Here is a 72,089-nt window from a genome sequence, read left to right as displayed (position 1 = left end):
AATTCACAGTTTAATACAGTTAATTTACAACTTAATACAATCAAATCATGGTTTATAAAAAAAAAATTCACAGCTTAACATAATAATTTCAAATTTTAATACGAAAAATTATACTTCACAATCATATTCTCAAGTTAAAACTTATATTTCAGGACTTTAATTCACAATTTAATAAAGTGGTTTAGGTCTCCCATTCACGATATTTACAACTTAAAAACATAATCGATTTTGTTGAAGCATTTCATCAAATATCTTTTGTGCACCAAACAATCATGTATTCACGGCTTAAAACTTATAAAAATCATGTATTCACATTTTAAAATAGATATTTTTTATTTATAAAAGTTAAAACTAACATTAACATAACTAAACAATAAATGAAGCATTAAAACATTACAATTCATAATTTAAAAACCCTAAATTAACATTATTTGAGAAAATACTAACATAAGAAAAATATAAAACTTCAAAAATATTAATGTATTTACAATATTCACAGTTTAAAATTTATGTTTTTTATTAAAGCACTTAAATTTGTACTAATTATCTTTTATTCACAGCTTAAAACTTATAAAAATAATGCATTGGTAGTTTAAAACTTATAAAAATTTATGTTTTTTTATTAAAGCATTTAAATTTGTACTAAATATCTTTTATTCACAACTTAAAACTTATAAAAATAATGCATTCGTAGTTTAAAACTAATAAAAATCATGATAATCTATATATAAAAAAAATTATGCATTCACAGTTTAAAATTAATAAAAATCATGCCTCTTAGGATATTGTAAAGAACTAAGAGGTTATGATGTGAAAGTATAATATTTTATATATTAAACTGTGAATTTGTTGTATTAAGTTGTGAATTTTGCGTATTAAACCGTAAATTGACTATATTAAGCTGTGAATTAGTTGTATTAAATTGTGACTTTCCTTTATTAAGGTTTTTGTTTTTGTGAATTTTGTGTTTGCTTCGGAAATATTAAATGAAAGAAGCATTATACAATAATATGATTTTCTCTAATTTTGAGTAAAATATGTAAAATTTAAATTGTGGATATTATGTAAATAAACTTTGAAAAAACACTACTACTATTCAGATCTAAAGGTATGAATGTAAGTTTCAAGTTGAGAATATAGTTAAAAATGTATAAATTTGATGTATTAAACTGTGAATTTATTATATTTACTTGTAAACTTTGTGTACTAAACTATAAATTGACTGTATTAACTTGTAACTTAAAGCTATAAAACTGTAAACTGACCGTATTAAGCTGTGAACTAACTGCATTAAGCCATGAATTTTCTATGAATATGTTTGTTTCTGAAACATGAGATGAAAGAAATGTTATACAATGAGTTACATTTATCCAATTTTAAATAGAGTGTAAAAAGTGATGGGGCTAGTATTAATATGTGAGTGTTGTTCCTTTGTAGTTTTATTAAACTTTTTTGACAATTTAAAATGTAAATATTTACATATAGAGAAGATGCACAAGTATTAACAATAAAAATGAAGAAAACACAAAATCATACCTGAGAAGTGTCGTTAGAAAATACTTGGGAGTTGAAGGGCGTCTAGCAAAAGTATTCTGTAGAAGCTAAAACTACACCTCCAGAGCTGAAAATCAAAAAGAAATTCTAAGAGGCAAGTAAAAAAATATGTATAGGATATAATGATATATAAATAAATGGAATCATACTATGAAAGAGCATGAGGATCATCAGATGAAGGAGCAGATGGAAGGTGGATGTGGTCAACAATTATCTCAGGTTTATGAACATGTGCTTTTGCTGCATACTCCTCTTTTGCTGAATGAAGAACAGATTCCATCTTATGTAAATCCTCCTTCCGACATCTCAACAACACAGACGGTTCTTTCAATCTAAGTAGACCCTGAAACAAAAGTGTTCATCCTAATTTTAGCTGAAATAGTGTGATTTAATCATATGGTGTAAGTAGAAAATGTAGAATCATATATGTTTTATTAGTACCTGGACAATGAGAGATTTCAACAATGCTTCATAGTTATGTTGGTGTTTAAAATGGTGATGGATGACATTTAAAAGATCCTTTGATGCATCCTCTCTCATGGCAGTAACTAAGTCGTCTTGAGCTTGAAGAACTTTGATTCGAGAAGCCTTAAGTTGCATAGAATACTCACGCTCTACATCTCATACTCATCAAAAACATATCTCATTATCAATTTGATTTAACAGGATTACAATAATGTTCGTAACAAGCTAGATTTTGTCACACCCAAAAACCGGAACGGCGGAAACGTTCTGGGGTGGATGATGTCATGTCAAGTATCACAACATATGCAGTATAGTAATCAAAGTACAACAACCATTGCTGAATAGTAATAATTTTACATAGTTTACATTTCATAGCAACATCAAAGTAATACAAGGAATAACATAGATGCAACTCGGTTCTAGACTGACTTCGCAAAGCTCCCGGGATGTACCTGTCTATCGCTGACCTAAGAATACAAGTTATTTTGAAAGCGAGTATCAGCATTTTATAATGCTAGTGAGTCCATAAGTATTTAGTGTCATTTGTATAAATATGCATTTTTATTCAAAATAACTTTATGAAAGATAGTAGTTTAGAATCTACGGTGTATTAGCGTCTTTTCCAGAAAATCCTATATTTTCTAAATAAAAGCAGTCTTCTACCAAGACCCGACGGATTTATGTTTTAAGGAGTAGTTTTCCCCAAATTACTATCATTACCAAATACAGAATTGACTTTAAAAGAGTAGTGAGAAAATCATAAGTGAAAATACTAGGGGAAAATTATATATATACCTCAGCAGTAACACTGCTGACTAAAACAAAAGAAAACATAGACTCCAGGAGAGTATCGAATGAATGATACGCCTGGCTCAGTCTAACAAAAGGAAGTACAGACTTCAGACAATATCGAATGAACGATACAGTTAGCAAAGTCTAAAACAAGAAAATACAGACTCCAGACAGTATCGAGTGAACGATACAGCTAGCAAAGTCTAAAACAAAAAAGGGGTGAATGTGAACCCATATGTAACCATGCTGATCGAAGATAGAGCATCCGATGACCCTCTAAGTCACGCGTAGAGGTAGTGGCATTAGAGTTAGTGGCATTATGTCACCTATGGGCCTTATCGGCACGGACTGTAGCTAGTAGTCTGGGTGTGGGAGTGTCAGTCCCATATAGATCTATACACATGATGTTCGCTCTCCTTCCCGGAGACTCTGGTTACATGGAATTGGCGCAATGAAGTGTCGTATAGGGAAATAGTGTGTCACATTCTAAAGTAAAAGAGAGAGAGAGAGAGTGTGTGTGTGTGTGTGTGTGTGAAATAGAGATAAAGATAGAGATAGAGATAGAGATAGAGATAGAGATAGATTCTCCTAACTATTCTTATAATAGTTACTGGGGTTCCAGAAACATGCATAATAGAACAATGCCTGTACTACTCAAGGCGATGAATTGGCTGAGAGAGAGAGAGAGAGAGAGAGAGAGAGGTTTTATGTCCATACATGTATACATGATATATAATTAATGTTTAAACGACCTTCGGACGGATAACTGATACCCACCAGACCATATCCCAACGAGGAAAAGGAAATAGGGCGAACTAGCCTTCCTAAGTCCTTTAAACTTTATTTATATAACTATACAAATATAGGCATGCATTTAACGAAATAGAAGCATAGAAGAAAACATTAGTAAAACCTTTGGAAAACCTTTAAAAATAAGAATTTACGACTTGATGTCATTTTGTAACACAAGCTTTGAAAACCTTTGGAAATCCTTTGAAAAACCTTTCATAAACAACTTTGATAAATGATTTGTATAAAACGGTTTAAGTGAAGAAAACCTTTGATAAGAAATCACGGCTGGATGTCTCTTAAGTAAACAAACTTTGAAAAACTTTGGATAACCTTTAATGATCTAGAAAGGGATATTCATACTTTAACAAGATTTGAAAACATGATTTGGAAACCTTTAATCTGGATAAACAGTTTAACATGCAAAATCTATTTTGCTATATAGTTATTAATCACATGTGATTTATCTAATAGTTGTACAGTTCAACTTGTATTCCCCCTATAAGAGCAGTTAAAATCATTTAAAAGGTTAGTTAAAGGGTATGAACTCACCTGCCATGGGTGATTCGGATGTACGGATGGTATATGATGCTAAGTGTTAAGTGAGGACTTGACCACACACGCGAATCCTATTTAACATGTAATGATACATTTTAGTATCCAATTAGTCATTTAACAATTAATTATGCAAGTTAGGATGCCCTAAAGCATGAAACACTTTGCTACAAGTGCTAGGAGTACCAAGGGTTGCATATAAAGAGAGTATAGTCTCACTTTGGAGTTTACTCCTCAAATGGTAGTACCTAGGGGTGTTTACAGCTTCAATACCACTTCCCCCATGAGTTACGTCCGTAAACTCATAGTTGTGGTGCCATTAGGTTTTTGAAGATCTTATATCACTCAAGGAATTATGATAGTGTCGAATCAAGGGCTAAGGAAGTGATTAGCGCTTGAAATGAACACAATTAGGGAGTTTACGGTCCTTGGACCACCCCCTTGGGTGTTTACGGTCGTAAACACATGGGTTTACGGCCGTAAACACATGTTTGTCCATTTCTTTTGTGTTTTGGGTGGTTCTAACTCATGCAAGCAAGTTTCTTGACACTTAAACAAACATAGGAAGGTGTTAAGGGCACTTAAACACCTTGAAAAGGTGTTTACGATTTTGGGAGATGCTCTAAAACCATAAAATCATGTTTATCCCTTCCTTTCATGATTTTGGGGGTTCCTAGTTCATGCATGTAGGGTTCTACTCCTTTATACAAACATTAGAAGGCATTAGGGGCATCTAAACACCTTTTAGAGGTGTTTACGGTTTTGGGATGAACTCCCCAAACCGTAAACTCATATGAACATGGGGAAATGATGATTTTCGAGTGCTAAACTCATCTAGGAAGGGATCTATGCTAGTTGTCAAGGCTTAGGATGAACCAAGGCACACTTTGGCACCCATTTAAGGGTTTACGGTCCAAGAATGTTCTTGGACCGTAAACACCTTGTTCTTGGATTTCATGGATGATTTCAAGTGTAAACAAGTTTCTATTAAGCACATAAGAAGCTAGGGTAAGAGCACTTACGTTCTAGGAGCTTGGATGATCGTTTTTGGCGGATTTGACGGGATGGATTTATGATAGTTGAGAGAATCCTTGGGTGTTCTTGAGGTTGGAAGTTGGAAAATGAGAGAAAATAAATAAGTGTCATATTTATACTCCCGGGGGTTGGCGGTCAAAACTCCGGGTTTTCGTCTGTAAATTCCAAATTTTTGGAGTTCCGCGACTTACGCTAAACATGGCAACTCTAAATCTATACTTCCTTATTTTTGGTTCGCTTGACGAATATTATATAAAATATTCCAACGGGATTAAATCTGGCCAAAAATATTTTGGGATAAATTTGGCTAATTTTTGACGTGTTTAATTACGGAGTTAAAACAAACGGAAATTTTGGGTTGTCATATCATCCCCCCGTTAGAGGGAATTTCGTCCCGAAATTAGAGTTCAGGCAAAGAAGTAGGCATGAACAATCGAGTAAGAGATGAGGGTACTTCTTATTCGGCTAGTCCTCGCGCTCCCAAGTGAACTCAGGTCTTTGCTTGGCGATCTAGCGACCCTTCACTAACGGAATGCGGGTTTGGTTCGTTCGGTTCGCGACTCCTACAGGTTCCTCTACGAATTTAAGGTTCCCAATGATTTCTATCAAGACAAGTGGGTTCTTAGAGAGTTACATCGGGCCAACACTTTTTCATGTCTAAGACGTGTATCGATTTGGGGTGAACTTATGGAATTCCGAATGTAGTCGTGGTCTGACAATGGTTGGACCAATTCTTATAAAAGATCTCGGATGGTCCTAAGTTCTCGGAAAGATAGAGCTTTTCAGTACTTAGAACATAATGAACTTCTATGGCGAGATCATCAATGGCGTGATCGCCATGTCGAAGTTCCAAAAGTTCTCTCTTACCGGAGTGGGGTTCCCGGGTTGGCTCTTAGAAGGCTCATGTCGTTTTCGGATTCGTGCTTCCTACTGATTGGCTTTTGGAGGTTTTCTGGATCCTCGGATGTAATGGTTACTACCAGTATCTGTAACGCCCGTGTTTCTAGGCTAGGCATTAATATTGACATAATGGTCTAGGTTAACCTTTGTAACTCATTTAGAAGAAATGAAAAGGAATTATGTGAATTATGTGTTTTATGCTTAATTATTAGGGTTTAATTAATTAAAAATAAAAATAAGCGTCAAAATTAAAGTGTGAGATAAGCCCGATATCTTTACATAAAGTAGTAGTGGTCGAAAAAAGGATTTCGGGGATATAAGGAATGCCGAAATCCGAGTTATAACGAAGAAGTTATGACCTATCGAAGTTTCGCGACAAAACTGGCACGGTGCTGAATGTCGTAAAAAGTGAGTTTTTGATAAACTACTTTTTAGCCTTAGAAATCTAAACGAAAGTTGTAGTATTCGTTAAACCGAGAAGTTCGATAAAAAGAACGCCCAAATCTGACTTCGTATGAGGAAGTTACGATTTTTCGAAGTTTCAGCGTAGCAGTAGACAGCTAAAAACTCGAATTTTAGATCGAGCGATTTTTAGCCAACACAACCTAAACGAGAATTGAAGGTCTCGTCATTAGGAGCACAACGGTAAAAAGTCTGACGAAAACGGACGTCGGATGAAGAAGTTATGAATTTTTAACGGATTTCCTGTCCCGGTCTGTTAAAAATAATAATATAAAATTTAAAATCAAAATTAGCCAACGAAGTCTAAACGGAAGTTGTAGATCGTAATTTTAGCTACGCGTGCATATAAAGAACGTCAAAAATGGAGCTTGTATGCGAAAGTTATGGATTTTAGAAGTTTTGGCACGAAAACCGAGAAATTTCGCATAGTCACACTTTGCCACGTCACCCTCGCTTAGAATGTGACACGTGTCCTGCTGAGTCACCAGGCTGCCGAGTCATCAAGCTGCTGAGTCATCGAAGCTGCTGAGTCATGCGAAGCCACGTGTCCTCTTCTGATTCGACCGAGGAGGAGGCCCAATCCGAAGCAGTCAGCTCCCCAGCCGAAGCTTCACCCTGCTGCCGCGTGTGTCCGAGCCTCGCAGGTGCACCAGTAGACTCCGGTCCACTTAGAAGCCGCCAGCGAGCCCTCGCAGGTGCGATTGCGAGCCTTCTCAGCCGTTGGATCAGAAGCTTCTCAGCCGTCCGATCGGAAGCTTCCCCCTATAAATAGAAGGCTGCGAGCCTTCTCGGATATTTTTAAGAAATTGCCACTTTTAGCCCCTTTCTCCATATTTCTTTCATTTTAACATCCCGCAAAGCCCCGGTATCAATTGTAAAGCGCGGAATACACCACGAAGTGCCCGAGAAGCCCGGAAAATTTATCTTTTCGGTTTCGAAGCCCGACTTTTGCAGAGCCCGGTTTCTCAGTAAAACTCCCGGTTTTATTAGAAACGATCGTTTTAGCAAACGAATTGCTGCCCCATTTTCACCAAAATACGTGAGTGCGTAGTTACTTTCAATTTACACATAGATATGTAGTATTTACCTTGAAATACGTGTTATGTGTAAATATATTAATTGTTTAATTAAGGTGACTGTTGAATTGATGTTTTATACAAGTTTTAAAATGTATATGTTTTTTATCTACAAAATATGTTGGGTAGAACATGGGTAGATGAAATAGTGGGTATGATGAAGGGTGAGTTGGATAAAGGAGATGATCAATAATATTGATCATGAGTTGAGGGTGAGTGGTGAAAATTTGAGAGAATCACTTACCCAAATTGTTGGCCCCCGTCATCCAGCAGAGTATGGATGACAACCATGGACTATTCTAGACAGTCTATGGAATACTAGCAGGCCCGCAACCTGTAGGTGTAATGAACTATATGTTCATTTGTTGTAGTCTAAAACCTATTGACATGTATTGCAGGAGAGAACACCTGTAAATAATACTGTCGATAAATGAGAGCTATGGACTTAGCACATGTTGAGTAAACTTTGGCAGCTATGGAATTAGTGCCCGTTGTATAAACCTCGGTCACGAGGTGATTTTGTGTCTATTCGTTAGGATGAATCCTTAGGAAGGAGTGATAGTTGATTCTTAGGGTAAACCCTTAAGAAATAAATAAAATAATGGGGTTTGGGGTAATTTGGTTGATTGATTGATGTTTAAACATAATAAATTTATGTATTGTGGGTTGAAAACCCTATATGCTCATCAGGCTTCCAAGCCTGACCCACTCAGCTGTTTATATTACAGGTAGAGGACCCCGAGCATAGTCGGATGATGATGATGAGTGAATTTTGGATTATAGGCCAGTAGTTACAAATAACTGTCGTAAGGCTTATAATTTTTTGTTTATGCTTTTGATTTGTATCGGAACATGACATCCCGAGGTTTTGATATAAAAGGAAATGATATATTTCTTAAAGAAAGGTTTTGATAAACTTTTATCATATTTTGTTTTCAGGACCAATTCCGCAACATCTTTTATAAAGATTTCTCTGATTTGATTTTATTTTAAAAAGCATAAATTAAATCAGTCTTTTCTGGCGGAGAAATTTGGGGATGTCACAGTATCTATTGGTTACGAGGCATCCATCTCAACCTAGTGCAAAATGGAATTGCACTTCTGACTCTTGAGGCGTCCCTAATGGAAACTCTCAGAGTCGGTGAGATGGGGTTTTACCAGACGATCGTTTAGAGGGTTTTAGATTTCTTCTTCGTCTAACAGATGTTTTCACAGTATGATTCTTAACTTGGAAGGAATCATGCTCTTACTTGCTTCGCTGTTTCATGGTTAGTAGTCTCTGTTCAGGCTAACTTAGCCCTTAGAGATTTTCTGGAGTGTTGGACTATCTCGGGAGGTGTTTCTACTATTTCTGTGTGAGATAGTATTCTTGGAACACCTAGTAGTCCAATGAATCTCTAAGACATGCCCTATTCTCTAAGGTGTCGGTTTATTTCCGGTTGCAGAAAGCGCTTTTCTTGTATAACCCATCGACTAACACCTAGACTGGTGTCTAGTCTAAAATCTCTTCGGAATCTGGGTTATAACGCTTAACGCAACATACCATTTTACTTTTATCAAGTATTTCTTGGTTGTGAGGGTTATCATGTGGTTCTTGGCATTCTAGTATTCACTTCGGAGAATGCAGTCTATCATCTACAGGGCGACGGTGACTTCTTCCACGTGAGGAGGCGGAGTGTCCTAGGCACTACTCGTCAGCAACAGGGTGGACGAAGTGCCTGAGTAGTGCGAGCATCTTCTGCAACTTCTCTTCCGGTGGTTCTGAGTTTCCTTGATTTAGATTAGGTCTAGAAGTATAGGGTTTTGTCACTCAGACTTCTAATTTCCTCATCCACTCTTCTCAGAGCTTATCTTATCGCATCTTCCAGGTTTCCGAGATATCTACTGAGATGCTTAATTTGTGGGATTAAGTGTGAATGGATGGTCGTAGTCAATGTCCTTGCCTCTTATGACTAAGATTTCTTTACCAACTGAGGGTATTAGCTACTATATTGGCTTAACCGGGATGACAACAAATTTCGGATTTGTGGTCATTTTAGTAGCTCAAGCCGCAGTGGTTCTCTTGACTCTAGTTCCTATTCTATGGGATAGGATGAAAGGTTTTACTATAAGGTTTGTGGTAGAGCTCATACTTGGCTTAACTACTAATACTTGGTGTATGCAAGTCGTATATAATTGAGATCGACGGGATGTTCAGTTGTGCGACTACACCCCAGACCCTCAACCCAACGAGGAATAGGGAGTAGGGAGGAAGAACACATCTTAAATCTTTTTGATCTAAATTATATACCACTCATATGCATACACTCAGTTAATAGTAGTCAATCCCATGAGTTCTTTCCTCTTAATTCACTAACCTGATTGTGAGGTACTAAGGGTCTTTCTGGGGGATCTACGGAGTAGGTTTCAGGTGGTGATCGTCTTCTGAAATGCCTGCAGTGTCTTTCGCTTCGGGTTCTATTTGTCTAAGGAAGGGTTGGTTAACAGCGCGCGATACCCTACTCAGGGGTATTTCTGAAAGTTTTAGATAAGAGAGACGACTGGCGGATCACATTAGGTTCGAAAGAACCTTTATTCGCCGAAATGGCTACTGTGAAAGTTCTTTTTACACAGCACTAGGAATTTACACATGGTTGCACTAAGTCGAACCATGATTGATAGAGGCGTCGAAGCTGGTATACATCGACATGACATAGAATGAGGGTCGATAGGTCCATGTCCTGAACGGGCACACAAGTTCTTGGCGACTCAGGTTTCGTCCCGTGTATCGCTGTTGCGGATACGTGGACCGATAGAGTCGACGCGGAACTATAGAGGATCCTAAGTGTTTCGGAATAGTGTACCTTTCATGAACGGATTCTCACGAGGCCTTTCTATAATCGCCTAACATACACTAGTCATGTATAATTAAGGTGTGGAGGACTGTTGACTGAGCGACTCCACCCTAAATCCACAACCAAACGAGGAACAGGAAATGAGGCAGCATCACTCACTCGAGGTCTATCCATCTCAATTATACATGGCTTTAACGTATATACTGAGCCGTTATAGCTTTACCTTATGAAAATTTTTAGTTTTACAACAGTGCTGTGACTTTTAACAGAGTTACAGTATTAGATTTACTACAAGATTAACGCTGTGAACTAGGTGTATTACAAAAGCAAGTATACGCAGTACGATGGTCCCTTTACTGTCGGGATCTCGCAAAAGATAAGACTCTGGTCGCACTAGTTCTAAACAGTTTACGAGTCTGATACAACGAACGCTTAGAATACTTTAACGAGGGTCTGGAGTAGTTTTTCCTGCAATAGTGATCCTTAGTATCTTCCCGTCTGCACCAGAGTTATTTATTACTGGACAGTCCTTTTTGAGGTGTCCCATCTCTCCGCACTGGTGACATGTATGGTTCATACTAGTATTGGTGTTGGGAGTGAGGTGCTTAGTTAGAGTTACGTGGACACGGGTGCCCTCCTCGTTACTCCATTTTGAAAATTTCCTTTTAAAGAGCCCGACTTTATCACCACCTTTGCGGGTAGGGTCGGTCCCGATGCCAGGGACTTGTGAAATGGGTCGTGTCGATGCTGAAGGGGCCGGGGTTGCCGCTTGCTGCTGTTGTGCGGCAAGTCTTTGGAGTCGTTGGCGCTCCTTTCTAGCTCGGCGATTTCGTTTCCTCTTCTCGGTTTTACAACTTTGCATGTCCGTGACTGTTGCCATTCGTTGGCTTCCTAAATCGGTACAACGATCAGAATTTTCCATTCCTTTGCCAGTCGTGATTGCATTGCTAGCGTTGAGGTTTGCAAGGACAGTTGTCACGGAAGCTGTTACCGCCGCTTGGAAAGTGGCAGCGTCGATATGAAGGATAGGGGCTTCATTGTTTGGCTGACTATCTCTAGATGACGACATGATTCTGTAACACGAAAGACAAGGGGTTCGTGAGTGATCAAGGTTGAATCTAGATTATTTGATTCTGACTAAGAGATGAGTTATTATACATGAGAACTCAGCTTATACACGTTATGATCTAATCAAGACTGGGCAGATAGTAAAATGTGTGATTCTATTTTAGTTTCACATCCCGACGAGGAAAAGAAACTAAGTCAGCAAACTCACATTTTACTATCTACCAGGTCTTCGTTATATATAACTTGGAAATGTATGAGCGAGGAAATCATACTAATAACCTTCTTACTAACCCTTCATAATTGAACTAGAATTCCTAGTAAGGGCTGTCTTTGGACCTAGATGTATTTCAATCGTTCACCAATGGGGTAGGAGTATGTTCTCGAAGGTTTGACCTACATCCCTATGATGCAGTCCGGGTATCAAGGTAGGGGTATGAGTATCGAAAAACCATAAGATGGGGGTCGTTCCTACTAAGTTATCTTTATACTGGAGAGATTCACTCTCCGAATCTGGAGAGATCTGAGGACAGTTCGGGATGAAGCCCACGGGGAGAAAGGCTCATGAAGACTTATGGCTAAACACTCTCAATCGAGGTTTTGAAATCTGATCTAATCGTATTACTTGCGTTGGGAAAGGCGATCTACCTAACATATAGTGTGAGTAGTGTAATCACTAACTCACTAAATTGTATTATTTTATGGGTGTATTGGCGTGACAAATACGAGGAAAAGACACTTCTCGGGTTCCATGTATTGGCTCCCTCTGTCTACCTTTTATCCTTGACTGGGACCGACATTGGTTTTCTTCGGGTAGTTACCTAGGGTTCTCTTCTCATGAAGACATATTGAATTTCTACTCCATCTTACTTCTGATCCTGAATCTGAGTGTCATCGCTTCATGATGGATGACTGGAAATCTCGGAAGTTCAGGCAGATTTCCCACCGGTGTCCCTAAAAGGTATAGGCACTTGGTGGTTTCAATAGTCTCGTCCTGGTTCATTTATTTCCGAACTGTAAATCTTCTCAATGAACTTCTTTTGGGTCTGAATCAACTCTTCGGTCAAACACTGAAGTGGATAGGGTTTTCTACACGGTTTGTGCAAGAATGGAAATGTCTAGAGAATCCTAAGAGATTATTAACATTTCACTGGGTGATCCATATCGAGTCCTGCTAAAATTACATAGGGTACACAAATTATATATAGCTTAGATCCGATAGGCCTTCGAATATGTGATACTACTCTATATCCACATCCCAACGAGGAAAAGGAAGTAGAGCGAAACCACACATTCTTAGCTTATGGGATCCTTACTATGCATAATCTTGGAAGTACACCCTTTGTAATCATAGGTATATCAATAAGGATCTTTTTAGTTCTTCACACAAGGTTATCTATGGATCCTAAAATACCCCTATGGTATTTTAATTTCTTGTTTGATTCTTAACTTCTTAATATCATTCTGGGATTAATGTGAGTCTTTTAGTATTCCGAAATACTCTCATAGTATTTTGAACTTTATGTTTGGCTCTAACATTCCTATTTGGTAAGTTTCAGACCTGTTGCAACACCACCATCACTCTCAAGCACATGTTCATTGCATCTAGAATAAATGTAGTTGATCAGGTTACATTTATTCCAGCTTATGATTACATAACTGCCCAGGTTTGATAGTAATGGTCAACATCCAAAGACTTTTATTCGCTCTTCTTGTGATACTTGTGTTCGAGTTTTTAAATTTTGGATGTTCTTATACTTTGGTAAAATATGGTTATATTTTTAAGTATAATTCTTGGTCAGAGTGTTTTATCCCAAGGTATTTATAGGCTGTATATCTTTTATGAATTGATATACTGAGCTCACTATAACCAGGCTTTGATACCAATCTGTCACACCCCAAAACCAGAATGGCAGAAACGTTCTGGGGTGGATGACGTCATGTCAAGTATCACAACATATGCAGTATAGTAATCAAAGTACAACAACCATTGCATTAATAGTAATAATTTTACATAGTTTACATTTCATAGCAACATCAAAGTAATATAAGGAATAATATAGATGCAGCTCAGTTCTAGACTTCGCAAAGCTCCCGGGATGTACCTGTCTATCGCTGACCTGAGAATACAAGTTATTTTGAAAGCGAGTATCAACATTTTATAATGTTGGTGAGTCCATAAGTATTTAGTGTCATTTGTAAAAATATGCATTTTTATTCAAAATAACTTTATGAAAATAGTAGTTTAGAATCTATGGTGTATTAGTGTCCTTTCCAGAAAATCCTATATTTTCTAAATAAAAGTAGTCTTCTACCAAGACCCGACCGATTTATGTTTTAAGGAGTAGTTTTCCCAAAATTACTATCATTACCAAATACAGAATTGCCTTTAAAAGAGTAATGAGAAAATCATAAGTGAAAATACTAGGGGAAAATAATATATATACCTCAGCAGTAACACTACTGACTAAAACAAAAGAAAACATAGACTCCTGGAGAGTATCGAATGAATGATACGCCTGGCTCAGTCTAACAAAAGGAAGTACAGACTCCTGACAGTATCGAATGAACGATACAACTAGCAAAGTCTAAAACAAGAAAATACAGACTCCAGACAGTGTCGAGTGAACAGTACAACTAGCAAAGTCTAAAACAAAAAAAGGGTGAATGTGAACCCGTATGTAACCATGCTGATCGAAGATAGAGCATCCGATGACCCTCCAAGTCACGCGTAGAGGTAGTGGCATTATGTCACCCATGGGCCTTACCGGTGCGGACTGTAGCTAGTAGTCTGGGTGTGGGAGTGTCAGTCCCGTATAGATCTATACACATGATGTTCGCTCTCCTTCCCGGAGACTCTGGTTACACGGTGTTGGCGCAATGAAGCGTTGTATAGGGAAATAGTGTGTCACATTCTAAAGTAAGAGAGAGAGAGAGAGAGAGAGAGAGAGATAGAGAGAAATAGAGATAGAGATAGAGATAGAGATTGTGACATCCCCATTTTCACGGTCAGAAAAGACGGATTTTGTTTATGCTTTATAAAAATCAGAGTACTTCTTTTCATAAAAATGTTGCGGAATTTGTTCCTAGAAAAATACGATAAATACATTATCAAAACATTTTTGAAGAAACGTATTTTATTCATTTAAAAACGTTTGGGATGCCATCTTCAATACAGGAACATAAGCATAAACGGAACTTACATTTATTTACACTAGTGATCTACATTTCTTTAATCTCTCAGTGTAATGTCACTTCATATCGACACCTGTGATATAAATAAACTGAGTGGGTCAGGTTGGGAAACCTGGTGAGTACATAGGGTTTTCAACCAACAATAATATAATTATTGTGTTTAAACAATCAAACAATCAACCCAATTACCCATCCCCATTATCTTCTTCACTCTTAAGGATTTATCCTGAGAGTCATCTATCATGTATTCGTTTATCCCGAAGTCCCTTACTTCCAGGGTTATAAGATTGACACTAAATCCATAGCTGCCAATGCTCGTTCGTAAAGCACTAATTCCATAGCTGCTATAGTTTATTCATCGGGTACTAAATCCATAGCTACCAGTGCTTATCTAATAGGTACTAAGTCCATAGCTACCAATTCCTAACAGGTACTAAGTCCATAGCTACCAGTGTTTAACTAATAGGTACTAAGTCCATAGCTACCAATCCGTAACAGGTACTATGTCCATAGCTACCAGTGTTTGTCCAATAGGCACTAAGTCCATAGCTGCCGATGTTATTTATTAGGCACTAAGTCTATAGCTGCCTATGTTTACTCACATCATCTTTTATCTCTCATCATTCATCTACCCATGTCATACCCAACATATTTGTATGTATAAAATACGTATACAGTTTAAATCATTTAAAACATGTATAAAAATGTTCATCCAGCATAGACAGCAAGTATTCAGATAATATGCACACATAGTACGTAGTTTATATAAATTACTTCATATCTATGTGTAAGATGAAAGTAACTATGCACTCACTTGATAAGGTGGTGAGTCGGCACTCGGACAACACTTCGTTACTCTTAAAACAATTATCCCTTGAGGAAACCTAGTATCATTACCACTAGAGTTTAGTATAACGTTTGACGATACTAATTTAATAGTCTAGTTATTATTATTATTATTATATAAGAGTTAAACAATACTTATATAACCCATAATAATATCCCTAACACTCCTTATAAGGTCCTAATAACATTACTATATTGTAACATAAGCTATACTAAAGATAGGATAGGTACAGCTCACTTACAGCGGGTTTTCTCGAAAACCGGGCTTCGCTGGAGCAGCGTTCCCGAGCCGAAAGGCTCTTTTCTCAGATCCGTCGGGCGCTCCGGGGCTTCCGCCTCGTGCTAGGGAGTTAGCCTAGGCTTTGGGGGGTTAGGGAGGCTTAGAGAGAGAGAGTTTAGAGAGAGAAAGAAGAGGGTTGAGGGGTGAGGAAATGAGGGAACCCGACACTTCTATTTATAGGGTGAAATCCTGAAGGACTCATCGAGTCAGTTTACTGACTCGCCAAGTCAGTGCCACGTGTCATCACCTGATGGCTTTCCTCGGGGAGAAAGCCTTGGCCCATATTCAGCCACGTCACCCTTTTTACAGCAGCACCCTGCAGACTTCTAAACCCCGTAACTTTCGCATCCGAGCTCCGTTTTTGACGTTCTTTTTTTCCACGCGTAGGTAAAAACAAGATCTACAACTTTCAGTTAGACTCCATCGGATAATTCTCGACCGATCTCAAATTTAACAGTAGGAGGCGTTTAGACTGTTAAATGACCGCGAAGAATTCATAACTCCTTCATACGGACTCCGTTTTCGTCTATCTTTTTACCGTTCAGTTCCTAATAATGATATCTTCAACTCTCATTTAGGTCGCGTAAGCCAAAAACCGCTCGAACTAAAATTCGAGTTTCGGGCCTTGCACTGCTAAGCCGAATCTTAGAAAAATCATAACTTCTTCATACGAAGTCAGATTTGGGCGTTCTTTTTATGGATTTTATCGGTTTAACATATTCTACAACTTTCGTTTAGATTACTAAGGCTAAAAAGTCTTCTATCGTAAAATAACTTTTTATGCTTCCCGATGTCATGCCGGTTCTGTCGTAAATCTTCGACGGGCCATAACTTTTTCGTTATAACTCGGATTTCGGTGTTCTTTATATGCATGGAAACCTTGAGACATATTCTAAAACTTGGTTAAGATTATGTATTCTAAATAATCTTTTGTCGAAAAGTAGTTTTCGAACCCTATTGCCTCTAAATTGACTAGCCCGGATCTACGGGCGTTACAGAGATAGAGATAGAGATAGAGATAAAGTCTCCTAAATATTCCTATAATAGTTACTGGGGTTCCAAAAACATGAATAATAGAACGATGCCTGTACTACTCAAGGCGATGAATTGGCTGAGAGAGAGAGAGAGAGGTTTTATGTCCATACATGTATACATGATATATAATTAATGTTTAAACGACCTTCGGATGGATAAACGATACCCACCAGACCACATCCCAACGAGGAAAAGGAAATAGGGCGAACTAGCCTTCCTAAGTCCTTTAAACATTATTTATATAACTATACAAATATAGGCATGCATTTAACGAAATAGAAGCATAGAAGAAAACTTTGGTAAAACCTTTGGAAAACCTTTAAAAATAAGAATTTACGACTTGATGTCATTTTGTAACACAAGCTTTGAAAACCTTTAGAAATCCTTTGAAAAACCTTTCATAAACAACTTTGATAAATGATTTGTATAAAACGGTTTAAGTGAAGAAAACCTTTGATAAGAAATCACAGCTGGATGTCTCTTAAGTAAACAAACTTTGAAAAACTTTGGATAACCTTTAATGATCTAAAAAGGGATATTCATACTTTAACAAGATTCGAAAACATGAATTGGAAACCTTTAATCTGGATAAACAATTTAACATCAAAAATCTATTTTGCTATACAGTTATTAATCACATGCGATTTATCTAATAGCTGTACAGTTCAACTTGTATTCCCCCCTATAAAAGCAGTTAAAATCATTTAAAAGGTTAATTCAGGGGTATGAACTCACCTGACGTGGGTGATTCGGATGTACGGATGGTATAGGATGCTAAGTGTCAAGTAAGGACTTGACCACACACGCGAATCCTATTTAACATGTAATGATACATTTAAGTATCCAATTAGTCATTTAACAATTAATTATGCAAGTTAGGACGCCCTAAAGCATGAAACACTTTGCTACAAGTGCTAGGAGTACCAAGGGTTGCATATAAAGAGAGTATAGTCTCACTTTGGAGTTTACTCCTCAAATGGTAGTACCTAGGGGTGTTTACGGCTTCAATACCACTTCCCCCATGAGTTTACGGCCGTAAACTCATGGTTGTGGTGCAATTGGGTTTTTGAAGGTCTTATATCACTCAAGGAATTATGCTAGACTCGAATCAAGGGCTAAGGAAGTGATTAGGGCTTGAAATGAACACAATTAGGGAGTTTACGGTCCTTGGACCACCCCCTTGGGTGTTTACGGTCGTAAACACATGGGTTTACGGCCGTAAACCCATGTTTGCCCATTTTTTTTTTTTTGGGTGGTTCTAACTCATGCAAGCAAGTTTCTAGACACTTAAACAAGCATAGGAAGGTGTTAAGGGAACTTAAACACCTTGAAAAGGTGTTTACGGTTTTGGGAGATGCTCTAAAACCGTAAACTCATGTTTATCCCTTCCTTTCATGATTTTGGGGTTCCTAGTTCATGCATGTAGGGTTCTAATCCTTTATACAAACATTAGAAGGCATTAGGGGCATCTAAACACCTTTTGGAGGTGTTTACGGTTTTGGGATGAACTCCCCAAACTGTAAACTCATATGAACATGGGGAAATGATGATTTTCGAGTGCTAAACTCATCTAGGAAGGGATCTATGCTATTTATCAAGGCTTAGGATAAACCAAGGCACACTTTGCCACCTATTTAACGGTTTACGGTCCAAGAATGTTCTTGGACCGTAAACACCTTGTTCTTGGTGTTCTTGGATGATTTCAAGTGTAAACAAGTTTCTATTAAGCACATAAGAAGCTAGGGTAAGAGCACTTACGTTCTAGGAGCTTGGATGATCGTTTTTGGCGGATTTGACGGGATGGATTTATGATAGTTGAGAGAATCCTTAGGTGTTCTTGAGGTTGGAAGTTGGAAAATGAGAGAAAATGACTAAGTGTCATATTTATACTCCCGGGGGTCCGTGGTCAAAAACTCCGAGTTTTCGTCAGTAAATTCCAAATTTTTGGAGTTCCGCGACTTACGCTAAACACGACAACTCTAAATTTATACTTCCTTATTTTTGGTTCGCTTGACGAATATTATATAAAATAATCCAATGGGATTAAATCTGGCCAAAAATATTTTGGGATAAATTTGGCTAATTTTTGACGTGCTTAATTACGGAGTTAAAACAAACGGAAATTTCGGGTTGTCACAGATTTTATTAACGCTACGAGATTGTATAACATCAATCTGGATGAACGTTGATATGGAAAAACAGATTTGATTGTAGATCCGGAAATCACAAGTTGAAATAGAGAAACAAACAAACCAGAAATCACAAGTTGAAAATCTGAAGACGTCGTATGAGATGTAGAGCATGAAATAGGGAATAATATCTGACCTGTACGAAACAATCGTGAAAAACTAGGCGAAGAATAGCTGGAGCAGCACTCGAATTTAGATTGCAGATCTGGCGTATAGTTGATTTAATAATCTGGTTCGCTTCAGGGCAGGATTGTCGGTAACAGTCATGCTAAAGAGATGAATCAGATGAAGCAATCAAAGAGAGAAGAAGATAAAATCCAAATAGAAGAAGACGGTTCATTTTACCATCGATTTCCATGGCGGATCTCTGGTTATAATCAAGCCCTAGTACAATATGAAGACACTGTTGATTTTGTGCAGACAAGAGAAAGAAGTAGGAAAGTAAAAAGTGACTGTCTGTTTATGTGTGTGCCATTCGAGGAGAAAGGGGATTCTAAAAGAAAGTTTGTTTAATTGACTGTAATACCCCCAACCCTTCTCCATTACTACGACCGCTTTTGTAACGAATGAGTAGTTTGGGAATATTGTATGGTTCTTAGGTTCTTAATTTTCAGTGGTTCTCATTTGAACCTTTACCTATATATATATATATATATATATATATATATATATATATATATATATATATATATATATATATATATATATATTCATTATAATGTTCTTAAACTTCAACCCCTAACCTGATTTACTTTCAAAATTTTTGAAATTTCACAATAATCTTTCTATTACATCACATCTTTTTGTCGAACACATACTAGGCTTTATATATTGTAGTTGAAAATGAAAATTATGTAAGAGGAAGTTAAATGTGTAATTTATAAAAATTATGTAAGTAAATCAAGTTAGAAGTTAAATTATAAGAACATTAGACAATTAAAATGAATTATATGATACAAAATGACGTAGTATTGTGAGTTTGCGTACCTAAGCTTATATACACTTAAGGGTATATTCACTATTCCCATATATATATATATATATATATATATATATATATATATATATATATATATATATATATATATATATAGTCAATAGCGGTGCTATAGCGGTTAGCGGAGTTAAAGAAACGTTATTTCAAAATAGCGGTTTAGAATAGCGGTGACGCTATTAGCGCCGCGATTTACCGCGATTATGGTCACCGCTATAGCGATGCTATAACCGCTATATGAATAAATTCCATTTTTGGGCTATTTTACATAAAAAAACATTTTTTTGTTCCATTCCATTGAATAAAATTGTTTTTTCATAGCCCAAACTAAAACTTTTGTGTCATTCTATTGAATAAAATTGTAATTTTGTGACTGTCACGACTTCCAGTTAAACCAAGTATGTGGTGTCTTGCTAATTGTGTCAAAAACTTGAAGTACTACATTATGATTAACTATCAAATTACATAATCATTTCATTTGATAACTGTAATTGTGTTAAAATATGATAAAATAGTAAGTATTGTATATGTTTTCTTGTTGACTGTGTTAAAGTATGATTAACTGGGGCATTGGTAACCGGTTGGTGAAATATGATTAACTAATTATGATATGTGAAGTATGATTAACTAAATATGATGTGTGAACTATGATTTACTGATTAACTAATTAACTGGATTGGGTTGAACTTTAAAGTATGATTTACTGATTAATACTTTAATATATATATATATATATATATATATATGTGTGTGTGTGTGTGTGTGTATATATATATATATATAGAGAGAGAGAGAGAAAGAGAGAGAGAGAGAGTTAGGTTCAAATGTTTTTAGCAAGTATTGTGTGCCTAAATGCACCAATGAGAATTCAAGAAATAATAAATCATTAAATAAATCATTAAAGGGTATTGTGGACATTTTGTACTTTTAATTAAGGAAATCATTTAATTTAAATCTTGCAATTAAGGAAATAAAGTAATATATTTGACCTAGTCATTTGTGTTCTCATTTATAGGCGTGCATATTATTCCGTTCCAACCCTAGCACATCTATTTCTTTTTTGCGGCCTTCTTTAGCAACCTGTCGGAGTTGTAGAAGACAACCGGATAGAAGAAAGGTTGGAAGGTCTAAGGCAGATTACTCGTTTGGTAAGTCTAGCATATCCCTGTTTCTTATTCTATCTTCTCCCTGTCGGAGTTCTAGAAGACAACCAGCGAGAAGAGATGTCCGCTCCTTTTTTGCAACAGCTCTTCTGCTTCGTTTTCCCTCCACGAACCGTAAATGGCATCTCAGGTATCATGTTATCTTCTTTATTCAGGTATCATCTTTATTGTGGGTATTTGGAAGAAAGTAGAGTGACAACGATAGCCCCATAAATTGTCAATTCTCGATTCCAATCAGCTGAGATTTTTATATGGTTCGATTTTTCTCTAAATTCCCAGTTCTTGATTTTAGGTTCGAAGATATAGAAGAATATCATAAATAATGGCATCCTTGTTGGTGGAATTGAAAATATTCTGATTTGCACACCAACTGTTTGTTAATTTGTCTCAGTGAACTTCAATTACTTATTCCAAAATTGGTTCTTTCTTGCTTAATGAGTCACTTTCAGTTAGAAGGAAGCATAGAAAAAAAAATGTAAGTTTGTATGGTTCCAGCTCTTGTATCAAGGTCTTATAATGTAAGTAACATTCTTTATTCATGTGTTCAAGTTGATGAGTTTCAATTTCTCTTATGTGGATGCTCTTCTTTCTTAAAAAATAATGTTTTCAAATCTTATATGAAAACCATGTTTCTATGCTTTATTGGGTCTGACATATATTTTTTTTTTCTTTCGGTTATGGAATACAATTCTAGGTTGTTTGTGCCTTTTTATTTTTCATCAACACAAATTAATTTACTCTTTGAACTTTGTGGTATGCATTCTAAATCAAATATGTTGCTGGAATTTATGTATTCTACTAGAATAAAATCGATGTATTCTGCCAGAATGTATTATATGTATTCTGTCATATTCTATTTGTTCTACCAAAATATATTAAGTGATAGTTAATTGCAAGTAACATGTTTTTAAAAATTATTAGTTTTTGTTGTATTTGTGATAGGAATGGCTGGAAGAAGGCATTGAAGACCTTGATATTCTTTTAGTATATGTATAATTATATTAAAATGTATAAGGATTTTAGTCCGTAAGAATATATATGAATTTGTATTTAAATTCTGATGTATAAGAATATAATAGAATGTTTGTTATTTTTCAACATCTGATTCAACAATTTTGTTTTTCTTCAATGATATTCTATTAGAATAAAATTCTGAAAGAGCATCGTTCTAACAAAATAATATTCTATTAGAATAAAATTCTGAAAGAGCATTACTCTAACAAAAAATATTCTGACAGAATATAATCGGTAAAAATTGAAATTGAATTAATTAAAAAATTCAGATTTTTTTAAATTAGGAGAATTAATCATCCCTAAAAATCCGAAAATTTCCTTTTATAAATGTAGTTAATTGTCCAAAATACCCTTTTGCTAAAAATTGTGTGATTATATGATACATGTTACCCTATTATAATATCATACACTCTCAAATCATATTCATTGATTAATTTCATCCGTTGGTCCAGATCTATGCATTCTGGCACACAGTACTTAGTAAAAACAAAATAACCTAAGCCTATATATATATATATATATATATATATATATATATATATATATATATATATATATATATATATATATATTCTAAATAATATAAAAAACGCTATATCACCGTTATACCGCCGCGAGAACCGCGATTTAAAATAGCGGCCAGTGACCGCTATTATATATTTTACTGCGATAACTGCTTTTATATATATATATATATATATATATATATATATATATATATATATATATATATATATATTAGGTGTGACACCCATGTATTACATGAATTTATTTAAAAAAATTAACTATGAAATTTTAACAATTTGAAAAGTTTGAATTTAAAAGAAAAATAAGAAAAATTTTGAATTATTAAAATTAATGAGACTTTAATATATTGAATACATTACATATATAAAACCCGTTCTAATAAACACCTTATATATATATATATATATATATATATATATATATATATATATATATTACCTTACATATTAAATGAGGAATTCTAATTTAATAAAATGAAAATTACAATAAAATGACAAGTGGAAAATAGAAAATTCAAAAATTTAGAAAATAACATGTGTCCAAATGAAGGAGAAGATGACATATGACAAAAAGTTCTTTATTTATTAGAGAAGATATATATATATATATATATATATATATATATATATATATATATATATATATATATATATATGTGTGTGTGTGTGTGTGTGTGTCCGTCCCTGACATTTTGGAGGCTGTGTGCGAAAATCAAATGAGGCCTCATAATTTTTATTCTGTAAAATATTATTAAGTTATTTTTGTTACCATTAAATTCAAAACTTATGTGTTAACAAATATTTTATAAATTCACTACCACAACATCATGTCTGTGCTCATCTCTATATATATTAAACCAGAAACCTAATTACATCACCTAAAACAATCTGACCTCTTCAATGTTTTCATTGATTATTTTAAACCATTGGATTAATTTTGCTGATGTCATCATAACAAAATGGAACTACAAATATGCCTTTGTTACCGTCACTATCGTCATCTAATATATCGTTCTAACCTTGATCTCTCCCCTATACTATCGTCGTCTCAGAAATTCGATTGAGAAATCGTTGGTGGTTTTGCAGGTATCACCGTCTTTCCAAATTTAATAACTCATTGATGTTCGTGTTCTGTTACTACTTCCTGGATTTGATATTTACGATAACCAAATGTTATCAGTTTCTCTTAAAAATCGAGTAAACAACGTCTACTTCTCATTGATGTTCATGTTCTGTTACTATTTCTTTTGATTTCTTGGTTTCAGCCATCTGAAATACAATCGATTGTGATTGTTTCTTTATGCAATTGATCTATAAGTTTGAAACAAACTCCTTTTAATCCATGTAGTAGTCAATTCTAAAAATCGGAATTATATTATGTGTTAATTGATCTTTCCTTAACCAATTCAGTCCTATTTCTCCTATGTCTTCTTTCTTGATTTTGTACAATGACTGCTTCATCTCTATCTATTCTTCCTTTGATTTCTGGGTTTCGTCCGACTTAAATACAATCCACTGTGATTGTTTCTTTATGCAATTGATCTGTAAGTTTGAAACGAACTCCTTTTAATTCATATAGTAGCCAATTCTAAAAATCTGAATTGTATTAAGTGTTAAATTGATCTTCCCTGAACCAATTTAGTCCTATTTTGTAGGTGAATCACAAAGATGTTAATGTTCTTTCACTTGGTACTTGTCGTTTCTGCAGGTATCATCCTCTTTCATAACTTATCAATTCTATAGTTGTAATATTCATGTTTCTTTTTTTACTTCAATTGTATTCTTTTTCTTGTGAGATTGAGTTTACATCATCAAATTCATCATCACAGATTAATCTGCCAACACCTATTACATCAGGTAATCAATCATTTTTGTTTTGAATGATTACATAGTTTGTAAATCATCTTATCTACGTAACTGAAATTACTTGAAATGTTATATAAGAAAGTACTTTATCTTCAAATGCTGCATATATAGAGAAAATGATTATATTACTCCCACTCTAAGGGAAAATCTGTAAGCAACCACGTTTCCTTATCTTCATACTACAACTTCATTATATAATCTAATAAAAAATATTGATTTTTTTAGAATTATGGATGAAAACACTTACATCATTGATTTTTCATTCCTTCAAAGCCCTCATTTATGGTATACATTAAGAACCGTGCGAGTGGAGTTGTGTTGGAGAGAAGTTAGATCAACTCAATTAATCATAACCCTTATCGATAAAAATGTGAATTTATCATGATTTTTTTTTTAATTTATTAATTTATATCAAATTTTAAGTAATTTATTTAACTATTAATTTTGTCTATTAGAGAGATAAGATGGTGGCAGTTGTTACTCCATAATTGATGCCTTTCTTCAATGGATACCATCTATTGGAAGGTGTGTTTTGTTACCCATTTCCAAATTGAATCAACATACTATCAGTTTCCAAGATATCAAGGATTAAGCTTTAGTTGTGACCATTGGATTATTCGAATACACACTAGCACACGGTTTAATCGGTGTTTTGATACTACTAATTTATGGTTTCCGGTTTATACATTGATTTCCAACATCAAATCTTTACAAGAGGATAGGACATCAAGAAAAATGTTGGATTATACTTGCGTAGACATGTCTTCACCCATGATCAGTTATATGTATCTGTTTCTTGTGTAACAAGCAAAAAAGGTTTGAAGGTACTCATATGCGACGATGAAGGTCGTTCAACTAATAAAACAAAAAACCGTTGTATACAAAAAGGTCCTGCAAGGTTTATAGATATTTATCGATTTCAGTGTTTCTTCTTCACATTTCAATAATAACAATAGCCATAAACTTTCTTTTATAAATATTATGCAATATATATATATATATATATATATATATATATATATATATATATATATATATATATATATATATATATATATATATATATCATACATACTTATAAAGCTAACATTTTTTCTTGAATCTCATGCATTTTAAATCCTCATTTTTTAACTTCCTCAAACCACATTCATTTGAAACCCCCTGTTTTAACTAATGCAACTCAAAAGTTTTTTTTTAATTATGATTTAACACTCAAAAGTCTTATAGCTTATATTATGTTTAATTAGCATTTAGTGAAAAGTTTACTATAAAAAGGCCAATCTTTTGTGTCTTTTGTGTTACATAAAATCTTACATATAAGAAAGACTTGAAGATATTGTGATTCAAAAGTTTTCATATAGTTGAAGCATTCACGATCAAAATATGATGATTTGAAGAAATGGGTTATGTTGCATCGATGGTAATTGTAATATGATTTTTTCTTTCAACAAAAACAAATGAAGTTTTTCTAGTCTTTCTTTATATCCAGTTTCTCATTTAATCATTATATGTGATTTGTGTGTATTACTCAATCTTGAATGTGACTCTCCAAACATCAATGTTTTGCTTGGAATATCTTTCTGATTCTTCTTTTTCAAGAAAAATATTTTGATTGCAGGTTAGTGAAGAATTGTCATCAAGTTTCTATGGTTAAATGGTGTTAAATGAAGAAAGAAGATTCATAGAATTGATATAGGTTTTTCTGTTTGAGCAAAATTGACGAATGTTAGTTTTTTTTCTTTTGATTTAAATGTATGTTTATGTAACATCTTTATTTATATATTCAACCACCCAATGCTCTTATTTATTTGATTATAGTTTTTCTATTTTGATTATGTTTATTTTCTATTATTTTTTTGTTGGGTTATCCTACACAATATATTTAAAAGACAATATTTAAAAGATAACATAATTTTGAACATTTGATATGTAATTATAATAGACTTATCATGATATGCTCTTCATATGAAACTAATTTATCCATATTACTACCACAAGAATCACATAACACATTTACGAATATATATATATATATATATATATATATATATATATATATATATATATATATATATATATATTATGTGATTTGTTTAACATGTATATGCACCTATGTTTGTTATAAATTTATAATTAAATATCTTTATGTTTAATAATTGAAGGGATTAAAATGATGCATCAAAACCAATTATTTAGAAGAATATAATAATAATAATAATAATAATAACAACAACAACAACAACAACAACAACAACAACAACAATAATAATAATAATAATAATAATAGTAATAATAATACATTTCCAAGTACCGTATTCATTTGAAATTCACACTACAACTCAAGAGTTTTCTAATTTATGTATATTTATTAGTTAAAACTCAAAAGTTTCTAACTTATGATTATTAATTAATAATCACTAATAACTTTTTATTTTCCTTTCTTTTATAAGGTTGTAAAGTTTTGCTAATTAAAAACATTAATGTATTTGAAGAGATTTATAATTTAAATATAAAGAGTTAATATAAATGTTATAATAGATGTTTTAGTGTTTTTATGTTATTAAAAGTTATAGTGTTTATTTTTCATATTTTTTATTATTTGTTGTATATATATATATTTTTTAATACAAATGTTATAATAGATGCTTTTCTGTTTTTATGTTACTAAAACTTGCACTTCATATTTTTGTTCATACGTTTTGTTACTTGTTATATTATCATTCATTTGATATATAATTTACACAATTTTAAACGGTTCATAAAATTATCAAATAATTGTATATATCACAATGATAACACACTTATCGGAGATTCAGAGGAGGTGGCCAAAGCATTGGACATCATTACGGTGACTGGTCCAAAATTGGGCCTTCAGCTGAATATCAAGAAAACTGAGCTCTTTTGGCTCTCGTGTGACGGTAGGAAGTTACGGGAGGGGCTATTTCCGGCGGACATCGGGAGGCCGCCTTTGGAGGTGAAAGTTCTTGGGGGAGTCGTTAGTAAAGATGCTAGTTTCATTCGCAACCTAGCCATAAAAAGAGCCGAAAATGCTGTGAATTTGATGCGCCTTCTTCCACAATTGTCTGACCCCCCAGAGTGAGCTCCTTCTTCTTCGGTATTGTATGGGAATTGCTAAGCTTCTTTGGGTTGAGGACGTGGCAACCCGTTCACATGGAGGAGGCGACAATATTCTTTGACAATGGATTGCGTGGGGCGATTGAGGACATTATGGTTTGTGGGGGCCCTTTCTTTGGTGACGTACAACAGCGAATTGCTTCCTTACCCATTAGGTTTGGGGGTTTGGGTTTATACTCGACTGTAGAGGCTACCTCCTATGCTTTTGTTGCCTCAAGGGCCCAATCTTGGGTATTGCAAGACCACATCTTACGGGATAGCGGTATACATGGTATGGATTCTGATTATGATTGTGCCTTGGCATCCCTTCGCAACAAGCTTCCAGATTTTAACCTTAACAATTTTACTACTAAAGACACCGCCCCCCCCCCCCCCCCCCCCCTAAATCCCAGAATACACTCGTGAGTGCATTTTTTCATAAAATTGTCCAAGATATGGAAGTGCATTTCGACATGACGGCTCGGCAGAAAGCGGTTTTCCAGTGCTTACGTGCACCAATGCTCAAGATTTTCTTCTGACTATCCCTTTAGATGGGCTTGGCCAACACATGTCTCCCGTGGAGTATCATACTATTCTCAAATATCGACTTGTGATTCCCATTTTCCCAACTGACGAGATATGTCCTGTGTGTCGCAAGGCATGTTTGGACTCTTTTGGGGAGCATGCAGTTCGCTGTAAAGAACTCCCAGGGTTCAAATACAGGCACGATATGGTTAGGGATGTCTTGTTTGACATATTTAAGCGTGCCAGGGTTTCCGCTAAGAAAGAGGCACCTATTAATTTCTTGACTGGCCCGACAGAAGGAAGGTCAACCCTCAGACCGACTGAAATTTTGATTTTTGGATGGGTCGGAGGGAAACACGCATGTGTGGATCTTACAGGGGTATCCCCTCTCGTGGGCCTGAGGGCTGGGGGTTTCACAACGGGACATGCTGCTTTAAAAGTAGCCACATGCAAAGTCACCAAACATGAGAGATCGTGCCTAGAAAATCAACACGTGTTCATACCATTTGTATTTGATACGTTTGGTTTCCTTGCACCGGATGCGATAGAGCTTTTTAAAAGAGTACAACGAATCATGCATAGTAATGTTATATCCCCTAGATCTTCGGATGTAGTCTTTAAAAGAATTTGCTTTACCATTCAAAAAGGTTTAGCGGCACAGCTTGTTGCCCGTTTGCCATCTCACTCATTGTACGATGACAATTAAAAAGTTTCGTTATTAAAAAAAGAAAATTTAACTATATAATTGTATTTTCACGCAACGCGCGGGAATTCGCCTAGTGTGTGTGTGTATATATATATATATATATATATATATATATATATATATATATATATATATATATTAGTGGATCAATTGTATTTAATTTTGTCCTCATTATTTTTTTTAATTATAACATATTTTATTATTAATTAAGTAACTTTATTAGATGTTATATTTATTTTAAAAATAAAATAATACAAAAACTTGAATTATATAAATGCAAAATGGTAGGTGTTTTGGTTGGTGCCAAGTCTTTCTTATTCTAAGTGGACCAAAAACTTTTGAAGGTAAAGTAGATCACAGACCAAAGCTCTAAAGGAATAATACACATATGGTGGACCTTTGATTTGGTTGTTTTTAGTGGGTTTTTTTTTTTCGTAATCATAGTTTCTTGTTTATTGGATTTATATCTAAAATATATTCAAATTTGCAAAATTTTATTTGTTAATAATTAAAAAATCGTAACAAAAGAAAAAATAATATCCAAATGTTCAAAACCATATCTCCCACCAAAATGGTGTAATTTAAGTGGTTTTACCAATAAAGATAATTCGAAAGTTTATAGAGTTGTTTGTTTCAGAATTATTTAAACATATACAAATTTGTTTTTTAGGTTGATCCTTTTGGCACGGATAAGTGGAATTGAAACAGAGAATGAAAATTAGGAAAACTTGAACGTAGATAAATAGAATTGAAACGAATTTGAAGTAATATCGTCAACTATTTAAAAGATTGAAAGGGTAGGTCAAGGCCTTGGCAAAAGAAAATGTGAAGGAACTTGGTTTGAATAAGTCAATGACCTTGGAAGATGACGACATAGACTGAAGACGTTTTAGAATCATACTTGGGTGCTAAAGTTTGGGGCTATACATGATATTTTTATGCTAAGGTTGATGTTGATTCTACTTGTTAAATATTCTTATGCTAAGGTTGATGTTGATTCTACTTGTTGATATTATTAGTCCCATTGCATGCAATCAAACAATATTAACACATAATGATACTATGAAAACTCCCAATAATTCTCACCTAAAAAGTTACACCGCTACGCTAAAAAAATGTTATGAAATAATAAACCCTAAAATTACATAAGTACTAGGTATGGTTACCGTATCAATCCTTAAATATATGAAAATTTTCACGAGCTAGAACTTATCCCAAAATTTTGTATGTTCTTCAAATCAATCATATGATTTTATGAATTGATATCATCGACATAAGTCTCCCACAACAAGCTACATAACCTCCATAATTACCTATGCTGACTTGATCATCTCTTGAAAAATGTTGATTTAATCAACTTGGTAAAGGCTGCTCGATTGACAAAATGTTGACCATCATTAAATTGTAACATCCTAAAAACCCAGGTTAAATTTTCAATTTTAAAATAATATAACATCCATTTTTAATAAAGTTACATTCAAGATAAATCATTTGTTCATAAACTATTATTTGGAAATTAGAGTTACAATGGAGAAAGTGCGGAATCTCGAATCATCAAACTTTTGATGAGTGTATAGTTACGCCTTCACAATCTGATGAGTACCTACAAAATTTTTAATTCATAATTGTAAGCATAAATCTTACTGAGTTCTCCAAATATCGCATTCAACACAACATAATAAGCAACTCTGGGTTATCAGCAACCCTGAGGACGATCAACAGACCTAGTGGGCTAACAACACGCCATGTCGATTAACAACACCTCCTAGTATATATATATATATATATATATATATATATATATATATATATATATATATATATATATATATATATATATATGTATTTTTTTAATATTTATGTATAAAGTTAGCATGTATTATTATACAACTTTTGTTACATTAGGTTTAGGGACATATGAAGGCCACTTCTTTGAAAACTGTCCCATTGTTGATTTTAGAGCTTTATACATACCTGTTTGATGGAACGGTGCCATCGGTAATCTCAAGTGGACCGCATCCCAAACAACATCAGGACATGGATCATCTTCTTGTCATGTGCCGCCACTTTAGCTTATGGACACACTTTCTATTGACATATATGATGGTGATGATTTTTCTCATCATACTAATAAGCCTTCTACGAGGCCATCACCTTCTGCTACTTCACCTTATTTTTCTTTACCTTCCGGTAACCCCAACAAAAGGGCCAATAGAACATATATGCTTTGATGCTTATCACATTTTTGGAGAGACCACAAATACAAGAGAGATGTGTATAAATTTTCCCAATCATCCACATATATTAAGTGGATGGATCGTGATGACTGCTAGAAGTTTAGGAGTTCTAAAGGAAGGGAAGATTGTCATTTAGGTTTAATTGCTTGTGTTTCCTTGGTTTAATTACTTGTGTGAGAATTGGTTATGTTTTTTGCGACTTTAATTTGGTTAATGTTATGTTAATTTCAACTTGAAAGGAGTTGCACATGATTCTAGAATATTACCGGAAGCATTAGCAAATCCAAATGCACCATTCTTGTTTCCACCATTACGTAAGTTTACAGTTATTTAAATAGTTTTATCTTATTTTGAAAATTAATTTGTTGCATTTTTATAGAGAAATATTATCTTTTTGATGCCGCATAGGTACACAAATAGGATTTATGACCCCATATCCTAATGTGAGGTATTCTATTGGAGATTTTCGTCAAAGACGTGCATTAACCAATAAAAAAAATTAACCACGCACATGAAAAAATTTAGAATTTCATTGAGCGTGCTTTTGGTGTCTTGAAGGAACAATTACTTATTTGAAAAGAATGACACCATTCTCGTTAGTTACATAATGAAACATTACCGTTACATGTTTCTCACTTCATAATTTTATAAGAAAAGAGGACCGAGTGATGAGTAATTTGCATGATACGATGAACCAAATGTCTCATCTGAAATAACAATGTGTTCGTTGATGATGATGAAGATGAGGTTCCAACACATGGTACCACAACAGACTATGAATATATGACTCAATTATGAGATGAAATTGTTGTGCAGTTGATGCAAAATATGAAATGAATTATTTTTAATGAAATTGTTATTGTAAGACTAAAATTATTTTTTTCAAACTAATTCAGCTATATGAATTTTATTTGAGTGTTGTAAGACTAGAATTATTAATATTACGATATTGGAAAACTATTTTGAGTTTGAAAAACCAGTTCATTTAAATTTTAGTTTATTACAGAAGTCTGAGAAGTTAAAAAAACAAACATACTTCTTATTATAGGTTGAAGCCGTTTGGTTCGCCTCTTATGTTGTAGAGGGTTATATATGTAGAGATGTAGTCCGCAAACTTCAGACATTTCCGCTTCGAAAAAAAACAACACCACCATAATGTTCATATCTCGTATAAAACCTTGTAATAAAAGTTTTCTAACAAAAATTGGGCAGGATAATGACTGTTTTCTCACCAAAACTAGCATTTACCCAATGTAAAACGTACAATACCAAAATAATGTATAAATTCATTAAATAGTAAATACATCATTTATAAATGAAAAATGTCATTTAATGACTTTCTTGACACTTATGTTTACAAACTATAAAATAATTATTATTGTTTATAAATATAATAAAAACTATACCTTTAGTTATTTAAAACATAAAAATATAGATCATTTAAGCTTTGGTCTCCCTCTCTCCACATATATATATATATATATATATATATATATATATATATATATATATATATAGAGAGAGAGAGAGAGAGAGAGAGAGGTTGATTTAGTTCGTTTTTAACATCCACATGTTATATATATCATAAACATAAATAATATATACTTTTAGCCAATGATATAAATTTTATATAAATGTAAAGATGATTTGTGCATGTATTCTCCTGTGAAAACATAGAGAACTTAAAAGGAGTCATAGAACTCACCATTGAAACGTAAGAAACTGTTGTTGTCAAGATCGGGTCTCATTTGCGTTTTCTGATCTTTTGTACGACAAACATTTTGAACAAATTAACTTCACATTATTGTAGATCATGTCGATAGGAGTCGGAAAAACTGATTTTTTGGTCGATGGGGACTCATCGGAAACTCGCCGAAGCTCTTGTCGGCGACGGTCTACATGGCGGCATGTGGGCTACCCGTTCGCGGCAGCTTCACCAACTATTGTTGTTGTTGGTAGACTAGTGTCTTGTTGGGATAGCAAGCAGAAACAATGGTGGTTTAATGTGGTGTACGACGGAGGGAAGGACATACATAGGCGGTCCAATGGCCAGTTCTTCTCGCCTGTGATGGTTCCAAAGAGAAAAGTTCGAAAGTGAGTGAGTGAGAGAGGGAGAGAGAGACAGAGAGAGAGAGAGAGGCTTTCCTTCCGTTTTATAGGAGGAGGAAAAAGTATTGATCCTTCCATTTGATGAAAAGTGTTTGCAAGTCATGGCGCCATGGTTCACTACTATATGGTGACATGTGACGTTCTATTGAACCACGTACAAAAACTCAACGTAAAATGTTTTCGAGTAATTTTTATGAACATGCCTGTTAATTGTCCTAGACGTGTTGAGTTCCAAAATATGGTCGAAATTTCTGAATGAAATATGATACTAGGTTAAAAAGGTGTTCAAAGTTCTATTTTAGTTATATTTATAGTTTTCTCATTACGATAGTTTTAGTGAGTGTGTTTTAATTTTGTGCTAAAAATATTCTGATTATAAAATCAAATATTAGCATATAGCTTGAGTTCAACAACATGCTTGAAAAAACATAACGATATATGTAACTATCCCAACGAATCGATATGGTGTTCTTTTTCGGGAAAATTAGTTATATAACTGATTTGCATCCATAAAAAGGGCATAACTTTTGCATACGATCACCGTTTTCGATATTCTTTATATTCACGGAATCATGTTAACTTGTACTATCTAATTATAGTATCATTTTCTCCTAACTGTACTTGACACATAAATTTTATTTTTCATTTATTAATCAACACTTATTATTATGAATAGTATTTCGTTCGTTAGCGATCAACAACTATTGGAGACAAGGAAGGTATTTTGCATGCAATTCTAAGTGTAATAATTGTTTTGGTTAAAAATTAACTAACTAATTTCTTAACCTAATTAGTAAGTGTGGTGTGATGTTGATTTTAAAGTGTCAAATGCTAGAGTGCTTAAGCTTTTTGAAATATGTCGAAGATCTTGGTCGTGCCCAAGATCATGGATAGAAAACTAGTTTACTCATAATTTTTTTGATAGAAGTGATTTATTTTAATAGAAAGCAAATGTATTTTAAATGTTTGGCAAAGAAATAGTGTCAAAATGATTAATAAATGGTTTTATATCTGAAACTATGTGAGATACTCGAAAAGGTATCAAGATACTTCAAACTATCCTGATATGTTTATATGAAAATCGATAATTGATCCAATAAGTATGCAAACAATATTCAAATCAGGAAAACAAATATAAATGAAAGAAATCAAGGTAAACATATAGTGGTATATTAGGAAATCCCTTAATCCTTTTGGATCTCCAACATAAAACCTTAGGAGGTGATAAACTCACCTACCTTAGAACTTATATTAAATCAATAAAAATGGTTACATGTGCCAACCGATCTTAGAAAAAAGTGTTTTGTGCTCAAGTGTTGAGAGAGTCAGAGAGAGATGAGAAGTGAATGTGTTTGTGTGCATGTGATCAATTATTCTTTTATACATAGTGATAATTATTAAAACTCCAAGAATCTTGGGATTCTCCTTGATCTTCGTTTGACTCAACTTTCTCGAGGGTCTTCAACATTCTTTTAGTATTGACCATGTGATATTGACTTGGTCTTGTTCATTTCCATTAGTTATTAATTACCCATATAAGATTTCACAAGAAAAACAATAATAGTCTAAGATAATAAATAAATCCAAGATCTTGGGCTTACTCTGGATGTTAGTTCAAGTTCAAAATATACGAATAGTAAGTTGAATATTCTACCCATAACAATTACCCCCAGAAATATTCAATCCAAGATTCAACATGATTGGAGATTTCTAGTGTTTTGAAAATAGATCAACTTGATGTCATGTGGCCTATTTTTCCAAGATCATTGTAACATCCCGGAATATCAAGAGTAAAGTTGAAGGGTTAAAAGAGTAAATTGGAAAGGGCAACTCGGCGAGTCCACGAGTGGACTCGGCGAGTAGGGTCGCGATTTTGGTCGCGTGTTAAGTAGCCGACTCGGCGAGTAGGCGCTGAGTGGAGAAAACCCTAATTTCGGAGGATGAGCCCTATATAAAGGACATTATACCCTCTCCCCAGCCTCCTTACCTTCCTTTAAGTCTAGAAAACCCTAGAAACACGATTGTGAAGGATTGGAGTGCAATTGAACCTTGGAAAAGAGATTTGGAGGAAGATCTTGGAGAGTTAGGAGGCTTGGAGCAAGGGGCTTTGCTTAGATTCGGATTTATCTGCTGTTGGGGCTTCCTTTTGAGGTATAATCGCGTTCTTGGGCTGTTATTCTTCTAGATCCATTATTCTTGGAATGTATGGGAGGTTTAGCTTGTGGTATCTTGAGTTTGAAGAGTAGATCTGGAGTGGAGGAGGTCTAAAGTGCATTAAAGTCCCTGTTCTTGAGTGATTAGTGAAGCCATCATGTCCCAACCCTAGCCCTAAAATGTAAAATGCCTAGATCTCTTTGGATTTACGTAAAGTTTGCCACTTTACATGATGGATGGGTTGTAGGAGGCTAGATCTACGTTTTGGATCAATTGCATGGCTTGGAAGATTCTGTTTGGGATGAGATCGAGAGGCACTCGGCGAGTCACAAAGGTGTACTCGGTGAGTTACTTGAAGATGGTCTGGAACTCGGCGAGTAGGTTGAAGATAGCCTTAGACTTGGCAAGTCTGTTCTTGGACTCGACGAGTCTGGTCGTGAGGTCCAAGTTTCTTCTGGTTGAGCTGTGACTCGGTGAGTCGAGTGAGGAAGGACTCAGAGTTCCTGGACCCGGCGAGTCTTGGGGTGACTCGGCGAGTTAAGTCGCGGATGGGGGAGATTCTGTGTATGTGGACTCGGCGAGTCATTGGGATGACTCGATGAGTAGAGTCAGTCAGGGGTTGGCTTTGGCCAAGGGTTGACCAGTTATTTTCCAGGGGCATTTTGGTAATTGTTGAATATTGTTTTGAGTTCAGTGTCTTGGTGTTGGCCAGTGTTGGAGATCGTATCAGTGGTTGGAGTAGCTTGGGTTTATCTGTTCAGTCGGCAATTTCGAGGTGAGTTATCCTCACTATATCAACAGGGTCTACGGCACCATGGCCGGCCCTTTATCGGATTGAGATCCGGGTATTTGTTGTTATGATATTGCTTTGATATGTTGCATCCTGGTAGCTAGGATGGTATATGTTAGAGACTTGGTTGAGGTCGGTATTCTGAGATGTAGGGTGATGTTATGCTAGTGACCGGTTAGGTCGGTATCCTGGTTAGGATGATGATATGTTATGTGATCTGTTTGTTGACTGTGAATTGTTATATGATTGTATGTTTATGTGCACATGGTTGTTTGGACTGGAGTTGGGTTGAGGCGGGTCCTGCTTTGTGCTGTAGGCCAAGATACCCAGGGCGGACCGGTTGTCCCGAAGGCCCAGCGAGCGGTCCAGATAGGCTGTAGGCCCCAAGAGGGCGGACCAGACATGCCGAGGCTCGGAGAGTGGACCAGGCCAACTGAAGGCCCGGTGCGGGCGGACCAGTCATATTGTAGACTCAGAGAGTGGACCAGGTGGATTGAAGGCCCGGTGCGGGCGAACCAATCACACTGCAGACTCGATGTATATGGCTAGACTCGGAGGGTGGACCATGTGGACTGTTGACCGGTGCGGCGGACCAGTCACATAGTAGACCCGAAGTGCATGGTTGTTCTGTGATCGGATATGATGTGGCATGTTATGCGTGTATGGTATATGTGGTTGGTATTTTGGGGATATCTCACTAAGCTCTCGGGCTTACAGTTGTGGTTTTATGTTTTTCAGGTTCTTCAGGAGACCGTGGCAAGGCGAAGGCGTGATCGTACCGCTCCTCATGTTTATGTTATGATGTGATTCTGGGAATACTCTAAATAAATTGTATTGAAAACCTTTTTGTAATAATTTAATGATATTGGGTTGTTTTTGAAAATTTTAAATTGGTTGGAACTTTTCGGTTGTTACAAGTTGGTATCAGAGCCTTGGTTTGAGTGAATTGGAGGAACACTCGTGTGACTCCAGTCTCAAATCGAGGAGGGTTTTCAAAAGAGAATTTAAAACGGTTTTCAAAATGAGTAAAAGGAGGACACGGAGGTACGATCAGTCGGAGCCAGTAAGTAACCCCAAAATACCATACATGATATTTGTTTTTGAGCATTGTTAGAACAACATGCTAGTGCTAGGCTAGGGATCTTCAGGATTTCATGATAATGTTGCCTGATTTATAATGCCGGTTAGCCTAGGGTTTCCTTGTGGGAGATTTCCAGTGTTCCTCTAGTAGTGAGGGTTGAGCGCTTGTTTTGTATGTTTTCACTAGGGTGTTGTGGTAGTACTTCATACAAATATGGGTAGGTGTGGAAGGTAGTATGGGCCCGTACTACTGAAAGCACAGGACCCATACGCGTATCAGGGATACCATGACTTCTAGGGTTGGGTTGAGAGTTGGTTCCCAGGTTAGTGGGAAGTGTCTGAGATTTTGTGGTGTTTTTTTTCAGTATGGAGATTCCGAGACATGCTGGGAGTGGATCCGGGTCAGGATCGGGAGCAGGAGAGGGAGTTCCGGGCGGGTCAGTACCGGCCGAGGTTATTGGTCAGATGAGCACGTGCGAGTTGGATGCGAGAATTCGTGGGATCCTGCATGATGAGGTTGCTGCGTTGTTCCGGGCCGAGTTGCCGGAACTATTTGGGTCGATCAAGACCGTCATGGTTGAGTATTTTGATGAGCGCTATGCAGCTCTCATAGAGACGGCTGCCGCGGAGGCTACAACGGTTGTAGCAGCGGCAGGGGGAGGAGCTGGTCGGGGTTTTCAGTATCGGGACTTCGTTAATACGAAGCCTCCTACCTTTGATGGAGTTCAGGACCCGATTGTTTCTATGAGATGGTTATTGGATGTGGAGGGGTGTTTCTTCACGTGTTCATGCCCTGCTGATCAAAGGGTGAGGTGTGCTCTGATCCTGTTGAGGCTCGGGGCAAAGGATTGGTGGAGATTGACCACGGGGTCATATTCAGATACGTAGAGGGCTGCGGTTTCATGGGATCAATTCAGAGAGATGTTCAGCACTCGTTATGTTCCGCGGGTTGAGAGAGAGAGAGAGAGAGAGAGAGAGATTGGCTCAGGAGTTCCTTGAGCTGAAGGAGGGTTCAAAGTCGGTGACTGAGATCACCAGGATGTTCACTGAGAGGGCGATGTTCTGCCCTGAGTTCGCTTCGGAGCAGGCTCAGATGTCTCGATATCTCAGCATGCTCAAGAGGGATATCAGACAGTTTGTGTCTACACAGAGGTGCGAGACTTTGTTGAAGTTGTAGGAGGGTGCCAGGCGGCGTGAATTAGAGATTGAGTTGTAGTTGCGTGAGCTGAGGCAGGCTCCGGTGCAGTCGCAGCCGGCACCGAAACGGTCCAAGACCGTTGATTCTAGGGTGGGAGATCTGAGCAGCCACACTTGTGGGAAGTGTGAGAGGGGTCACACCAGAGTTTGTAGGTCCGGTGGTGCATCTCGCAAGTGCGGAAAGGAGGGGCACTATGCGAGGGATTGTCGGTAGTCAGCGCCGGTTCGGGATTTGAGGATTTGTTATCATTGTCATCAGGTTGGGCACTTGAGGGTCAACTGTCCACAGCTTGCTGCAGGACCGGTGCAGGCTCCAACACCGGCCACTTTGAGGATCACGGGTGGAGCGGAGCCCCCAAGGGCTTAGGGTCGTGCTTTTCAGCTTACAACAGAGGAGGTCATAGCAGTGTCGGATGCAGCCGCAGGTATGTTTCTTTCTTGATGTCTTGATTATCTTGTGATTATTGTGGAGTATTGTTTATCTGCTAGTCTCATTGTGTGGTTTTCAGTGTGGTATTCGTTTTTCTTTGAGAGTTATGGTATGGTTATGGGTTAGTGATGGGAATTTTGTTGGTTATCATTCGTGGGGATTATTAGTGGAAATCTTGCGTCTGGTTTGAAGGTTGGGTAGCATCTGCTTTCTGAGGAGTGGTTAGCTGCAGTTGAGTTTCTTTCGAGCGGGATGATCAGTGTGGAAATGTGATTGATGTGTGTAAAACTCACTTAGTTTTAATCCTACTTTAATTATCAAATAACACACAAAAGGCAGTGAACCTATCAATTGTGGTATAGCTAAATAAGCAGGGTATCGAACACAGGGAACGGCAAATTAAATTAAAAACTAATTCTATATAAATTACTTTAGCAAATAAGGGTTTTTCTCTAGTTTTACAAGACTAGAAACTTATTAAACAAAACTAATGCAAGGCTAGAAAAGAACAAATTAACTAGATTCAATAATGGGAAAGAAACTTCTGTTTAGTTCAACTCGGTTAACTTTATGGTTGCTTTTAAGGTAATAGTGCAATGGATTAATTCTTTCGTTGGTTACCGATTCAAGTGATTAAGTTGTGTTCACTACCCTAATCCTTAGCAAATAAACTAATTCAAACAGTGGCCAATTGCTTAACTTAATTATATTTACTAGATTAATTATTCGGGTTAAGTTAGACTTGCAATAGCTAATTAAATTGTTATTTTTAATTAACCTCTTGTTCAATAGTCATCTTACAAGCTTGCACATGAATTTACTTAATTTACTTATTAATCCTAGTTTCATATTCATTAATCCTAGACATATGATTTAGTGGTCACTTATCATATGAGGTCGATAATTAATAGATGTTCATGCTAATTAACTATCTTCCTATTAACAGAAAATAAATTATCATTCATACACAAGGTTCTTTAGCAAGCTAATATAACAATTAATCACCAACTTAGAATTAATCCTACCAATCAATCAAACCATATTGTCAACTTTGTATCCCCAAACAGAAGTATAAAGAAATTAGTTCATAACCAAGGTAAATAACAGCAAACAAATAAGTTCAAGTTGCTTAATCATATTGACAAAACAAGAGAATTAAGTAGAATGATGAAATTACGCCTTAATTACTCCCGGAATTAGATTCTAGCTTCTTTGGTCGACTTCTAGGGTTCTTCTGGCTTCTTATTCGCAGCTTAACACCTCTGAAATTTCCCAGAATTCTTTCTTTTCGATCTGTGGAATTATCTTTAAATAAGCGGTTCGACTCGTCGAGTCATATGGCGACTCGTCGAGTCCCTCTCACATTCTACGTATTGCGATAACTATCTGGACTTCCGAATCATTATCCTTCTGATTCCTCGACCGGACTCGTCGAGTAGATAAATGACTCGACGAGTAGAAGCCTTATTTTGGCTGTTTTCTTTCTTCTTTCCACTCTTGAGCTCTCAACCGCTTCTCTTGCTTCCTTTCGCTTCCGAGCTTCATCTTTGGACTGAAAAACACAATTTAACACTTTTAAGTACCTTTTGTCCATAATATGCAACAATTTAGCTAATATATGAATAAAAAACTATACTAAATACACACTAAATATGCACATATCAAAATACCCCACACTTGTCTTTTGCTTGCCCTCAAGCAAAACTGAATTTTAATCATATTAGAATTATGTATAACAACTCCAATCTAACCCAGCCATTATGCCAAGACCGCAACGCATGCATTTGTGTCTAAAATTTTTCCTAAAGAACCCCCCCATATTCCAAATACTCACAATCCTCATAAACATTCACCCACTCACCCCGAACTATGCTCATTTTATGCAACCCTCCGAATCCATCCTCAGAAAACCTCTTAACCTCAAGGTATTTTTAATCGAGCAACCCAAGCATACATATTCTAGAAAATTACAACTTATCCGATACCACTATGAAATTCTTTGAATTCTTCACTTCTTTGAACATTTCATCTTTGATATCTTTGAATTCACCAACTTGTACTAGCTTTTGGTATCTTCAACTTTTTGGATTTTTGGAATTTTGATCTTTTGACTTAATACTTTAACTTTGATGCTCCAAAAATTCTTCAAACTTTTCTTGTAATTTTTTCTCTCTTTTTTTTTTTTTTCATGTATTTCTCACTTTTTTTTTTTCACTCAAAACCTACATGCTTAAGCAAGGGCGCTCAATCTCAACCTTTATTGGTTAATGATAAAAATTTTCCTGGATACATTTCAGGTTTAGGCTGCTAAACATATTGCATCCCTCAGGCTGAGCGAGATCGTGTTTTTGTCTCATGATTTCACTAGAATAAGGAGGCCACAAATGCACTAGAACGTATATAGGCTCAACTAAACATTTGGGTCTTCATGTAATTATTAACACAATCTAACATGGAATCCTAGTTTTTACCAAAATTTTCTAATTAAATCCTAAATAATACTTTTGGTATGCAAAATTTTTTAAAATTGACTAGTATGTAAACCAACCCCCTACCCCACACTTATGTGATGCAATGCCCTCATTGCATATTATGCATGATAAAGAAATAAAAATAAGAAGAGAATTGGAACAAACTCCCCTGGGATAGCAGTCGATAGGCTGATCACTTCCATGTTAAGCTCCAACTTCAATGAACTTTAGACATGGTAACATCTCATCCATGCCTTGGGTGTCAAAACTCATGTGGGTCGCTCCAAATACGCGGAAATTAGTGTAAGATCTTCAAGAAAGGAAATGGAAGAATAAGCGAGCAAGTGGGACCAGTAGCAGCATCAAATCAGCAGTCCATCGGTGTAAAAGATGATCGACTCGTCGAGTCTTATGATGGACTCGTCGAGTACCAGCGCGCCTTCTCAGAATATGTAGAAATACAAGGAGACTCGGCGAGTCTGCTTAGTGCACTCGTCGAGTAGGCCACTGAACGAAAAATATTGGTATTTTGCAACTGTTTTAGCTTCTAAAAACTTCTTTAACCCTTCCTCACATTTGGACTCAATTGCTCATACCCCCTAGGACCGGACTCGATACTTTGACGTTAAAAACTCGCTTCCTTGACTCGCTCTTACACGAAAAACAACCATGCTTTACCTCATCCTAAGCAATCAAAATGCAATCCTGAAAATACTTAAAGCAAACAACTATTAAACAAAACAATACCTTAAAGCATACACACCAAAAATAAAACAAAATAAAAATGTAAATTGTTTAAACACAAAAACACAAAAATTAATCCTCATCCTCCTCATCATTGTTATTGGCTCCACTTCCTCCCGCTCCGCTATGGCGTGCACTAATCCTCTCGTCCCACGATGGAATATATGGATAATTCCCACCATCAATATGTGGAATATGGAAGTGGTCAAAAAGTCGTATGTGGGATTGATTGCTAAAATTTAGCCCCCGCGCCATTTGGTCTTGCATCCGCCTCATCTCTATGTTGTACCAATCCATTGGTACATCTTCATTCTCTACCGGAATCACCGGCGGCTCATCCTCCATGTCCCTTTCCCTTCGTGATCGCACCCTCCTTCCCGGTGCTTCAGGACCTACAACCGGATCATCATTTGGGATGGCATAATGGCCACCACCATAGTCTTCAATAATTCGGGCCCTGCGGAAAAGAATAGGATTAAATGGGGGTGTCGGGATCAAAGTCATGAGGTTCCAGGCACCACGGTTCATCAACCCGAATGAATTAGCCAAACGGGTGACAAACATGCCTCCATTGATGCACGATGTTTTGCGATCTTTGACCGCACCCTCCGAAAGGTATGAAGCAATACACCATGGAATGTTGCAAAAGACGCCGGGTGTTATTATGCTCCATAAGTAGAAAACATCAAGGTTGGAAACCTTGTCATCGTCTTTCCTTTGGTTGATGGTGGAGGAAATAAGGCGGTGAATGAGGCGGTGAGTCGGGGATCGGATGCTCCCTTCTTGTGCAGACTTTGGGATGTAGACTTTGTTTCCTATGGTATTCCACCAACCCGTGCTAGTAACCCCATCGGGAAACACCATGTGAGTGGTTGCCAAAAAGGCCCGAAAGAGGTTCGTAGAAACCAACGGTTGATCATAGATCCCTAGCCGGCAAGCAAGATCTACCACCGAGCATTGATGATACTCGCCCCCAAGACAAAATGTAAAACTTGCCGGATGATACAAATCCACTCCACCGGTAAAAGATACCGTGGAAAAGAACTCCAAGCAAAGCTCCAAATACACCGGCTCTTGCATGCGGAAGACCCGGCTCCATCCATCACATATCATTGACTCGCCGCCATGTTGAAACTCCCTTAAAAGGTATGGAGCTAATTCCTCTTCATATCGCACCGTTTGCAACCATTCCCAATCTATTCTGTTCGGGACATAAACCTCCTTCTTTTTAATATCGGCAAGCTTCTTTTTCCACTTCCGCATTGTTGAAACGGACTCGATTTGCGGGAAGTTTAACCATGGAAATTCCTCTTGGCTACCCCTTGAAGATTGTCCTCTTCTAAACATGATTCCTGCAAAACATATAAACCATACCCAGAAAACACAGAATGTTAACAAGCCGAACTGTTTTTGCATCTCGACTAGACTCGTCGAGTCCATGCCCGACTCGGCGAGTCGCGGGACCTGTACGAGTCAGTCGACGGGTTTCACCAAATTGAGCCATGTAATCTCTAAATTCTTGCAAGGGTTTTGTTCAGGGACTTCCTACCAAGTACCAAGGCCATAATAAACATTCAAAACAACAAGATCCATGATAAAATCAAAAACCTAGAATTTAGTCACTATTTCAAAAACGGGTTTTTTTCATGAAACTGCAAGTGTAGATGGCCTTAATATCACTTTCTATCTAGAAAACAAGAAGAAAGTTGTCACCTTTCTAGTTTAATTCTTGAAGATTTGGAAGAGAGATTGAAGAAGTCTTGAATGCTTGAGAGAGAAGTGTACCCGGCGAGTGTAATGTGAAAATTGAACTTTTAGGGTTAAAACCCTATTACATGTAAAAGTAATTTCGAAAATGTTTATTTTTTTTCTGTAAATAAGCTCGACTCGTCGAGTCAGGGTCAGACTCGGCGAGTCCCAGCGAGCAGTTAAAATTTTTTCTGAGATCAGTATGTACTCGTCGAGTCAGGGTCAGACTCGGCGAGTCGTTTATAAAACATTTCTAATTTTTGAAATTTTGTTATTTATTGAAAATATTCTCACCCCACTCTTAAGCTAGGTGCTCCCTTAAGCAGACAAGCTCGATGATTTGGAAGATTAACATTAAAACACAAAACAAAAACAATAAATGAAAAAAAACTAAAGAGTAAAAGAAAGCAAACTCTAACGACGGGTTGCCTCCCGCCAAGCGCTTCTTTTTGAGGAGTCATTAGCTAGACTCCTTCCCATTTACGTTTTGTCGCCTTCAAGCATCGGGAATGTGCGCCGTACTTTTTGCGGTTTATACTTAGTCTTGTAGGCGTGAATCTTTTTCTTGTAAGCCCTTTTCAATTCATCTCTTCTCTTTTTCGCTGTATCATCCTCAGCTGGTTGGGCCTCTCTTTTCCTCTTCTTCTTTTTCAACCCATGCTTTTTCACCAATTTTTGAACCTCCTTTTCTTTAAATTTGATAACTTCATACTTCATATTGGTCCGTGCTCTAGGTTTAGTGGTGAATTGGGGATCAGCTTCCACTCCGCTTCCATTTATGGCTTCATTCTCTTTTGTGCTCGACTCTTTTCCAAATGGCATCATATCAAGGCATGCCACGTTGGCGCGTTGGACCTCCATTCCTTTTACTTTTTCTGCAGATTGTTCTTCCAAAGAATCACTCACAGTAACTGAATCCAGGGTATGTGAAGAACTGTCAACAAATAAATCAGCTTGAGTTAAGTTTTTCTCCAAATCAACTGGACTCGTCGAGTCCATTATGTCGACTCGGCGAGTCGGGTCGGGTTTCATCAATTCTGGATCGTTGTCTGAGTCGGCTCCTTTTAGTAGCTTTTCTAGCTCCTCCAAGTCTTTGTCAGCATCTGAAACTTCTTCTGAGTGTAGCGTGAACTTACTTGGGTCTTCTTTTAATAAAATATCAAGCTCTTTTTGCAATACCTCATCATCTAATTGGATAAATGAGATTTCTTCTCGCTTTTCTTCTTCTTGCTTGATCTCTGGATTAGCTTTAAACATCACCGACTCATCACCCACTCTTAATGTCAAAGTAGTCTCGGATATGTCAATTAGGGCACATGCGGTGTTTAAGAATGTTCTGCCCAAAATAATTGGTATTTCGGGGTCTTCTTTCATCTCCACCACCACAAAGTCTACAGGGAAGATAAACTTGTCTACTTTGATAAGGAGATTTTCACATATGCCTTGTGGATGAATAATTGTTTTATTTGCCAAATGGATTCTCATATTTACCGGTATTGGCGCTGGTAAATTTAGCTTCTTAAAGAATGAATAGGGCATCAAATTAATGCTTGCCCCTGAATCAGCCAAAGCTCGTGTGGAAACATCATTGCCAAATCGGCACGGAATTACTATATTACCCGGATCACCCTTCTTCTCAGGTAGCTCATTCATCAATATTTCCGCGACTTCAGCAAGATCTTTCCTGGCAGCAAACAAACCCTTAAGCAAGTTAAAGTATTTGGGAGTTTGGAGCATTGTGTCCACGAATGGCATATTGACTTGTAAGGCTTTAACATGCTCCATGAAGGTTCTATAGGCTAGAACTTTTTTTGAAGGAATGGCTCTGGATGGGTATGGCAAAGGGGGGTTGTATGTCTTCAGAAAACTTGCTTTTTTATCCTTCCCGACTGGACTCGTCGAGTCCATTTTGGTGACTCGGCGAGTCGGATCGAGTTCTTCTCGTTCTGGTTCTTCTTCCTTTTCTGCCTTCCCTTTGGAAACCCTTAGTGTTTCTGCCAATTCTTCTTCACTGCTGGAGGTTATTACGCTCACGTTCTCCTTTCTTGGATTGGGCTCGGTGTTGCTCGGAAGTTGACCCGGTCTTCTTTCGTTTACTTGATGTGCAAGTTGGCCCAGTTGTTTCTCTATGTTGAGAATAGAAGCTTGCTGATTCTTCAACATGTTTCTGGTTTCCTGCATTGCCACATCATGATCATTATGCCTTTTCTCGGATGCGCTTATGAATTTTGTAAGTATGTCTTCTAAGTTCGTCTTCTTGTCCGCCACCGGTTCCTCCTTTTGATAATAACCCCTCTCCCTCTGCTTATATTTTTCTTCCTTAGCCTTTCTGTACTCTTCGTATGGGAGCCACTCCTTCTTCGGTTTCCTCCAGTCTTCATCATATCTGTCGCCACTGGAATAAAATACTTGAGCCTTTTTATTTCCATTCTCGTCTCGATCACAATCCTTTGTAAGATGGGGGCCGCCACAATTTTCGCATCCTACCCTAATAGCATGGATCGTTTGATCCATTTTCGTCATTCTTCGGTCTAGGCTATCGAGTTTAGCTATTACCGCCGCCATGCCATCGTTCACTGAGTTTACTGCTCCACGACTCACTTCATTCCTCGGATTGTGGTATTCTCTAGAATGCTTAGAGAATTCTTCAATCAATTCCTTTATTTCCGGAGGTGGCTTTCGGGTGAGCGGGCCTTGTGAATCGAGTAGTTGCCTTGTGGTGACATTTACTCCATCATAAAAGATGGAGACCTCCTGTTGGCTATTTAGATCATGGTGTGGGCAATTTCTAAGTAGGCTCTTGTACCTTTCCCAAGCTTCATAAAGAGATTCTCCGGGTTGTTGCTCGAAGTTGGCAATGGCTTTCTTTAACTTGGCTATCTTGGAAGGTGGGCAGAAATGGTCAATGAACTCTTCTTTCATTTTGGCCCATGTGGTGACCGATCCGGGAGGGAGTGACTTCAACCAATCCTTTGCAGCTCCTTTGAACGTGACAGGAAGCATGCGTAGTAGCTGGACCTCGCGGGGCACATTAGGTACATTGAAGTAATCCGCCACGTCATTTACTTCATCTAAGTGCTTATAGGCGTCTTCATGATCTCTCCCGTGAAATGGTATCTCCTTGAGTTGAGCGAGAATATGGCCCTTTAGTTCGAACGTAGCGGTAGCGGGGATTGCGGGTTGCACAAGTCCCGGGCCGGTGTCATCACGCATCCTTTTCTTCCACTCCCCCATGGGGATCTCGTCAATATTAGCCATTGCGGTGGCTAAGTCTTCTTCAATATCGGATGTGTGCTCGCTTTCTTCTTCGGTCTCGTATTCGGTGTCTTTCGGGATCGGATTTTCGGTTGACAACGACGCACTGGATGCTCCTGCTTTGCTGCTCCTCTTCTTGCCAAACACGGATTTGAAGTTTTTGAGTGGTGAGTTCTTTGAAGAGGTGGTTTCTCCAACGGTTTTGCCCTTGTTTCTTCTTAATGCGGTTTCCGGATCTTCAAGAGGAGGAATTAGAGGTGTAGAAGATCCTCGGGTCATGAACTAACTGCAACTTAAAACAAAACAGAACGCGTAAAAAGAACAAAAAATTTAATCTGATTCAGCGTCAGACTCGCCGAGTCGGGGCGAATGCACTCGGCGAGTTCACGTGAAAATCAGTTTCTTTTTTTTTTTTTTTTTTTTTTAAACTTAAACAAAAATTGAACAGAAATTAACTTTGCGTAAGATGAATCTTACACAAAGGGTCGATTGAATTAGAATTTAATGATAATTTTAGAACCGTTCCCCGGCAACGGCGCCAAAAACTTGATGTGTGTAAAACTCACTTAGTTTTAATCCTACTTTAATTATCAAATAACACACAAAAGGCAGTGAACCTATCAATTGTGGTATAGCTAAATAAGCAGGGTATCCCCAAACAGAAGTATAAAGAAATTAGTTCATAACTAAGGTAAATAACAGCAAACAAATAAGTTCAAGTTGCTTAATCATATTGACAAAACAAGAGAATTAAGTAGAATGATGAAATTACGCCTTAATTACTCCCGGAATTAGATTCTAGCTTCTTTGGTCGACTTCTAGGGTTCTTCTGGCTTCTTATTCGCAGCTTAACACCTCTGAAATTTCCCAGAATTCTTTCTTTTCGATCTGTGGAATTATCTTTAAATAAGCGGTTCGACTCGTCGAGTCATATGGCGACTCGTCGAGTCCCTCTCACATTCTACGTATTGCGATAACTATCTGGACTTCCGAATCATTATCCTTCTGATTCCTCGACCGGACTCGTCGAGTAGATAAATGACTCGACGAGTAGAAGCCTTATTTTGGCTGTTTTCTTTCTTCTTTCCACTCTTGAGCTCTCAACCGCTTCTCTTGCTTCCTTTCGCTTCCGAGCTTCATCTTTGGACTGAAAAACACAATTTAACACTTTTAAGTACCTTTTGTCCATAATATGCAACAATTTAGCTAATATATGAATAAAAAACTATACTAAATACACACTAAATATGCACATATCAGTGATTTTTGTGAAAGTTGCTAGTGATAGTGGGAATCAGTCCGCGTGTAAGTGTTGGTTTTGTGCAGGGTTGTTTTGGGAGGTCGGTGATAGCGACCGATGGTTGATAATCAGTGCTATAAGTGGGGGAGAATTGGAAAATTCTTTGGAAGATCGATGAGCATGTGAGGTTGTTTAGCTTTTTTGGGATTCAGCAGTGTTCTGTCAGCCAAGAGCGTAGGTTGGTATGAGTAAGTGGCAGACATGCGGGGCGGGATGCAGACCAAGGGTATTTGATGGTGGAGGGCATGGGATCAGGCCGGGATTGAGTATGTATGATGGAGATAGAGTTTGGAACCCCTAGAGGGCTAGAACAGTATGCATGGGAGGATTTCCCGGAGCGATAACTCGGAATGATAAATGTTAGTTGAGCGGTCCGGATAGACTAAAGGCCGGCAGGCGTACCAGTCAGGCCAAAGGATCGGAGAACGGTCCAGCCAGACCGAAGGCACAGGAGGGCGGTCCAGATTGGTTGAAGGTTCTGAGAGTGGTCCAGATTGACTGAAGGCCTGGTAAGGCGGTCCAGTCACGCTGAAGACTCTGCAATTATTGTTAGACCGGTTCGAGGAAATGGATTGAGTATGTTGCGATGTGTTAGCATTAGAAGGCCTGGCCCCGAGTATTGATCTTGATTAGTGGAGATAGTGCATGGACTCGAGAGTCCTTGCGAGCAGATTCAGAGCATGTGTGTTGCATGGATAGCGGTTATGCTATAAGGGAGTGGTGTAGCGTTGGGCGAGCACCGTGGCACTTGTCGTAGTGACAAGGCGGCCAAGTGGATTTCCTTGGTAAGGGAAAGAGAGAGGAATGTAACTCCGAGAGGGAGTGTAAATTCACAGAAGTGAAAGCAGCAGCACCGAGTTATGATTGGAGTGGTCCAATTGCGGTCATTGAGCAGCGTGATTGCGACAGTGGTATGGGATCACATCCAGTTTGCGATTTTTGCTGAGGTCGCGGAAGGAATTCTGCGGGTGTAGAGCCAAGAGGCTCGGAAGGGATGCATGGAGGGAGTCTTGGGCTCCCAGTGTGATTCTGATCAGGGAATTATGTATGTAGTGGTGGTTCATCCTGGGGGATGTTTGGAGATGTCATCGGTGTGACGGGTTTTCCCAACCCGAGAGTGTTAGGGCTAGTTCAGCATGTGCATGCAATTGAAAGAGGAGAACTCATGGGAGTTGCTCTGAGGCTGAAGAATGTGTCATTCTGTCAGCAAGGTGTGGATAAAGTTGGACTCGGATCAGGAACCCGGTGGTTCAGGGTTATATCTAGCTCGTAAGAGTCAAGTGATTGTGGTGATCAGGATCAAGAAAAGTACCATGGAGTGGTACTCGGTTGTTAAGTGTGGAGCCTGATGGGTGTGGTTATCAAAGGGTAAATCCGGTGGCCGGCTTGAGACGGTGGTCAGGACACCACAAGAAAGGAGAAAGTGAGTTTCGGGTTTCTATGGTCTTTGAGGAACCTGGTTTGGTTAATGCCAAGTGGTGCATTGCGGGAGCATTTCTGGAGTTCAGTTGTCGCAGGCTTCGAGGATGAAGCCTAATTTAAGTGGGGGAGAATTGTAACATCCCGGAATATCAAGAGTAAAGTTGAAGGGTTAAAAGAGTAAATTGGAAAGGGCAACTCGGCGAGTTCACGAGTGGACTCGGCGAGTAGGGTCGCGATTTTGTTCACGTGTTAAGTGGCCGACTCGGCGAGTCGGCGGCTGGACTCGGTGAGTAGGCGCTGAGTGGAGAAAACCCTAATTTTGGAGGATGAGCCCTATATAAAGGACATTATACCCTCTCCCCATCCTCCTTACCTTCCCTTAAGTCTAGAAAACCCTAGAAACACGATTGTGAAGGATTGGAGTGCAATTGAACCTTGGAAAAGAGATTTGGAGGAAGATCTTGGAGAGTTAGGAGGCTTGGAGCAAGGGGCTTTGCTTAGATTCGGATTTATCTGCTGTTGGGGCTTCCTTTTGAGGTATAATCGCGTTCTTGGGCTGTTATTCTTCTAGATCCATTATTCTTGGAATGTATGGGAGGTTTAGCTTGTGGTATCTTGAGTTTGAAGAGTAGATCTGAGGTTGCTACCTCAGATCTGGAGTGGAGGAGGTCTAAAGTGCATTAAAGTCCCTGTTCTTGAGTGATTAGTGAAGCCATCATGTCCCAAACCCTAGCCCTAAAGTGTAAAATTCCTAGATCTCTTTGGATTCATGTAAAGTTTTCCACTTTACGTGATGGATGGGTTGTAGGAGGCTAGATCGACGTTTTGGATCAATTGCATGGCCTGGAAGGTTCTGTTTGGGATGAGATCTAGAGGCACTCGGCGAGTCACAAAGGTGTACTCGGCGAGTTGCTTGAAGATGGTCTGGAACTCGGCGAGTTGGAAGAACAACTCGGCGAGTAAATTGAAGATAGCCTTAGACTCCGCGAGTCTGTTCTTGGACTCGGCGAGTCTGGTCGTGAGGTCCAAGTTTCTTCTGGTTGAGCTGTGACTCGGTGAGTCAAGGGATGACTTGGTGAGTCGAGTGAGGAAGGACTCAGAGTTGCTGGACTCGGCGAGTCTTGGGGTGACTCGGCGAGTTAAGTCGCAGATGGGGGAGATTCTATGTATGTGGACTCGGCGAGTCATTGGGATGACTCGGCGAGTAGAGTCAGTCAGGGGTTGGCTTTGGCCAAGGGTTGACCAGTTATTTTCCAGGGGCATTTTGGTAATTGTTGAATATTGTTTTGAGTTCAGTGTCTTGGTGTTGGCCAGTGTTGGAGACCGTATCAGTGGTTGGAGTAGCTTGGGTTTATCTGTTCAGTCGGCAATTTCGAGGTGAGTTATCCTCACTATATCAACAGGGTCTAAGGCACCATGGTCGGCCCTTTATTGGATTGAGATCCGGGTATTTGTTGTTATGATATTGCTTTGATATGTTGCATCCTGGTAGCTAGGATGGTATATGTTAGAGACCTGGTTGAGGTCGGTATTCTGAGATGTAGGGTGATGTTATGCTAGTGACCGGTTAGGTCGGTATCTTGGTTAGGATGATGATATGTTATGTGATCTGTTTGTTGACTGTGAATTGTTATATGATTGTATGTTTATGTGCACATGGTTGTTTGGACTGGAGTTGGGTTGAGGCGGGTCCTGCTTTGTGCTGTAGGCCAAGATACCCAGGGCGGACCGGTTGTCCCGAAGGCCCAGTGAGCGATCCGGATAGGCTGTAGGCCCCAAGAGGGCGGACCAGACGTGCCGAGGCTCGGAGAGTGGACCAGGCCGACTGAAGGCCTGGTGCGGGCGGACCAGTCATACTGTAGACTCAGAGAGTGGACCAGGTGGATTGAATGCCCGGTGCGGGCGGACCAATCACACTACAGACTCGATGTATATGGCTAGACTCGGAGGGTGGACCAGGTGGACTGTTGGCCGGTGCGGCGGACCAGTCACACAGTAGACCTGAAGTGCATGGTTGTTTTGTGATCGGATATGATATGGCATGTTATGCGTGTATGGTATATGTGGTTGGTATTTTGGGGATATCTCACTAAGCTCTCGGGCTTATAGTTGTGGTTTTATGTTTTTCAGGTTCTTTAGGAGACCGTGGCAAGGCGAATGCGTGATCGTACCGCTCCTCATGTTTATGTTATGATGTGATTCTGGGAATACTCTAAATAAATTGTATTGAAAACATTTTTGTAATAATTTAATGATATCGAGTTGTTTTTGAAAAATTTAAATTGGTTGGAACTTTTCGGTCGTTACAATCATTCTTATCAATCGATTATCCTAGAATTTTGAATGGTCAAGATTTATGAATGACAAACCTCTTATAAATCCACTACATTGCTTCTTTGCTCTACTTTTCTACGATCATCAGCGTTTTCCCTTTAGGTAATCTCTCTCTTCTTTAATCTCCTATTATTCTTGGTTGTTTGATCATGGGGAAAAAACTTGTTAGAGCTAGGGATAGATTTGAGAAACCCGTTGTTGAAGATTTCATAGATTTAGGTTTGTTTCTTGAGAACGAGAGAAAAGTTAGTAGATTTTTGAATGCTGAAATTAATGTGCTCCGATCATCAAGTAAGTTTTCTTATGGCACATTCTTTAAAGTTCATGGGAGAAAATTAAGGGCATATCATATTTCTCCATCTTGGACATTTTTACGAGTTTCCTTTTTCAGTTTGACTATCCCTTCCCTCCCCTATTGATTTTTGAGTTATTTCATGTTACCAAGCTCTCTTATGCACAAGTCATAACAGTCATTTGGCATATTTTGTTTTGGAGTCATCATATTAATGAAACTGAAGGTGTAATTCTTCACCTAACTAAAATAACAAATGGTTCTCAAAGTAAATATTGACAGTCCTTCTTTTGTCTTAAAAAGTTCTCCCACTGATGATGATTGGAAAGGGAGATACTTATTTGTTAAGGCTAGTTCCCTTGGACAAGACCTTCTTTCCTAGGATTGGCTAACTGAGGGTAAGGATTCTACATTTAAGGTATTTCTATTCATGCTCTTTGATTGATTTTGATCCTTCTCTTTTGTCATTAGATAGTCCCGAAGCTTGAATATTTGTTCTCCTCAAGTGGATATTAAAGAGAAGGTCCAAGGATCCATAAAGCTTCCAGTGGAGAAAAGAAGCTTTGGACTGGTAGAGGCTTGTCTTTCACGAAAATTTAGCACATCCAACGTAGTAGAGGTTTCAAAATTAGTCATTTCTACAGGTACATTACAAGGTATTACTATTTGATTCACTCTTATTTTGTGATTAGTACGTTCCCCCGGTGGAGAGGGAGAGGTTCACCGCTATGTTTCGTGATTAGTACGTTCCCCCGGTGGAGAGGGAGCGTTTGGCCCAGGAGTTTTTGACCCTCAAGCAGGGTACTGAGTCTGTTACTGTGATCACCAGGATGTTCCATGAGAGGGCGATGTTCTACCCTGAGCACGTGTCTACCGAGCAGGCACGTATGAGTCGGTATTTGAGTACTCTGAGGAGGGACATACAAGAGTTCTTGGCAAACTCATCATACCGAACGTTTTCCGAGCTTCAGGCAAATGCTAAGAAGATGGAGATAGAGCTGGAGACTCAGGTTAGGGAGGAGGCGGAGTCTCAGGGGAAGGACCGGCGATCGGATCAGTCCCAACCTGCAGCCAAGTGGGCCAAGCCTGCCGATTCAAGATCATGGAACCAGAAGGGCCGTACTTGTGGCAAGTGCGGCAAGGGTCATGAGGGAGTGTGTAGAGCAGGGTCTAGCAACAAGTATGGCAAGGAGGGGCATATGGCTAAGGCTTGCCCCAAGGGATTTGCAGATTGTTTTCAATGCAACCAGATCATACACCGGAAGGCCGAGGGTCCGCAGCAGCAGGGATCTAGCCTTGCTACTGTTCGAGCTACAGAGAGCCGGACTATGAAGGCCGAGGTACCGAAGGCACGAGGGAGAGCTTTTCAGTTGACCGCGGAGGATGTCCACGCGGCCCCTGATGTTGCCAAGAACTCTTGTATGTCCCTCCTCAAAGTACTCATATACCAACTCATACGTGCCTGCTCGGTAGACACGTGCTCAGGGTAGAACATCGCCCTCTCATGGAACATCCTGGTGATCACAGTAACAAACTCAGTACCCTGCTTGAGGGTCAAAAACTCCTGGGCCAAACGCTCCCTCTCCACCGGGGGAACGTACTAATCACGAAAAATCTAGTTTAAACACAATCCCCCATTTTATTATTATTTGTATGTTGTGTGAAAATATGGCAAGATAAGAAGTCTTGTATTCCTGTGGACCGACCATGCTTACTCTATACTATATTTAGTATAAGAAATAACATTGATTTGAGCTTTATTAATATTATTTTATCCTATTATTTGTTGGTTTGACAGCCAAACAAATATAAATAAATATATATATATATATATATATATATATATATATATATATATATATATATATATATATATATATATATATATATATATAAAGAAAATAAATAAAGTGTATAAAAATCGAAAAATAAAGTTAAAACACTGTGTATGTTTTTGCAAACTACACGAATCAAATTTGAACTTTAAACACAATTTTAGGATTGATTTTAGGATTGATTTTGCAATAATAATAATAATAATAATAATAATATTATTATTATTATAGTTAACAATGAAACTCGTTAAGTGAGCTAGAGTGATAATTTTGCAACATGTTTTGGCCATAGCAATAAAATAAAAAGTATTATTATTTTTCCTATTTACATGTTAAAAACTTAAGACTTTTATGATATTAGTCGTCTCTGACGTACAACTTTTTTTCTTTATATTTTTGCTTTATACCGTAATAATTATATTCCCTAATCCAAAATTACAAAGATAGGTTCCTATACTTGGCAAAAGCGTTTATTTTTCAATCCAAAACTTTTATAATTTGTGTATAAGTTTGGATAATGGTCTTCTCTTCAAATATTTAGTGATTGTATATAAAATATTATTTTGAATTTCGACTACATTCATATCCCTATATTATATCAAAAAATTCTAGTTCCGCTTTCTTGTTCCGCTAAAAGATGTTTGATATGCATTTGTGTGAGACTAGTTATTATAGTTTATACTTTACTAAAACACTATCCATATGGTTAAACTATATAAGTTGTTAGAGTGAATATCATAAAAAGTTACAACATTTTTACGTATAATTGAGATTTTTTTTTTGATGGCTCTGGCGACAAATGAAATATAGAGCTATCACTCTAGCCTATTTAACAGGTTTCGTTGATACATGTCGCTCCAATTTCTAATGATATGTACTTATAGTGTATACCACACTATATTTTAAAGTTATAAATATATATTTTAGAGTGTACCTAATACAAAAATATGGTCATTAAAGCAAGATTATATCTCGTCTCATTTTTGGAGCACAAACCAAGTAAATCAATTTTATTTCTCGAATCCATTTCACTTCTCTCTGTTTATTCCCCCATCAAACCACTTGAACTTCTTTATCTCTTGATTGGTGTTTATATTGTGGTAGCAGACGAATAAAAAGGGCCATCCATTGCCTCATTCTTTTTGCAAGTGTTTTCGGAGCAAACAAAGTCATCAACAAGAACATGGTTAGGTGAAGGTGACAACCCGAGACGTCTTATAGGTAAGATGAAGCATGAGTGTGATTGCACTTCAATTTCTTTCATACATGACACGATTTTGAGATCGGACCAATGGATCCGAACTAGATTCTCAAGTTTAGGCATTGAACCTCTCTATAAATCACACATGTGAGACGGCATAATTTTATGATACTGTGAGACTATTGTTTCCTAGTAAAATATTCTAGTGTTTATAAAAATTAAATACATGTAACATTCTATTATTCTAAAACAATAATTTAAGATAGTTTACATTGAAATATTCAAAAACATATAATGTTAGATATATTGTATATTCTATTTTTACGAACAATAGAATATTATAATATTTCGGTAAAACAATTTGGTCTAACAGTTTCACTAGAACAATTTAGGTTTTATGGAAAACAAAAAAACCCTAAAAATTATAAAAATGCATAAAAAAATACTTAGAGATCACAAAACTTTTTTTTGAATTTTTTTATTAAAATATTGCATGTTTCTAAATAAATTCGCTGATTTTTTTTAAATCAAAAAATTATTTAATTTTTTTTAAATAAATTTTGGTTTTTGATTTTTTTTCAACAATTTTTTAATAATTTTTTTTTGTAATCTCTAAGTATTTTTTTATGCGTTTTTATTATTTTTAGGGTTTTTTGTTTTCCAAATAACTCTTCCATATATATATATATATATATATATATATATATATATATATATATATATATATATATATATATATATATATATATATATATATATATATATATATATATATATGGTTCGGTTCTGCGTAGGACTCAAAAGATTTTGAGAACTACAAGGACAATTCTCCACTTTGGCATGACACGTTCAAATGCAATCCACGTTCATGGTAATTCATACGAACTATAGGATTTGATCACGTGTGATAAACATCCATAGAACGTTATTTAAGTGATTTTTTGTTTTTATTTAAATTATAAATTAAACATATATATATATATATATATATATATATATATATATATATATATATATATATATATATATATATATATATATATATATATATATAGGGAAGAGTTATATGGAAAATGAATGATTAGGGCAACACATATTTGAACCAATGAAAACATGACAACACATCACTTCCACAATAACTTCCACAATACATTACTTGTGAAGAAAGAAATGGACACGTGTCATTTGATTATTGGTTCCGGTAGATGTTGCCCTAGTTATTTGTTTTCCATAGAACTCATTCCTATATATATATATATATATATATATATATATATATATATATATATATATATATATATATATATATATATATATATATATACTCGTTTTTAAATGTCACGAATTCAGTCCCTAACGGCTGAACATTAACGGCGTTAGCAAAAAGGGTCATCCGTGCAAGTTTTTCAAACCACAAGGCTTAGGTTGATTTGGGAGAGGCATAAGAGGTACCAAGTTCGAATCCTCCTCCCCACATTTAAATTGTTTTTAGACGAATTACAAAAATGGTCCTTGTGGTTTACCAAATATCACGAATTCAGTCCCTTTATATTTGAAAAGATCCCCACATTTAAATTGTTTTTATACGAATTACAAAAATGGTCCTTGTGGTTTACCAAATATCACGAATTCAGTCCCTTTATATTTGAAAAGACGAAAATGCCCTTACAAATTCAGTCCCTGACGGCTGAATTCTAACGACGTTAATAAAAAGGATTATCCATGCAAGTTTTTCAAACCACAAGAACCATTTGCATCAAACAAAATTAGCAGAGACTGACTTTGTGACTTTTGACAAACCACAGGGACCATTTTTGTAATTTTGTCTATTTTTAATCTCTTTACTGCATAGTTGAAGATTCTAGTGTTTTTGTTTTTTTTATCTTTTTAATATAAATATCGGTTAGAATTTTTAATGGTTAACAATTATAAAATTTTAAAAAAGAATATTTAAAATGATAACATTTTCTGTTCATATTATTTTTGAATCATATAATTGTTGGATCTTAAATTTTGAATCAAATTGTGTTTAATCATAGTATTTTGAATCAAATCATTTTTGAAAAATATGATTTTGGATCAATAATATATTCATTTAAATAAAAGTTTATGTTCAAAAAAAATTATAGATAATTATATATTTAGAATAATTTAATTTGGAATCATAAAAGATATAATTAAGGATAGTAAAATAGTTGAGTTTAAATATTTTTAGATCATTACAAATTAAGGACCATAAACAAGTTGAATCAAAAGCTTTTTATGAATCGTAAATATTTTGAATCATTACATTTTGGATTATTTTATATTCAACATGTTTTTAAAATTAATATTTCTTAAATGTGATCCACGTCCATGGTAATTAATAGGACTCGAGGATTTTATCACACACGACGAACGTCCATGGATAATCATTTAAATGGGTTTTATTATTCATTTTCGTCTAATTTTGTGTTTTTTTGGATTTTTCATTTAAAAAAATTAAAAAAATAGATATTTACTCGGTTTTAACGTTTTTTATTTTTTATTTTTTTTCGTTTTTTTTTATTTTTGTCGTGTTTTATTTATTTTTTTCGTATTTTTTATAATATATTTACTACATACTTGAAGATTATAGTGTTTTGTTTATTTTTGTTTTTATCTTTTATTTATTTTTTAAACTAAATATCGGTTTTAGTTTTTTAATGTTTAACAATTAAAAAATTTTAAATAAGAAGAATATTAAGGATTGTAATATTTTCTGTTCATAATTTTTTTTGAATCATATTATTTTTTGATAATAAATTTTGGAATCAAATTATTTTAAATCAAACCATTTTTGAATCATATAATTTATATTAATAATATATTCAATTAAATAAACGTTTTATTCAAAAAAAATTATGGATCATTATATATTTTGAATCATAACAGATTTATTTAATGATTATAAAACATTTAAGTAAATATTTTTAGATCATAACAAATTAAGGATCATAAACAAATTGAATAAACAAAATTTTGTTTGAATCATAAATATTTCGAATCATCACATGCTTCTCAGTTTCACATATTTCGAATCATCACATGTCCATCGGTCCGTTTAGGGTTTTGGCCCGGGTGGGCCGGGGTGCTTACCGGTTAGACCTTCTAGCAGAGCTCAGCCAGATCCACAACACCTTCCATGATTCAGCAATGGTACCCCTTGAGGATATTCAGGTTGATGACAGCCTAAACTACATTGAGCGGCCAGTAGCTATCATTGACAGGAAGTCGAAGGATTTGAAGAGCAAGAGGGTGGAGTTGGTAAAGGTGCAATGCTAGCACCGTAAGGGCTCGGAGTGGACCTAGGAGCCCGAGGAGGAGATGAGGGAGCACTACCCATAGTTGTTTTCAGACACATCAGACTTCAAGGATGAAGTCTAAGACAATTGGGGGAGAATTGTAATGCCTGGTTCCTGGTATGCATTTAACTTAATTATTTATTCATTTTGGAAGGGCTACTCGACGAGTTGGTAGCCGTAACTCGTCGGGTAGAAGGCAAAATATGCTTGGGTTTTAAGTGAACTACTCGACGAGTTGGAGTTTTGACTCGACAAGTAGGATAGCCTTGACGAAAACCCTAATCTTTAGGGCTTGTACCCTATTTAAGCATCATATCTGGCCACCACCCCAACCTCTATCACCTCCAAACCCTAAACTCGAAACCCTAATCAACCTTAAGTGATCTTGAGCAATTTCTTTCCATTTTTGAGTGGTTTGTGTGTTCTTGAAGCTTAAAATAATAAGAAGAAAGAGCTTGAAGGTTCAAGGAGAAGGTTATAGATCCAGAGATTTTGTTCCATTCTCATCACTTTCTGGTAATCAAGGTCTTAACTTGCCTTATAGTTCATTAGATCTCTTTATGGTCTCTTTTATGGGGTTTTTGTCCAAGTAGCATGAATTATGAGTCATGGACGTCCCAAGCTGATTATATTTTTAGAACTGTAGTTATTAAGGGCTGTAAAGGCATAAAGGTGAAAACTGTTGGATTAGTGTCTAAGTCCATAACTATTTTGGTATGTACTTGACCCGACGGTGCATGGTCCTTTTGGGTTGCCTTCACCAAAGCAACTTGATTGGAGAAATAAATAGAGAGAGAGGTTATTAATATGTTATAAGAATAATATATTAAAGGAGAAATCATATTTGTTTAATTAATACTGGTCAATAATTAATTAAGAATTAATTTTGTGATCAAGTGTAATTAATTAAACTAGAGGGGCTGAATTGTAATTATGTGATAGTTACAAAATAAGGTAAGGATTATCTTAAATATAGGGTGAACGAATTTAAGGAGATAATGCCTTAGAATTCGACTAGGATAAGGGTTTCTAAGACTTATCTTATGGTTGCTTGGTGGGCAAGCAACTAGATAAGGATAAGGACTAAAACAATAATCTTTACACCTATATAAACCCCCTAAGGCTCATGAATTCGTCTAACCCTTCCCAAGAAGTCCTAGAGACGAATTCTAACACCTCTCCTCTCTCTTTATACCTTCTCCATTTGCTCTTGGTGTTTGTAAGCCATTAGAGGAGTGACACTTATGACTCTAAGCCTTCCAAAGTCAATTCAAGGAGGAATTGGGATTGTTATTACTATATAATAATCAAGGTAATATCTTAAACCTAATTATATGTTAATATTGATTTCCATATGCTAGAATTAGGGTTTATAGTCTTGGATTCAAAGCATGTACAATAGAGAAACCTAGATCCAAGCATTAGGGTTTGTATGAGCACATAGGATGTCTTATGACCAAAACCCATCAGTGGTATCAGAGCCTTGATTGGTTTCTATTGTATTGATGCTTTATATGTTTGAAAATTTCGAATTTTGTGTTTCTGGAGGCTGGACTCGCCGATTCCATAGATGAACTAGCCGAGTCCAAGGTGACTCGACGAGTCCATGCGTGACTCGACGAGTCGGCTCGTCAGATGGAGGGTATTTCGGGATTTTTTGCTGTTTTTGCTTATGGATAGTTACCTTATCATGTTAGATCAATATTAATCTAATTATATGATATATTTGACTATAATTTTGATCTAATTGAAGATATTTATCAATTAATAAGATAATTGTTTCCTTATAAGATAATTGATTAATTATTTTGAGTAAATTGATAAATTGTTTTGCCAGAAATCATTAAATAAATCAAATATGGATAATTATGTGATTAATTGTTAACTTGTTATTTGATCCATGTTGTTATGAAAAGTTTCATATTTTGCCCTTTAGGTTTTATAGTTTAAATTTGAATCCAAAAGTTTTGTTGTTTTGAAATTTAAATAGTTGAAACCCCAATGTTTTGAAAAAGGTTTCAAAACTTGCCCTCAAGTTTTGGAATTTAAATTTTGATTAAATGGTTTAATTTTGATGTATATTTAAATTCTAAACCCTAATGTGTTGAAATGTTTCAAAACTTGCCCTCAAGTTTTGGAATTTAAAAGTTGATTAAAAGTTTAATTAGGAATGTTAAATTCTAAAACTCTAGTATTATTTTGAAAAAGTTCAAATCACACCCTTATGGTTTTATTAATTAATTAAGGTGTATAATTAAAAGAAGTTTAATAAATCCATAAAAGTTTAGGTTTACAATTTAATTGAATTAAAAGTATAAGTGTTAAATTAGACCACCTAATATTTTAAAAGTGTAAAATATACCCTATACTATATATAACATTAAAAGTCTAACATTATATATATGTATGAGTAAAAGTCAATCTTACCGTTAGTAGGCATGATTCACGAAGCTGGTCTATAAGGGGTGTTTAAGGAAATTGCCTATAAAATGGCGATTGAATGGGTATCCACTCTTACCCACCGCACTCTTGACTAGTGGTGGGTCATTAGCCGAACGGGTAGGATGGGACAAAAACCTTCCATTATAAGTATAATGAAGTATAAAAGTAACTAAATGTTTTCATAAAATTCCCAATTTTAGTTACTTAGGCAAAAGTGAATTGATGCAATTCCATGAAATTACACTTTGTGCCCTTGCGAAGACGTTAGTGGAGCGTGTGTGGTTAACCGGCACACTAAATGGTTCTAAGCAAAGGTAGCAAAGGGTGACTCAATGTTTGTCATAGTTTGGTGGAGCGTGTGTGGTTTACCGGCACATCGAATAGGTGACTGTAACATGTGAGGGGCGCCATGTAAGTTTGCATGGTTATAGTAACGAGGTATTCGTCATGATTTACTAAAGGTTTAGTAAATATGATTATACTTATAAGACTAAGTGTAATTCTGAATTGATTGAAAAAGTTTAAATCAATAATAGAACGAATAACAAGAATCAAGTAGGCAGAGAGATAAAAGTTTCTCCATTCTAAGAAGAAGGGAGAGTACCTTTTATGCTTTATGATAGGTCTTAATGATTAAGAACCATATTTCAATTGATCCTCTAAGTACAATTGTATGTTTAAGAAGAGGAATCAAGAATTGAAGAAATGGTTAAATCAAAAAGTCAATCATACTTCGTTCCAAAATAAGTCTTAAAGTTAAGATTGTGACATTGAGTGAATAGTATTAAGAAGGTTTATAACATTCATCAATTGTGGAAAGTTGTGATGTCTTGGATAAGACAAAGACCAACTAAGACCAAAATTATGAAGTGTTTTGTTTTGATAAAAGCTACACTAACTCTTGAATATTTGTTTGTCAAGAAATGTTTTGACAAGAGAATCGTATATGTCAAGGAGTCAGTGGGAGTCTTTATAGTCTTGAAAAGTTTCAAGAACAAATCAAATAAACCTTATCGATCATCACTAGCACACGAGTTGAGGTTTACAACCTATCGTGATGACATTATTTGGTTTCTGTGCCAATCCAATTGAGTTAATTATGCATGTGAGTTCTATGAGTTCTCATTTTGAACGCATAAAAGGCGAAGCAACTTAATCAATGAAAGGTACATTGATAGGAAAGGGTGAGCTGCTTAACTACTTGGAAGACGTGGTGGGCAGCTATGCTACCATAAGGCAAGAAATCAAGATTAAGAAAGTTCGGTCCATATGAGTTTGAATTTGTCGTAAACTTTGGTTTTAACAAATTCACATGGATAGGAACACATACGCCATTTAAATCTAAGTGTCATAAGATTTCCTCCTTCATGAAAATGATTGTGAGGAAATGCTTTCACTAAGAAAGATTTTAAGAAGATAGTGATTGTAAAATTGCATTCTCGAATTCAATTATGGTTACGGTATCCCTTTCCATAATTTGAATTGTGAGGTTTGGCAATTAATCTTAATTGTTTAGACACGCATATAAGCTATCTAAGGCAAAAGGTGTATAAGTTTAAGAGGCCTTGATAAAAGATTATCAAAGCATTAAGTATTAGAAACATGAACTTAAGAAATTCAATAAGTATTGATTTTTGAAAGTCAAGATGTTTATGAATACATGTCGAAGCTAGTGGGAGCATAAGTGTTATGTTTTATAATAATCATAATGATAGTGGGAGCATAAATGCTATGATTGTATGATTATTAAGGCACGTATTGCAAAGTTGGCAATATTAATTATAGAAAACAAGAGTCATACTTTGCAAAGTTGTAAGAGTTGAAAGGTTGTTTTGCTATAATTAAGGGAGAGAATATTATGCTTCATTTCAAATCTAAAGGATTAGGTTGAGAAATGTTAATAAACTTAGTCAAGGGTACATAGTGTGTTCTTAAAATTTCGATTATGATTACGGCATTCCTCTTCACAATTCGAATTTTGAGAACATAGCAAATAAAACATTATGCGTTGTGTCCCATACGCTTCGGGTATAGGATCGATTGCAAATGCTTTAATGTTTGACCATTCTAAAATTTTCCAAATGTCTAGCACATTTAGAGGGAAAAGGGACTAGAATCGGTTTTGACTAAAATAATTAAACAACTATCAAAGGACAATCCAAAGTTCGACGAGGATTGGTCGCTTGTGAGTAGTTGGAAGTATAGTATTAGAAGATATGGAAATGTTCTCATATTGGATGGACCATATCGACATTATTAAGAATAGATAAGATTCTATTAAAAATATGTTGTCATATGGAAAATATGGAAATGTATCTATATTGGGAATTGAATATTGAAAATCTATGTCTAGATTAGAAACTTTTATGCAAAAGGATGTTCAAAGGAATGTACTTTGAGTGAGAGACATCATATCTAAGGAATTGTCTTGTAACAATCTCCGATAGAAGACTTTGTAATATCATTGGCAATGGTCTTTGTGACTTTGGTGCAGTGACATTACGAAAGGATAGTTGCATAGAATGTTAGAATCTAGCATATTCTATACGTAACAAGAATTTGATATTCTTTAACTTATGAAAAACGGATTTGGAGTTGTGAAATGAGAAGGATTGGAAATGTGTTCAATGTGATCTATTTCACAAAGTAAGAACCATAGGTAAACATTGTGTGCATGCTAGGAGCATGGGACAAGTGTTGGAATTCAAGTAAGAAGTTGATTACCCAAAACGACAAATAATGAGTAATCAATATGGTGATAAATAAAAGGCGTTTTGTTTATACTCAAAGGTTTGAGGCCATATGGGATTAGTATTATTCTTGTGTTTCACATTTGCATGTTTTGACTTCCAGAATAATTGAGTTTATTAAGAATAATCGAATTATTCGAACGGGCCACAGTTGTTCATATGTTGGAAGTAGATATGAATAAAGACTGTCGTGAATTGGTGTGTGGATTGTCTAAAGAGCATTAGACATAAGCAAATGTTTGCTACAACGTTCATGAGTGCTTATGAATATGATTTGAGCATTGGATTAAACCCACGCTCACTTGAATCACTCCATGAATTGTATCACGAGTGATTGGTGAGACGATAACATCTTATATTCTTGAAACCGAGATGTGTGAGTTGTATCTTGCGAATCGGTTACACATTGATAATATGTAAACGCATTAGTAACTTGGTGTTATAAAACATATTATTGTGTGTGATTCGGTGCGTGAGTGCAAGCAAGCATTGTATTAAAGTTTATCCATTCCTTTTATTCAAAGTAGGATAAAGGCGATATCTTTGGGCCCCTCGATGGTTTAGTGATGACAAACGTAAATGCTCGGCCGGGCTAGGGCTAATTTGATTTGTTCAATTAGTCGGTCGTCATAAATCAGAAATCGAGAAGTAGTACAAAGAGAATGATTTGAAATCATGTCTCGTATGATATCTAGAATGGAGGAATATATGATCCCTTATCTAAGGACACGCGTATCTGATAGGATTAGAGTTGACAGCGGCTTTGGAAAGCTACGATTGCAGATCGGGATCCGAAGTCATACGCAGAATAGTTGTTAGAGTTATCCAAGTGGGAGACTGTTGGATTAGTGTCTAAGTCCATAACTATTTTGGTATGTACTTGACCCGATGGTGCATGGTCCTTTTGGGTTGCCTTCACAAAAGCAACTTGATTGGAGAAATAAATAAAAAGAGAGGTTATTATGATTTATTAATATGTTAAAAGAATAATATATTAAAGGAGAAATCATATTTTTTTAATTAATATTGGTCAATAATTAATTAAAAATTAATTTTGTGATCAAGTGTAATTAATTAAACTAGAGGGGCTGAATTGTAATTATGTGATAGTTGCAAAATAGGGCAATGGTTATCCTTGTTAAAGGATGGACGAATTCAAGGATAAGGATATCCTTAAAATCGTCCAAAGGTCAAAGAGATAGGGATTTCCAAGGCTTATCTTATGGTTGCTTGATGGGCAAGTAACTAGATAAGGATAAGGACTGAAACCCTAATCCCAACCTTATATAAAGACCCCTAAGGCCTTAGGATTTCGTACACTTTATCCATAGAAGTCCTAAGGACGAAATCTTATACCTCTCCTCTCTCCTTATACCTTCTCCATTTGCTCTTGGTGTTTGTAAGCCATTAGAGGAGTGACACTTGTGACTCTAAGCCTTCCAAAGTCAATTCAAGGAGGAATTGGGATTGTTATTGCTACATAACAATCAAGGTAATATCTTAAACCTAATTATATGTTAATATTGATTTCCATATGCTAGAATTAGGGTTTATAGTCTTGCCTTCACCAAAGCAACTTGATTGGAGAAATAAATAGAGAGAGAGGTTATTAATATGTTATAAGAATAATATATTAAAGGAGAAATCATATTTGTTTAATTAATATTGGTCAATAATTAATTAAGAATTAATTTTATGATCAAGTGTAATTAATTAAACTAGAGGGTCTGAATTGTAATTATGTGATAGTTACAAAATAAGGTAAGGATTATCTTAAATATAGGGTGAACGAATTTAAGGAGATAATGCCTTAGAATTCGACTAGGATAAGGGTTTCTAAGACTTATCTTATGGTTGCTTGGTGGGCAAGCAACTAAATAAGGATAAGGACTAAAACCATAATCTTTACACCTATATAAACCCCCTAAGGCTCATGAATTCGTCTAACCCTTCCCAAGAAGTCCTAGAGACGAATTCTAACACCTCTCCTCTCTCTTTATACCTTCTCCATTTGCTCTTGGTGTTTGTAAGCCATTAGAGGAGTGACACTTGTGACTCTAAGCCTTCCAAAGTCAATTCAAGGAGGAATTGGGATTGTTATTACTACATAACAATCAAGGTAATATCTTAAACCTAATTATATGTTAATATTGATTTCCATATGCTAGAATTAGGGTTTATAGTCTTGGATTCAAAGCATGTACAATAGAGAAACCTAGATCCAAGCATTAGGGTTTGTATGAGCACATAGGATGTCTTATGACCAAAACCCATCAAAAACTTTATGCCATTTGAGTCTCATGCAAACCTTAAGGATGTTGTTATGGCCTTTTAAGCTCCAAAGGGGCCATGCATTGAAGCAAGCTCAAGACTTTACGTGGTTAACTGGTTTCTAGGCCCTAGATCTAGTCTTTCATGCTTTGGTTTGGAATACTAAGGGGCTGTTTGATTTGGTGCTGACCCAGTCCGGTCGGAGGAAAACGTCTGACTCGGTCCGGTCAAGATGTTTGATATGTGAATATCGTGCGTCTGACCCAACCCATTTAACTGACTCGGTCGATAACTGTTGATGATTTAGTCCGCCAAAACAAATAGATGACCAAGGGAAAAGACACTCAACGTACTCCATAGCAAATCATCTGTCATTATCCTTGTCCTCCATCTCCGTCGGTAAGGTCCGCAACCGATTTCTAATCCGTTGTCTCTCCGATCCTCATAATATTTAAAACCTCTTCAATCGCAATTGATTTCTATAAGGTCTGTAATTGATTTCTACAATCGATTTCCCATTATGCCCTAATCGCCGCCCCACAGAAACGGACTTCGATTTGATAATTTTGAATTTGATAATCTGAAAATTGGAAGATATGTTCGATTGTGGTGTTGAATTTTTGATCAATAATTTTTTGAAGATGGTTAGTTTGGATGTTATCAATGTTTCTTGTCAATAATGAAGATGTATTGGGTTCCAATGATCGTCTAATTGAAGCCTTAAATTCCGATCTTGAAGTCCAAAAGTCAAATAAAAAGTCAAAATTTACATGCCGAAGTTGATTATGTGATTAGGAAATCACTGCATACGCTTTGTATTGGATATGGTAAATAACAAAGTGATAAGTGGTCCTATGCGCTTCATTATTCCTCTCAAATTTCAATCAAGAAGCTAATTTATGGTGGTCTAATGATATCGAAGGCTAAGCAGTAAAGGAAATGGCTATACAAGGAATTTAATACCACAAGGGATTCTCTAGTATGGTTGAAAGTCAAGATTACTTGTGGATCCTATATAAAAATATGATTCAAAATACTTTTGAGTTTTTGAAATTTGACGTGGCTAAAATTCATGTTGCAATTGACTTAAAATTAATATTGCTTCAAATGTGAATCTAGATAAAGGTCGAATTTGGTGTTTCATTTCAAGTATATGATTCGAATTTGCAAAGAAAAAGTGGTCATAGTGAAGATTTGCTTTGTGATTAATGCATCCAAAGTGAAAATGTCAAAAAAATTGGTGATATACAACGCTTTAATAGTGCATTGTTTCAATGATCAAAGATGTTTTCACAAAGTCAAAGTTGGAAAAAACTTGATTTTTATTGTAATTTATTTGTATTCTTAAGTGGAATATAATCAATTTTTATCCGATACAGGAAACAATATAAGGGTATTATGGTAATTTTTTATCATTTACCATAGTCAGTCATAAATATAATCAAACAATATGGTTTCAGTCAGATGTGGATCCAATCAGAAATTCTAACTCAGTCAGCACTAATTCAATTAGCACTTACTCAGTCAGCAACGATCAAACGACCCCTAAGGCTACCCTTCAAAAAAGGTTATCAATGGGTAAAGTTGGAAACTTTACCCTAAAAAAGGTCATTTCCAGTGAACAAGCGAAGTGTGGACCATAGATCTAGAGTGCAAGGGCTTAATCTGTTAAGATGGCCAATCAGACAGAAGGACTCGTCGAGTCCATGAAGGAACTTGATGAGTTGGGTCGTGATGTTCCGTTTTAGTTTATGGTAGAACTCGACGAGTCTGTAGAGGGACTCAATGAGTTAATTCGCCAAGTCGCGACTATGAGCAGCTCGATACGAATCGACGAGTCAGAGAATTTATGAGTTAAAGAGCTCGACGAGTTAAAAGGTTGACTCGACGAGTTGGCCAACTCAGAATGTTGACTTTGACCAGAGCATTGACTTTGACCAGGGGTAAAATGGTCATTTTACCCTTAGATGGATTTTTAGTTTTTTGACTAAGTATTATTGTATAGAGTTAGCCGGGGAGTCGTGGGAGCAGCCAGCAGAGATTCCTCACGCACGAGTTCGGCATCCAGTTTGAGAGATGAGTATTCCTCTAGTAGGAACGGGTCTAAGGCACCAATGCCGGACCGTTTATATATGTTAGCAAATGCTGGACTTCAGTTCGATGTCGGGGTTAGCCCGATGTAGAGTATATGTTTCGGACTTCAGTCCAATGCCAGGGCGGACCTGAGAAGTGTTTATGTATGCTTGATGTCTTTGTGATTCATGCATGTTATGTGTTACGGGCCTAGCTCCGATGTCAGGTTAAGCCCGATGTATGTTAGCATATATGTGTTATGTGTTCCGGGCTTCGGTCCGATGTCGGGGCAAGCCCGATGTATGTTATATTTTTATTTTATGTGTTTATGATAAGTGTTACGGAGTTTGTATACCAGGGTAAGCCTGATGTCGGGCGAGGCCCGATGCTAGATGCGGTCTGATGTCGGGGTGAGCCCGATGTTAGGCAGGAGTCCGATGTCGGGTTCGTCCCGATGTAGCTGGGAGGAGTCCCAAAGTTTATGTTATGTGTATGGTATGTGGTAGTTTAGGGAGCTCACTAAGCTTCATTCTTACATTTTTCAGTTCTGGTTTCAGGTACTTCTGCTTGCAAAAGGAAGGGCTCAGGGCGATAACATGAACACACACCACAGTTTTCTAGCCTAGGATGTTTCACTCTGATATTTGAAATGATATTTTGATACTTTGACAGTTATGATGATGTTTTTGAGATACATGGTTTATGATGTTTATTTGATGATGATATTTATGGTTTTAATAATGAATAAAAACAAAATTTTTGGACCGTATTTTTGGGATGTTTCAAGTTGGTATTAGAGCCTTAATTTAAGGGATTCGGGCACACTTTCGGGTGTGTCTGAACTCAAACTAAGGAATTGGTATAGAAATTTTCAAAAGAAAAACCATATTTGTATATAAAAGGATTTTAGGAAAAAGCAAAAAGAGTTTTGAAAAAAGAGAAAAGGGTGTGGTGCATGCAATCAGCCGAGCTCAAGTAAGTACTCCCAAATTACACATACAAGTTTATGTTATAATATACTTATCAGCTTTATAAGAACTCCATGCTAGATTAGGACTAAGGATCTAGGAAGGATGTCTTATGTTCCTGTTATATGTGTATCAACTATATGAGAACTGCATGCTAGTACAGAGTAGTCAATATGATGGCCTGTTTAGAATATGTTTGACTATGTGTACTCAATGCTCGAATGTTGCTTGCTTTGTGCTTTTAGGAGTTCTAGTTGTCTTTTACTAACTAGTAAAAGAATATGTTAAGTTACATATTGCGAGGACTAAATAATTTCAGAAGGTTAGGTTTAGCCTTATTTCACAGCTCTTGTTTGAGTCTAACCGTTGTAGGGTAGAACCTCTCATTCAAAGAATTATCTAGTCTTAGTGATATGTAATAGTATTCACGGAGAGTGGGATGGTGATTACCCTAGGGCAAGCCTAGGATGAGAGTAGAGTGTGAAACATTAATATTAGAAGGGACTGGGTGAAGTCAAGGCAGTTCTTGAGGAAAGTATGGATAGATATGGAAGGTAGTATGGACCCGTACTACTGGAAGCAGAGGATCCGTACTCGAATCAAGAAAGGCTAAGATGAATCCAAGGAACTTGTAGTGTGTATGTGTGTGTGTGTGTATATATATATATATATATATATATATATATATATATATATATGATCCCTCTAGAATTGTTTAGTATTCTGATGTTTCTTATGATGTATTTTCAGTATGGTGACACTACGCACTAGGCCATCTGGCACTTCAGGCATTGGTGAGGGATCAGGCTCGGGCTCTGGAGCCGGGCAGATGGATGAGCAAACAAGGGAGTTTATTTCGTCTGAGATCATGTGCAACATTTTAGAGCAGAATCCTGTGATCTTTGGTTCGATCAAGGAGGGTATTTTGGAGCTTTTGGATGAGAAGTTGAGCGCTTTTCGCACTGAGGTGGCGGCCATGGTGGGGTCGTGCACACTGACTTTCCAGGAATTCAGGGCTTGTAGAGCTCCAAACTATCATTAGGCTCGAGACCCCATTGCTAGCAGCAGATGGTTGGCTGATGTCGTTAACGCATTCCGTACGAGCAGATGTCCTGTGGGGGACAAGGTCCGACTTACATCCTGGCTTCTGAAAGACAGGGCACGAGATTGGTGGGAGGAGGTCGGACGAGCCATTGGGGATGATACAATTTTAGATGCTATGACCTGGAGTGATTTTTCGGCCAGGTTTAGGGCCGAGTTTGCACCTGTGATTGAGGTGTAACAGCTAGCGAGGGATTTCTAGGTTCTTGAGCAGACGACAGAGATTGTGGCGGAGATCACCGCCAAGTTTAGGGAGAGGGCCCTTCTTGTTCCGTTGTATGCGGCAGACGAGTAGATGAAGAAGGCCCAATATCATGAGATGTTGCAAGTGATATCCGACAGTTTGTGAGCCGCTCCATTTGAAAGACGCTGGAGGACATGATTGTTAGGGCTAAAGAGAGAAAGAGAGAGAGAGAGAGAGAGAGAGAGAGAGAGAGAGAGAGTTGGATTTAGAGATGGATAGGAAGAGGAAACTAGAGGGGGGGGTCAGTCATGGAGTTCGGGAAAGAAGCCCAAGGTATCAGATCACAGATCCTGGAGCCAATAGAGCCACGACCATTGTGGAAAATGCGGCAGGATGCACGAGGGAACATGCAAGGCGGGGAGTTCGTGCTATTACAAGTACGGCCAAACTGGTCGTGTGAGCCAAGATTGCACAGCCACTACTAGCACCATGACAACATTAGATCTGATTTGTTTTCATTGCAATCAGAGGAGACACAAGCGGTCCCAGTGCCTGAGTTTAGCAGCCGCGGGAAAGGTGGCAGCACCTTCTCCTGCCACATTGAGGATTACAGATGGTCGTCAGGGTCGGGCTAAGGCGCCTACGGCGCGAAGCAAGGCTTTTCAGCTTACTGCGGAGGAGGCACAAGCAGCACCTGACGTGGTGACAGGTATGTATATTTCTTTTATCTCTTTATTGATATTGTTTGTTACTTATGTTTATATGTTTTGTTATAGGATCGTTCTTAGTAAACGGTATATCAGCCTTGGTACTATTTGATTCGGGTGCCACCCGATCTTTTGGGTCGCTCATGCTCAGCAAGCGATTTGTAGGAGCTCCAGGGGAGCTGGATTGCCCATTGGATAAGGAGATAGCAGATGACAGGACCGTCAGGGTTACGAGGGTTCACAGAGGATGTACGCTACCATTATTCGATCAGTAGTTTTTAGTAGATCTGGTTCTTATTCCCTTGTGTGGGAATAAGGTTAGAGTGGGTATGGATTGGTTAAGCCCCAATGGGGTAGTGATTGATTGTGAGTTGCAGCTAGTGAGGGTTCGCACTACTAGTGAGGGAGGGCTAGTGATCTAGGGTGAGAGGCCACAGTGCGGACCGGTTTTCTATTCAACAGCGAGGGCGAGGCGCCACCTTCAGCAGGGTTGCACAGGATACGTTGCTTATGTCATGGATACCTGGGATAAGGGTAAGGAGATAGTTGATGATGTACCGGTAGTGCAAGAGTACACGTACGTACTATCGGATGATTTACCTGGGATACCTCCGTAGAGACAGGTCGAGTTCAGGATTATCTAGTTGGGCCAAAACCCATATGATGCTCCATGGTGTTTTTGTACCCAT

Source organism: Lactuca sativa, chromosome 4, assembly GCF_002870075.4.
Source record: "Lactuca sativa cultivar Salinas chromosome 4, Lsat_Salinas_v11, whole genome shotgun sequence".
NCBI classification, from domain to species: domain Eukaryota; kingdom Viridiplantae; phylum Streptophyta; class Magnoliopsida; order Asterales; family Asteraceae; genus Lactuca; species Lactuca sativa.
This window is presented reverse-complemented; position numbering follows the sequence as displayed.